The sequence below is a fragment of the Carassius carassius genome, unplaced genomic scaffold (genome assembly GCF_963082965.1).
Source record: "Carassius carassius unplaced genomic scaffold, fCarCar2.1 SCAFFOLD_56, whole genome shotgun sequence".
Taxonomy (NCBI): domain Eukaryota; kingdom Metazoa; phylum Chordata; class Actinopteri; order Cypriniformes; family Cyprinidae; genus Carassius; species Carassius carassius.
Window position 1 is genome coordinate 623531 of NW_026775126.1, and position 72089 is coordinate 695619.

At 39.3% G+C, this 72089-nt stretch overlaps 1 protein-coding gene across 1 annotated transcript; it reads right to left on the reverse strand.

Moving 5' to 3' along the window:
- Positions 1-30760: 30760 nt before the first annotated feature.
- On the reverse strand, positions 30761-42414 carry LOC132136881 (GTPase IMAP family member 9). The gene is made up of 2 exons (XM_059547422.1): positions 42366-42414; positions 30761-31887 (listed from the first exon to the last, which is right to left on the reverse strand). The coding sequence occupies exons 1-2, from the start codon at positions 42397-42399 to the stop codon at positions 30974-30976; spliced, it is 948 nt and encodes a 315-aa protein (XP_059403405.1). The 5' UTR covers positions 42400-42414; the 3' UTR covers positions 30761-30973.
- Positions 42415-72089: the final 29675 nt, after the last annotated feature.

A 72089-nucleotide genomic window follows, 5' to 3' on the forward strand; every position in this document is an offset into this window, starting at 1 on the left:
CTTACAAAGTACAGCTAAATAAATTGACTTACTGTGGCACGAAACTGTAGTGGAACATTTGCCAATACCCAATACACTTCAGTAATCTTGTGCTTTTTTCGGGATGTTCCCAGAGGACTGCACACTTCAAAATCATCAATGTAGAGAAGGAGAGAAAGTGTTAGGTCTTCAGTAGATGAAAGTGCATTTTCTTTAAAATGTGTTCCATCAGTAAATGACTTGTACTGACTCTCATGAGTAGCATATGAAGAGTTGAAAGCTTTCTCCTGTACGTCTTTAACGCTTAATATCTGTGACAATAACTGAAGAATGGGAACATATTGTAAGGTTTGACCTTCCTTCTTGTCCAGAATGAATTCGACAGGCTCAACCACATGAAAATTCTTCTTAAAAAACTGCTGTCTTCTGTAAGATGTGGCAAGAGGACCATCAGCTCTTAAAGCTGTGCTAACAGAGTTGGACTCACCCAACTGTTTGACTAAATCTGAGATGACCGTGTCAACAAGCACACAGTCATGTTTCCTTAAACATGCGTTTACAGTCTTTTTTATGCCAGGACCTGACAATGAAGAGGATATGAACTGGAGCTCTGCTACAACTTCATTAATGCACTTGCTTGGAACATTGTAAATGCTCTGTAATTTTAACAGAAGGTGGCCTAATTTTAGTTAAATTTCATCCTCTTTCAATTCTTCAGTTTCATACTCTACTGAAAAGTCATCCTCTCCCAAACACGTGTATGCATCAGAACAATGTGCTTCTTCAACACTATTATCTGTAATATTTGACTGATCTATATGCTTATGTACAGCTTGTGCCTGAAAGTCACTCGAAGAATGTGTTGCGTGTTGTCAGGATCCGTGTGAGGCAAAGGTTCCATACACATTTGTCTGAAAATCACAGTCTTTAAAGACACAGTGCACAGTTTCATTTTTCCTAAGATGAACTCCAAGATGTTGGAAGTAATCCTTCTCAGTGGAGAAAAAAGAAGTGCACAGTTCACAGTTAAAAAGTGTTGATTTTTCAGTTGAATGTGTCCTTCTCAAATGTGATTTTAGGGCACTATAGGTTTTGAAGGAGCAAGGGCAATCAGCATGTAAACAGGGAAGAAATTCATTGTGGTTGTGCCTTAATCTGTAGTGTCTCAAAAGTTCATTTGTTACAGGGGCAACAAAGGCACAAATCCTGCAAATCCATCCCATATAATCCAGATGCTAGATCTGAGTACATCCAGACCCTAAATGAGGAGCAAATTGGGTGGTCTCTCTGAGGGTGGTGGAAGTCAGTTTCGAGATTCGTCATATACTGGTAGCGGTGAGGAGCAAAGCTTCCATTTAGTTGTGTTTGCCTCTCTGTCTGCTTGTCTGTCCTCAAAAATGTAAAGAGAATATATATATTTATTTATCAGGTCAATCATTTGTAATCTTAAAGGGATGGTTGATTATGATTTCACTTTTTTAACTTTAGTTAGTGTGTAATGTTGCTGTTTGAGCATAAACAACATCTGCAAAGTTACGACATTCAAAGTTCAAAGCAAAGGGAGATATATTATTTTAGAGAAATCTATTTTTAAGTACTACAACAAACGGCTGGTAGAGACTACAATGGCTTCCACTCGGGTTGGTGACATCACTAACCCAAAAATTTACATAAATCCTGCCCCCAGGTACATGCAACCAGGAGCAGCAGGTCATTTGCATTTAAAGGGAAATACAAAAACTGAGCTTACTCTGAGGACATAAGAGATTTATTTTACATCTTGTAAAAAGGGGTATTATAACACCCCTTTAACCAAACAATACTACAAATTAAGGAAAGACGGCAGCTATTTTTTGCCTGTTTACATACTGATTGCCCTTGTCCATCCTGGAATTCCCTCGAATCACATTTGTTAAAGAAACATTCAACTAACAAGTCACCACAAGTCATTTGTTTTGATTGTGAACTTTACAGAGAAGGATTACTTTCAACACCTATGACATCTCTAAACAAAACTGTCTTCAGTGTGAGTGTCTTGACTTTTACATTAATTTATGGTGCCTGTGCATCACACAGATCCCAGCATATTCTTTGAGTCGTTTTGGGGCACTAACTGAACTTGAGTAGATTTATCAAATATGACAATATTGAGGCCCGTTGTTCTGAGCCATACAATTGTTCAGGGGAGTATGCAACTGACGAATTAAAAGAAGAGAATCTAAAATTACACCATCATTGATTAGGTGATCAGATGTTTTTCTTATATTTATATTTTATATAACATACTTATATTTTTTCCACAGCAAGCATACAGATTGGTTGCATTCTCTTTTCATTCTTACAGCTTCATCAGGTAAGCATCTTGTTATTTTCTCCACAGGTAATCAGGTAAGTTTGATTTTATCACAGCCTCATCAATGTTAAATAGAAAGATGTGACTTTAAAATGGTGGAAGTAAACTAATTAAGTATTTTTTTATTTTTTAGCTAATGTATGTAACCATGGGATCAACAAAAATAGATTATCATGGCAATGGGAACTAATGCAATGGCAGACTTTGAGCAACCAGCAACATATGGTGCATACACGTTAAATCGTCACTTTTTTTTTTTTTTACAATTTTTTTTACAGGACTATAAATTTACTCTGTGAAATGCAAAAAAAAACTGCCAACTGAGTTATAACTTTACCCCCAGTTTCCTCACTACAATAAATGTATTATATAATTTAAATATAATTTATTGGAAGTTACATACCTTTATCCAGTGTAGCCTATTGTCAGGAGAATCACCTGGTAAAGGACACAGTGTAAGTTAATGGTTAGTAACTGACCAATGCAAGAAACCCAATTCATAGCAAATCATGTAACTATAACTAAAAATAAAAATAGTTTCACATTTTCTTCTCTCCACAAACACTACAGGTAGTTGACCTGCCGATCAGACAGCCAATTGTCTTCAGTTTCATATGAAATGTTTGTGTTTGTGTTTTTTTTCCTCGGAGCTCAGATGAGAAAGTGTACAGGGAACCGCGTCACACAGAAGGCAGGATTATGGTCACGTAATATGATTGACAGCTGTAAACGCTCTAACCATAGACCGTAAAAACTACCGTCCTAACAAACGCAAACCCTGAAGAGAAACAGACAGAGCGCGCTAATGGGCACTCTTTCAGCTCTTCAGATCGCTTAATTCATGGAGTATGCATTCTGTATGACGAAATAGTTTGAAAACTAAATCGATATTTCTACAAATGCGCGCACGTTTGGACGAGTCCTAACGGACGCTGTCAATTGCGTCTATTTGAACACAAAAATAAAATTGATTATTTGCACTATTTGACATTAATTAAGAAATGAATGTCACTACAACCTAGTTTTATCATAAATAGTGTCCAAATATCCAAGCTTGAGTCCGATCAAGTAAATGTTTTAACATGCAGTGAATATTAAACAATAATTTTTCTACGTAAACTAAAGAGGTTAAATAAAACGTATTTACTCTATAACAAACGGGTCGACCTCAGTAAGAATCCTTTCCATAATGTTGTCAGACACTTAGAATAATAATCTGAGCATGTCAGTGGCAAATAAGCAGGTTTTGTGGATGTAAATTAAAGATATGCAATTGCCCATTAACGTAGGCCTACCGTTAATTGTTTCGCCTCTCCGCCTCTGCAGACTGCAGCGGTCTTGTATAGCCTAATGGCCGATTTAAAAGATTGTTGTTCCCATCAGTCACTTAATCACAAAAAACATATATATTTTTAAAGAATAAAATAAGACCCTGATTGAAAAAAAAAACGACGTTACCCTACATTATACATGGATCATGGATGTTCTAAAAATCCAAGTGCTTACACTACCTTACATGCCTTATTTTATTGCTGCTTTCTAATGTAAGCTTCACATTACACTACAACAAACTATTTTATCGCCACTTGCAAAGTTTCAATTAGGCCTACCACTACGTTAAAGCAACTAAGTTAGCCACCTAACGTTAACTTACCAGCGTAACCACATGGTAGGCCTAATGCTAATAAGAAAATCCACGTTCAACAATCTTCAAATTACATTTAAAGCATAGTTTTTGTACAGCAATTCGAAAACTGTAAAGAATGTACCAACCCAGTTTGCTACCTTTATTCTTACCTTAAGTTCAGTCCGCGTGTTCGTCTTCGTTAGGAATGCAAGTGGTTTCCAGACCAACGAAACAGGAAGGGGAGGTTTTTTTTTTTTGTACCGAGCGAGTAAATAAAACAAGGTATTGTTTGTTGTGCGTGTGTACCTAAAAAGCTTGGTTGGGATTACTTAGATTAATTTTGTAAAGGAATAAAGTACACATTGTCTTGTGTTTTGAACAAATGCAGATTAATTCAAAACTAGATATATTAATGTAAAGACACAAACTTAACATTTTATTGTTGATATCACGCATTTTAATTACTTAACATTTACATCCACTCAGATTATTTTTTTTCAGTGTAGTGCACCATCATCTACTTACAGTGACCTCCCTATTCCTGTGTCAATTTGTGTATAAATATCATTAATCATAATGTTAGAAAGTATTGGACTACATACACTACCTTGGGGAGTTCCATTTTCTATAGTATATATTTGTGAATATGTTGTCCCAATTCTAACTTGTATTGTCCTATTCAATAAGAAATCCTTGATCAAATCATACATCTTTCCAGTAATTCCCATTTTATCAAGTTTCATTAATAAACCCTCTTTCCATAACCAGAGATGTATAAAGTACTAGAGACCCAGACTTGAGTAAAAGTAGAAGTGCTCTATCAAAAAAATGACTTGAGTAGAAGTTGAAGTGCTCTTTAAACACCACACTTAAGTAGAAGTACTAAAGTATTCAATATTTTTTGTACTTAAGTATTGCAAGTAGTCTATTTGAAAATGTACTACTCAAGTACTGAAAGTAAAAGTACAAGTATTGTGTTATGTAGTTATTAAAGAAAGTAGTCAAAAGTTTGAACATATTGTTTTTACTATTTCAAATGATTAACCCAAAGGACAATCACAATTCCTTTGACTGTAACTTTTTGTAAACTAAAACAGATTAAAGGGTTAGTTCGCCCAATTTGCATAATTATGTCATTAATAACTTACCCTCATATTGTTTCAAACCCGTGAGATCTCCGTTCATCTTCTGAACACAGTTTAAGATATTTTAGATTTAGTCTGAGAGCTCTCAGTCCCTCCATTGAAGCTGTGTGTACGGTCTACTGTCCATGTCCAGAAAGGTAAGAAAAACATCATCAAAGTAGTCCATGTGACATCAGAGGGTCAGTTAGAATATTTTGAAGCATCGAAAATACATTTTGGTCCAAAAATAGCAAAAACTATGACTTTATTCAGCATTGTCTTCTCTTCCGTGTCTGTTGTGAGAGAGAGTTCAAAACAAAGCAGTTTGTGATATCCGAACGAATCATTCGATGTAACCAGATCTTTTTGAACCAGTTCACCAAATCGAACTGAATCATTTTAAACAGTTCGCGTCTCCAATACGCATTAATCCACAAATGACTTAAGCTGTTAACTTGTTTAATGTGGCTGACACTCCCTCTGAGTTCAAACAAACCAATATCCCGGAGTAATTCATTTACTCAAACAGTACACTGACTGAACTGCTGTGAAGAGAGAACTGAAGATGAACACAGAGCCGAGCCAGATAACGAACAACAGACTGACTCATTCACGAGTCAAGAACACTGATCTATATATATAACTTGCACTATAGATCAGTGGTCAAGAACCGTTTCTGTCAGACGTGTCCGATTCGAGAACCGAGGAGCTGATGATACTGCGCATGTGTGATTCAGCGTGAAGCAGACTGACACACAGAGCGTCTGAACCGAACTGATTCTTTTGGTGATTGATTCTGAACTGATTCTGTGCTAATGTTATGAGCGCGGGTAATAGTGATGGGATTTATGGCTCTTTGAGGGGATCCGGATCTTCGCGATCCGTTCCTTTCAAAGAGCCGTTCAAAAGCTTTTTTTTTTTTTTTGGCTCTTTTGAATATTTAGTCAGTTTTAAGAAGCCAGCTTGGGGGCATCTCAGTTTATCCTGGAAATAATCACTGGGAGGAATGATGAGGTGAGATTTGTAGTCAAATAATTAAAACTCAGATATCACACACCAATATCTGAGTTTGAATTATTCTGAAATATTGATTATTACCTCATTTGTCATGTGTGGACTATATTCCATAGGGTTGCACAAATCCCTCTGCTTAGACAGTGACAGCACTATTTTGGATTTACCTTTAATAATAATAATAATAATAATTCATTACATTTATATAGCGCTTTTCTAGGCACTCAAAGCGCTTACATAGACAGGGGGTATCTCCTCATCCACCACCAGTGTGCAGCATCCACTTGGATGATGCGACGGCAGCCATAGTGCGCCAGAACGCCCACCACACACCAGCTTACTGGTGGAGAGGAGACAGAGTGATGAAGCCGATCAGCAGATATGGGGATTGTTAGGAGCCCATGATGGTCAGAGGCCAATGGGCGAATTTAGCCAGGATGCCGAGGTCACACCTCTACTCTTTTCGAAAGACATCCTGGGATTTTTAATGACCAAAGAGAGTCAGGACCTCGGTTTAACGTCTCATCCGAAGGACGGTGCTTGTTGACAGTATAATGTCCCCATCACTACACTGGGGCACTAGGACCCACACACACCACAGGGTGAGCGCCCCCTGCTGGCCTCACTAGCACCTCTTCCAGCAGAAACCTAGTTTTCCCAGGAGTCTCCCATCCAGGTACTGACCAAGCTCAGCCCTGCTTAGCTTCAGTGGGAAACCGGTCTTGGGCTCCAGGGTGATATGGCTGCCGGCTTTAGTACAAAGTGTGTGTGTGTATGTGTGTGTAAAGCTACGTTGACTTATGTTATTCATAAAATACCTACTCAAATAAACATCAAAAACAAAGCCGGCTGCAATGAATTTCTGTGCAAAACAGCTTTTACTACAAACACTTTCACACAAGAACATTATCACACAAGAACATTTTGATAGAAAACAAAAAATATTTAAAGTAGATAAAATTAGAATAAATAAAATGGAAATTTCTACATACTACATACTATTACTACTGTAAACTTTGCAAATAGGACATCAGCCACTTCAAGTCAATGAACAATAACAAAGTGGGCTGCAATGAACATGCACAACTAATAACTAATATCATCACGCTATAAAGGGTTGGCCTGCGCTGGGTGCGCCCCTCCCCCTATAACTGTTCTGTCTCGCGGGGGAGCTCATTTGTGTGCATCTGTGTGAAAAACGCATAGGAAAAAAGAACGACAGAAAGAACTGCTCCCTCTCCAGCCGCGACTCGGCTCCCATCGTTCATGTTTATTAGCCGTTCAAAAGAATCGGTTCGTTTGCGAACGTCACAACTCTACCAGGTCAACCGAGGGCTTGCAGTCAACGCCAATGACGCCATTACATCGAGCGCAAAAGAACCGGTGAACTGTTTTCTTCAACTGGTTTATTGAATCGAACTGTCAGAAAGAACTACTGGTGATTCGAAAACCGATGCAACCGGTTCTTGACTCGTGAACTCGAGTTATTATCTGGCTCGGCTCGGTGTTCATCTCTCTCTTCACAGCAGTTCAGTCAGCACGCGCAGTCTTCTCAATCGCTTGATTCGCTCAATGATGTGCCAGCTTCATCAAACCTGCCATCTACAGTTCTGTTTGTAATGGAATGATTCGTAACATTTTTATAATTGTAACGAGTAACGATGCAGCACATAAAAAAAATATCGGAGTAAAAGTATTAAACTCATAGAAAATATGTACTGAAGTAAAAGTGGAAGTAGGAGAAAAAAATAATACTCTAGTAAAGTACAGATACCGCCTTTTAGTACTTAAGTACAGTAGTGAAGTAGTTCTACTTCGTTACTATACATCTCTGTCCATAACACATCGTATGCCTTCTCAATATCGAAGAACAGTCCGACTAATACCTCTTTATTTACTTGAGCCTTCCTTATTGCTGCCTCTAGACTAACTACCGAATCCATAGTACTACGCCCCTTCCTAAAACCACTCTGGTACTGTGAAAATAACCCCTATGACCCCATGTTTCCACTCAGAAGGAAGTTTCCCTGTTTCCCATACTTTATTAAACAATCCTAGAATGATCTTTAATGATTTTTCTGCTAATTTTTTTATCAACTCAACACAAATTTTATCCTTTCCTGGAGAAGTTTTTCCTACCCCTACTCTCTTTATTTCATACATTGTAAACTCTGCCTCTATTACACTACCCGAATACCCTCTTTTTTCTAAAATGTTTGGATTTTCTCTAATGCGTTGTCTTCTATATCTTCTCATTTCCTCAGGAATATTATCATTATGCACCTTCATAAATGTTGCTCAGCATTCTTCTTCTTCTTCTTCTTGATCATCATCTCACAGGTGCACTACCACCCCCTCCCTACTGGGGATAGAACACACAAACTAAACTCTCTCTATGTGCTAGTTGCATACAGGGGGGCAGAGTTTCATATTTTATTGAAGCACCCCTGTGCGCCGCCATTGGCTTGCGGACCCCCACCTGCTGTTAGCATCCCATTGACTCCCATTCATTTTGGTGTAACGTTGACAGCGAATAACTTTACATCTGAGGCGTTTAAAGACTCCATTTGTCCATTAATTATTTCTAAAGAAACACGGAAATACATTACCTTGTATCGTTGTGGTCCCGTAGAAGCAGTTTTTGTAAAAATAGACTAACGATTGCGTCATAACCTGCGACTCTCTGTCGCACAGTAGAGAAATTACTGTATGGACAGGAGGAGAAGCTCGCAGGCAATCTTTTACTGTCTATGAGGCTATCGGGGGGGGACGTGGAGGCATAAAGTCAAGGGAGAAGCCCATAGAGAGTCCATAGAAGCAACGGGACAAAATTATTCAACAACGTCGCTCGACCCCCAGGAAGTGCGTGCTTCTAATTGACTTCACTTGTCTCCGTTGAATCCAATGGGGTCGCTGTGTCTATGGTTGCATATCTCTGCCATCTTGGATTTCCGGTCTTGCGAGTGTGTGCAAAGATATTTCTGGTTGGTTAAACGTCCGGAGAAATCCAAATATTACCTTCTATATGTTTACAGGATTTATAATATCACAATATTACTATACTATAAATGTTAACTGAGCCAGTGGATTTGAAACTTGTGTATGTTTGGGTCTGGTGAATTAATTAAATTGAATGAATTAAATACACTAAATGTTCCCTACTGTCCACTAAATGAAAGTTGAACTTATTGTGTATACACAGCTACATAATGTATTTTTATCTTACCAATTATGTAAATGTACAATTTACTTATTTCTCGAAAATGTTTGTATTACATAGATTTTTTTTATTATTATTAAATATTTACCCCGTGAGACGTGGGCTGTGATTTATCTTCATAAGTATCAATTTCTCAATTGTACACATACATCAGTCTGTTTCATCATTATTTTCACAACATATTTTATTATTTTACATAATTAACTAATACAAGACTAATTTTAATATCTGTTTTATCTGATAATTAATGCAAAAGAATAACAATATACATGCGCTGCTCATAGACAGATAAAGATTTATGCTGCAGATCTTTCACAAAACAAATAAACAGATAAAATCACACATGAATGCAAACAGCGATCTTTTAATTAATGCAAACCTACCATAATTACATTACGTTTAATTGTACAGTTACAGTTATAAATTGTTATCAAATAAAGTTAATAAAACATGCTTTATCAGAAATCTCTGTGCGTCTTGTTTGACAGTCAGAAACCTTGATCTTGCATAACAGTCAGAACAAAACCAGCTCTTCGAAAATGAAAAGTATTGCATATTTGAGTGGTTTGTGTTTGAAAGAAGAAATGCCTGTGGACCTGACCTGACGCTGATCCGCATAATCAACAGAAGAATAAATCAATCTCCGCTTTGTACCTTGATGAATTTCCACACAGAGGTACGCAAAATCCAAGGTAGACTGAAACAGGAAACAAGGCACGAAGCAGTAGAGCTGGAGGACGAACTGAACATGAACCACGGAGGACCTCAAACAACGATCAAACAAGAGATGAAAGTAGGGCATTAAGTAGGCTGGTGGAATGAGCCGCAGCTTCCGCTGATCACATGAAACAATCAACATGACATAACATGAGACGAGCAGGAGACGGTGCATTCATGAACCGTGACAGTACCCCTCCTCCTAAGGACGCCTCCTGGCGTCCCCAGACTCTCTTACCTGTCGATTGTAATCATCGATAAGAGAGTGATCCAGGATGTCTCTAGCAGGCCCCCAACTTCTCTCCTCCGGACCATAACCCTCCCAGTCCACCAAGTACTGAAATCCGCGTCCCCTCCGTCTAGAGTCCAGAATACGATTGACCGAATAAGTGGGTTCCCCATCTACGATACGGGTTTTATTTTTGAAACATGAAAGGCGGGATGAATTCTCCTGTACGCAGGAGGAAGTTTGAGGCGGACTGCCACAGGACTAATGATCTTGGTGACAGTGAACAGGCCAATAAATTTGGGAGCCAACTTATTAGAGACGGAACGGAGAGGAATGTTCTTGGTAGAAAGCCACACTTTTTGACCCACGACGTATACGAGAGGCCTAGACTGGTGGCGATCGGCTTTAGCCTTGGTGCGCGCCCCCACTTGAATTTGAATTTATTTTTTATTTGATCAGGGACAATGCACAAAAAAAACATTAGTCTAAAAAAGAAGAGATGTCATGTGCCAGGTTATAGCAAAAAATGCTAATTTCCACCCGCAGTCCCTGGACAGGTAGATGTTATAGGCCCTACGTACAAAAGTTCATAAAATATATACAGAATAATACAGAAAATCATTACTTCACTTACATCATAAAAACACACTCCACTTCAGGAATCTATCACTCACTCACTCACTCATTTACTCAGAATTCACATCGTTCATATCAAAGTCAATTCAGTGCGTACAGGTTTGCTTTAATAATAACCACTGTTTGGTCAGGCGTGTAAATGTTCTATAGTTTGTGCATGAGATAATTTAGTTTGGAAGAATATTCCAAAGGTTCGCTGCTTTATAAAAGAATGATTGACCATATGTGGTTCTATGTTTTGGAACGCTGCACTCTCCTCTGACTGTCGACCGTGTGGCTCTAGAAATTCTCTCCGAATTTAATGTGACAAATTTTCTCAAAGGGGGTTGCAGCAATGTTATGGATAATTTTAAATAAAGCAGAAATTTGATTATATTTGATAAGGTTTTCAAAACTCAAAATGTTATATTTACTTTGTACTTTACAGTGATGGTACTGGCGAGGCTTTTTATCATGGATTTTTATGGCCCTTTTATATAATGATTCAAGTAATTTTAACTATGTTTTACACGCCTGAGACCAACTAGACATGCAATACAAAAGATGTGGAACAATCATAGTGTTGAGGTATATATTTGAGGCTTCCGTAGTTAATGAATTTATAATATGTTTATAGTTCATCAAATTAAATTAAATTAAAGATTTTTTATGTGACTTTTAAAACCAAGCTTTCGAATCAAGTATTAGACCTAAATATTTTGTTTCATTTACATTTTTAATTGTTTGTCCATTTACTTGAATTTCTTGAGTTACTTGTAATTTACGTTTATTTGAAAAAACATTGAGACCGTTTTATCCACGTTTAAGGTCAGACAAGATGTATGTAACCATTCTGCAACTTTTTGCATCTCTTTTGATAATTTGTCAGCAACCTCCAGCTCGTTTTTCCCAGAAGTGAAGATAACCGTATCATCAGTGTACATGATTATGTCAACGTCCGAACACACTGTAGGGAGGTCATTTATATAGATGCTAAAAAGCAAGGGTCCCAAAATAGACCCTTGCGGCACTCCCATCGAAGTGGCTCTGAACGCAGATTGGATGTTATTCAGAATCAGAATCAGAATGAGCTTTATTGCCAGGTATGTTCACACATACAAGCTATTTGTTTTCGTGACAGAAGCTCCGTAGTGCAATATAACAGCGACAGAACAAAAAACACAATAAGGAATAAAAAATAATATAAAATAGAAATAGGTGGGTAAGGAATGACAATATACAAATTGACAATGTATGGCAGGTATATCACAATGAGCATTTATGTATGTACATATATATGATGTGCAAAATATTTAAGTGTACGCTAAGTATGTGTGTTGGATAAATAAGTGTATGTGTATATAAATATAAATAGTGTAGTGTGTTCCACAGTTATTATCAGCTGTTCATAAGATGGATTGCCTGAGGGAAGAAACTATTCCTGTGTCTGGTCGTTCTGGTGCTCAGTGCTCTGTAGCGTCGACCAGATGGCAACAGTTCAAAGAGGGAGTGTGCTGGATGTGAGGGGTCCAGAGTGATTTTAACAGCCCTTTTGCACACTCTGGATAAGTACAGTTCTTGAATAGAAGGGAGGGTTGTACCGATGATTCGCTCAGCAGTCCGGACTACCCTCTGTAGTCTTCTGAGGTCAGATTTAGAAGCTGAGCTGAACCAGACAGTTACTGAAGTGCAGAGGATGGATTCGATGATGGTGGAGTAGAACTGTTTCAGCAGCTCCTGTGGCAGGTTAAACTTCCTCAGCTGGCGAAGGAAGTACAACCTCTGCTGGGCCTTTTTCACAATGGAGTCAATGTGAATGTCCCACTTCAGGTCCTGAGAGATAGTGGTGCCCAGGAACCTGAATGACTCCACTGCAGTCACAGTGCTGTTCATGATGGTGAGTGGGGGGAGTGCAGGGGGGTTTCTCCTGAAGTCCACGATCATCTCCACTGTTTTGAGCGTGTTAAGCTCCAGGTTGTTGAGAGTGCACCAGACAGCCAGCTCTTTAACCTCCTGTCTGTAAGCCGACTCGTCACCGTCCTGAATGAGGCCGATGAGTGTGGTGTCATCTGCAAACTTCAGGAGCTTGACAGAGGGGTCCTTAGATGTGCAGTCATTAGTGTACAGGGAGAAGAGCAGTGGGGAGAGAACACAGCCCTGGGGAGCTCCGGTGCTGATTGTATGGGTGCTGGATGTGTATTTTCCCAGCCTCACTAGCTGCTGCCTGTCTGTCAGGAAGATGTTGATCCACTGACAGACGGAGGTGGGCACGGAGAGCTGAGTTAGTTTGGGCAGGAGAAGGTTTGGGATGATCGTGTTAAAGGCCGAGCCGAAGTCCACAAACAGAATCCTCACATAAGTCCCCGGTCTGTGCAATGTTTACTGCATCGTCCACAGACCTGTTTGCTCTGTAGGCAAACTGAAGAGGATCCAGTAAGGGTCCAGTGATGTCCTTCAGGTGGGCCAGCACCAATTTTTCAAATGACTTCATGACTACAGACGTTAGAGCCACAGGCCTGTAGTCATTTAGTCCTGTAATTTTGGGTTTCTTTGGGATGGGTATGATGGTGGAGCGTTTGAAGCATGAAGGGACTTCGCACAGCTCCAGCGATCTGTTGAAGATCTGTGTGAAGATGGGCGCCAGCTGGTCAGCACAGGATTTCAGACAGGCTGGTGTAACACAATCTGGGCCTGGTGCTTTTTTCCTTTTCTGCTTCCGGAAGACCTGGCGCACCGCATCCTCGCTGATCTGTATTGCAGGTGTGGGGGAGAGGGGGGATGCAGGAGGTGTGAATGGTGAGAGCGCTTGATTGGAGAGGTGTTCAGGATGGGTTGCAGGAGTTGTGAGTGGTGTGAACAGTTGTTTGGAGAGGCATTCAGGGTTGGTTGCAGGAGTTGTGAATGGTGAGAGCGGTTGATTGGAGAGGTGATCAGGATGGGTTGCAGGAGCTGTTAATGGTGTGAACGATTGTTTGGAGAGGCATTCAGGGTTGGTTGCAGGAGCTGTGAATGGTGTGAATGGTTGTGTGGGGAGGCGTTCAGGGCAGGTCATGGGTGTTCTTTTAAACCTGCAGTAAAACTTGTTCAGATCGTCTGCCAGTCGTTGATTCTCCACAGTGCTGGGGGGTGGTGTCTTGTAATTGGTGATCTTCTTTAGACTTTTCCACACTGATGCGGAGTCGTTCGAAGTGAACTGAGTCCTTATTTTTTCAGAATAATTCCTCTTTGCCAATTGATCTCCTTTTCCAGTGTGTATTTAGCCTGTTTATACAGGACATTGTCCCCCTTCACGTAAGCATCTTCTTTGGTCTGACGGAGCTGTCTGAGTTTTGCAGTGAACCACGGTTTGTCATTGTTGTAATTTAGTTGAGTCCTGGTAGGAATACACATATCCTCACAGAAACTGATATATGATGTTACGGTCTCTGTGAGTTCATCCAGATCGGTGGCAGCAGCTTCAAAAACACTCCAATCAGTGAGGTCAAAACAAGATTGTAAATCCTGCTCTGCTTCATTAGTCCATCTTTTTACAGTCCTTAATACAGGTTTAGCTGATTTTAGTTTCTGCCTGTAGGTCGGTATAAGATGAACCAGAAGGTGATCAGAACGTCCCAAAGCTGCTCGTGGAACAGAGTGATATGCATCCTTTATTGTTGTGTAACAGTGATCCAATATATTACTGTCTCTTGTGGGACAGGTAACATGCTGTCTGTATTTTGGCAGTTCACGGGAGAGATTGGCTTTATTAAAGTCCCCAAGAATGATTAAAATGGAGTCCGGTGTTGTTGTTCTGTCTCTGTGATCTGCTCAGCGAGTTTCTGTAAAGCTGAGCTCACGTGCGCTTGCGGAGGAATGTAAACACTGACCAGAATGAACAAGTGAAACTCCCGCGGCGAATAGAACGGCTTGCAGTTAATGAAGAGTGTTTCGAGATTTGAGCAGCACATCTTCTTTAACACAGTTACATCTGTACACCACCGTTCATTGATGTAAAAGCATGTCCCGCCGCCGTGCGATTTCCCCGTTGATTCTGCTTTGCGATCCGCTCTAAACAGCTGAAAGCCCGGCAGATGGAGCGCGCTGTCCGGTATGGTGTCATTCAGCCAAGTTTCCGTGAAACACAGAGCAGCAGAGTGAGAGAAGTCCTTATTTGTCCGAGAGAGCAGAAGCAGTTCGTCCGTTTTGTTGGGTAGAGAGCGGAGATTTGCCCGATGGATGCTAGGCAACGGCGTTCGAAATCCGCGTTTTCTGAGTCTCACGAGCGCGCCAGCTCTTTTTCCCCGTCTGCGCGTCCTCTTGTAGCGTGTGATCAGCGCAGCCGCTCCGCCGAAAAGAATGTCCAGCAAAACATCAGAATAGTCGAAAACCGGTGATATATCGGGAGATGTGTGTTGCCGAATGTCCAGCAATTCGTCCCTGGTGAAACTTATTGCAGGAATATAACTAAAGACAGGACAAACTAACAAAAACACAAAAACAACTGCAGAGCACGTCACGGAGGCAGCCATCCTGTATCGGCGCCAGCATCTGAAAAAATTCACTTGTACACCCTGATGTCGGTCGCTCAAATAAGATCTTATCCAATTTTGGGTGTGCTCAGAGAGACTATATTGATTTAATTTACTGTAAAGTATCTGGTGATTGACAGTATCAAAAGCTTTACGCAGATCAAGGAAGACTGCTCCCACCACCCTTCCCCGATCCACATATGCCCTGATAGTTTCCAGGAAGTAACAACAGGCAGAGTCTGTTGAGTTTTTCCGTCTGAAACCAAATTGCATTGGATTTAAAAGAGCTTGTGATTCAAAGTGGGTGGTAAGTTGCTCTGCCACCATCTTCTCGAGCACTTTTGACGCAGCTGGGAGGATGCTTATTGGACGATAATTGTTCATGTCTTGTTTGTTCCCAGACTTAAATATCAGGGTGACAATCGCAGGTTTTAAGGCTGCTGGAAAAATACCCTCACTAATCGATTGATTGATCATTATTGTCAACGGATCAGAGAAGATGTCCTTATATTGTTTAAGAAAAGAAGTATCAAGTCCATAAATATCTTTTGCTTTGCTGTTCTTTAACAAAGTAATACTTTTTTCAACTTTAGTTTTAGTTATTGAGCTAAGATTAAAATCAGATTTGTCACTGATTGTGAGAGGGGGGTGAGCAATGTGAAAATTCTGAGCCATTTTTTGGACATTGTTTAAAAAATAATCATTAAAATTTGTTGCTATTGCAAAAGAGTCATCAATAATTTTTCCCTCTATATTGAGACAAATATTCTCACATTTTGACTTTTCTTTTCCAATCAGTTTATCAATAGTTTTCCATATTATTCTACTATTACCTTGTGCATTTCTAATGATTTCAAGAAAAAAAACTGGCTTTGGCCTTTCTAAGCTCAGCTGTAACTTTATTTCTTTGACTTGTAAAGGCGAATCGTTCCGTTGTTAGTCCTGATTTGAGAAATGTTTTTAGCGCCATATCTCGCTTTTTCATCATATCCCCAATAATCAGAGGTGGAAAGAGTACAAAAATATTCTACTCAAGTAAAAGTACCATTACATTAATGAAATTTTACTTAAGTACAAGTAAAAGTACCAGTCTAAAAAATCAACTCAAGTAAAAGTAAAAAGTAGCTCATTTAAACTTTACTCAGAGTAAAAATTACTTAGTTACATTTTAAACAGTGGGAGGGAGTCAAAAATGGGACAGACCAAGGGTGTCAAACTCAGTTCCTGGAGGGACACAGTCCTGCACAGTTTAGATTTAACCCTAATTAAACACACCTGATCCAGCTTATCTAATCATTTAGGTTTATTTGAAAACTACATGATATGTGTGCTGGAGCAGGGTTAGAACTAAACTCTGCAGGGCTATGGCCCTCCGGGAACTGAGTTTGACACCCCTGGGATAGGTCTATTAATCTCAAACTAGTAGTTTTTAATTAAAGGAATCAGTTATTTAGAATAATAAAACATTTGGGCTGTTACCAGGCAAATCAGTATCAACAAACTCATCTTTTCAATACAGAGGAAATGCAAAAGCTTCATCGGACGTGGCATTTAGATGTATTTACACACTGTTTAGTGCAGGACAAGAATGCATTTAACCTGCAGTTACAAATGCATGAATAATGTTTTGATATGCCAGACATAAAATGTTGAATACTCATTTGAAATTATAAAAACTTAATTATAAAAAAAAAAAAATCAAAAGATACTTTAAATGTGAAATTAAAATGGCCAGTATGTGTCAGCAAGTCACTGTTAATAAGTGAGTCATTGCGATTGAACCGAATCATTTAAACGGTTGATTCATTCAGAAACGAAACACTGTCATGTTGCTCAGAGACGCAAAATTTTGCTTTGGTGGCTGTGTTTGGAATAAATTTTTGTTGTAGAAATAGAACAAAAACCGGCAATATGGTGTCTAAAACGCAAGTCTCTTAGTTTACTGTCCTGTTGTAAAAAAAAAAAAAAAAAAATATATATATATATATATATATATATATATATATATATATATATATATCTATATCAGTGGCGGCTGCTGGTCTTTCAAAGAGGGGAAGCTCATTTTCGGCCTACATTATAACCCTCTGATGGTCTTCATTTGTAGTGACACTCGGGGTCTTTTTGACCCCAGACAATAACATTTCATTTTGTAATAGTAAAATATTTAAATTTTTTACAAATATAATTTTACTCTGTTCATTTATGTTTTTACTAAACTTTGTACAGTTTTTGGAGGATTTAAATCTTTTACATTTCTATAAATAAATAAATATTTATTTAAATAGGCTTTTTTTTTTACAAAAAAAGAAAAAAGCATTTCAGGTAAAATTCACTTCATAAAAGACCCAGATTTCTAACTTTCATACATGGGGATACCATGGATAATTTTATAAGGTTTAATGTAAGATTTTTGCCCATTTTTGGGGAAATTCAGTTAAAAAATTGTAATAAATCACTTTAACCACTAGATGGCTATAGTGTGTGTGTGTGTGTGTGTGTGTGTGTGTGTGTGTGTGTGTGTGTGTGTGTGTGTGTGAGTGCACATTTTCAATCTGTCTTAGTTACCAATTTAATTTTGTGGTGGTTCTGCATTTTACAAATATCAAGAAATATTGCCGCAGTTTGTCTTTCGAATACACTTGAGAAATCGGCGATCATGGGACTGAGCGTGAAACAGCTTCACCGACTTCTTATGGTGCAGACCGCTGTCAGTCAAAAGGAGATCGACAGATCCTCCAATCATCACGCGGAAACCCAGTCTTCATTCACCTCCAGAGACGCTGAGCGTCCGTGGGCGGGACATAATCGCAGCATTTATCCAATGACCGTCTAGCTTCGGAGCACTGAAAAAAACTGTTCAAAGCAGCCCCATTGAAGTCAATGGACGCTCGGCTTCAACAGGGAAATGCACTGTGACGCTACGGGAATGTATGAGAAGAAAATCGAGTCAGCCGACATGTAGCTGATTAACACAATACATAATACACAATAGTACATATTTGACCGGTTTGTTTTTTTTTACATTAGAGGGGAAGCTGAGCTTCCCTTGCAGTCTTAAAGAAATCCCCACTGATCTATATATATATATATATATATATATATATATATATGTGTGTGTGTGTGTGTGTGTGATTATGATTTTTAGAGGAAAAGACAGCATTCTTTGTGTGATTTTGATTCTAAATGATTTTGATTGATTTCATTCTAAATGCATTTCAACAGACTGAATCACACAGTGAAAGAACACTCTAAATGCGCGCGTACATCATTAAAACAACAATTATGATATTATCGCAGACGATATAAATCGCACACTCCGCACCAATCTTTTTGGCTAATTTGTGCAAAACCTCTTGCTAAAATGTCAAAGCATCATTTTAACCACCAATTCAATGACGCAATTATTTAGCTCACCTCTATATGCTTACGTGGGCTTGATGTCTTGTCGAGATTTTATAAACTGCTAGTTTGGTCTCCCTAGGCAAGCACAGCATACACAGCATAATAGAGTATACATATGGCCAGGGGTTCACTTCATTTCCTTCAAGTTCAACTTCAGAATATGACGGGGTTTAGTTTTCAGCGGTGTCTGCACCACTAACGCCTGTTTTGTCCGTCTGCATCTTTCTTGTGATTTTAGCGCCAGTTTGCCCTCCTGCCCATTATTTACTGACATAGCTTCCAGGGAGCGATTTTTTTTTTACTCAGTAATTAATGTGTTTTAAAATGTAGCGAAGTACAATACTTCAAACAAAATATACTTAAGTAAAAGTAAAATTACAGATAAAAAAAAATACTTAAAAAAGTAGAAGTACACAAAAAAGCTACTCAATTACAGTAACGCGAGTAAATGTAATTCGTTACTTTCCACCTCTGCCAATAATTTTGTTGAACCATGGCAAATTTCGTTTTGCATTTCACTTTCTTTGATTCTTTTTTGTATATTTGATTAATATGTCATTTACAGCCAACATAAGATCATGACAGCCCTGTTCACAGTATCCAATTTCTCCAGGATGTCTGCCCACTTTGTTTGTAAATCTTTCTTTGGAATGAATGTGATATACATTTTACTATTCGTTTGATTTTGATTCTTGCACCTTGTTTTTATAAATTTTCTAGCTACTACAGCTACTTCATCAGTGGACCACTCCCAGCAAGGGGAACAAATATGTTTTCACGGTTGCTTGGGCTGAACACATGGCTACAAAGATTTTGTAATATAAAAGGAGTTAATTTCATTGACAACTGCAATCTTTTCTGGGGCCATAGACATTGTTTAAACCGGATGGCCTCCACCCAAACAAACTTGGTGCTAGAGTGTTTAAGGACAATATCTACTTTTCCCTCCGTCATCCTTCAGCAGAGTGTGTCAATCCATTCAGCACACACACACCGGGTCCGAGTCATCATGTGGTTGACATATCCCACAAGGACACTGATAACACCACACAGCCAAAACAAGCACTGCTCATGGACACTATCCCGACTGAGCCCTGCCCACAGACCTCCTCACAGACTGACTGTGACGTATCAAAACAGCTACAAGATTCAGCACCCAGGGATTACTTTCTGGAAAACAGCCAGGGAAGCCAGGACAACATATCACAGCCACCGGAAACACCAGAGACACAGCCCATGTCACCAGACACATTATCACTTTCTCCAGCATCTCCACTTCTGTGCTTCTCACAGAAAATGGAGGAACTGGTGTATGCTGGGACTAAACTCTCTCACTCATTTGCTGCAAGCCCGCAGATATCACAAAAAAAACGGCAGGCCCCAAAACCACCAAAGCCTGTGGTCCCTGCTCCTGCGAGAGCTCTTCGACCACTGCCACAACGCCAGGGCCCAAACCCTCTATCTGCTGAAGGTGAACCAAAAACAACTGATAGCAGCTCTCAGTGATATGTGTCGGGTCCCCGCTAAAATAACAGCAACATTCACAAATGCCTACTGAACAAGCGGGAACCCAGTGTGCCTGTAGCTTTCTCTATTTCAGTTTTATCACGTGATAGAAAGTCTAAGGCCATCTCAAGCCGAAGGGCAAACTCATCTAATCTGTGGCCTATTATGCATCAAACTAAAATTGATATAAAGACACAAAGCACAGCCATCAAGTTAGCATCTTTAAACATTCGCTCACTAAAAAATAAATCATTTCTAATCAATGACTTTATAACCACAAACAATCTGGATTTTATGTTTCTAAACGAAACATGGCTAGAAGACCGCATAAAGCAGTCCCTCCTAACATCACTTTCATGAGTGTCTGCAGGACTGTTAGGAGAGGTGGGGGTGTAGCTGATATCCAGTTGTCTACTTTGGATGTGATCCCTTACAACTACTTGGAGTAGAGTCTCGCGGGCTCTAGTCCAAGTGCGGTGACACCTCTGGATGAAGGCGTGAACGGTGGGGACCGCGACTTCGGATTCCATACTGGGAAAAATAGGTGGCTGGTAACCTACACTACACTCAAATGGAGATAGGCCCGTAGCTGATATTGGTAAGGTATTGTGGGCGTACTCCACCATAGACAATTGTTGGCTCCAGGAGGAAGGATTCTTGGAAACCAAACAATGCAACACCCTTTCCAAATCTTGGTTGGCTCTCTCAGTTTGACCATTGCTCTGGGGATGAAACCCTGAGGACAGACTTACAGTCGCTTCCAGTAATCTACAGAATTCTCGCCAAAATTTGGACACAAATTGGGGTCCCCTGTCGGAAACCACGTCTATCGGGAGGCCATGTAAACGAAAGACGTGATCTACAACGGTCAACTCTGTCTCCTTGGCTGAGGGTAATTTGGGCAAGGGAATAAAGTGGGCAGCCTTCGAGAACCGGTCCACCACGTTTAAAACTACCGTGTTGAATCGGGAATTGGGTTTAATATTTTTGGAACCTGCGTGGTACGAGAGAGTAAAGTCAAAACATCCGAAAAAAAAGTGCCCACCGAGCCTGCCTGGAGCTCAACCTTTTGGCAGTACTAATATATTCTAAATTCTTGTGGTCTGTCCATACAATAAAAGGAACCCCCGATCCTTCTAACCAGTGGCGCCATTCCTCCAATGCCATCTTGACTGCCAACAATTCTCGGTTACCAATATCATAATTTCGTTCGGCAGGGGATAATCGATAAGAGAAAAACGCGCATGGGTGCACCTTGTTGTCTGAGGGAGAACGTTGAGATAACACCGCCCCTACCCCCACCTCCGACGCATCGACCTCCACCACAAACTGACGTGATGGGTCAGGGGTGATCAAGATAGGGGCTGAAACAAAGCAGCTCTTCAGTTTGGCAAACACAGCCTCGGCTGTGTATGACCACCTGAACGTAGTTTTGGGGGAGGTCAAGGCGGTCAGAGGTGCGGCTAGTTGGCTGAAGTTGCGAATAAAATGCCAGAAGAAGTTGGCGAACCCCAGAAACCTATGTAGGTCCTTACGGGAATCTGGACTTGGCCACTCTACCACAGCCTTAACTTTCTCGGGATCCATGCGTATTCCCTCAGTCGACACGATATACCCCAGAAACGGAACCGTATTTCTCCGCCTTGACAAAAAGCCCATTCTCTAGCAATCTCTGAAACACTCGTCGAATGTGCTGCACATGTTCCTGGAGAGAAGAGGAAAAAAATCAATATGTCGTCCAGGTAGACATATATGAATTGATCAATCATATCTCGCAGCACGTCGTTGACGAATGCCTGGAAGACCGCTGGGGAGTTGGAGAGCCCGAAGGGCATGACCAAGTATTCAAAGTGAACATCCCCCTCCCTGATACGAACCAAATGATAAGCATTACGTAAGTCAATTTCGTAGAAATCGACGCTCCCTGCAACCTCTCGAAGGCTGAAGACATTAACGGCAAAGGATAAGTATTCTTTACCGTGATGTTGTTCAGTCCCCGGTAATCAATGCAAGGTCGCAGCGATCCGTCTTTCTTCCCCACAAAAAAGAACCCCGTACCCGCTGGAGAAGAGGAAGGGCGGATGAACTTCGAAGCTAGAGAATCTGAAATATATTTCTCCATAGCCTCCCTTTCCGGAACAGAAAGTGAATATAATTTGCCTTTAGGCGGAGACTTACCTGACAATAATTCTATGGCACAGTCATAGGGACGATGCAGAGGAAGAGAAGCAGCACGAGACGAACTGAACATGAAGCACGGAGGACCTCAAACAACGATCTGACAAACAAGAGACGAAAGACAGGGCATTAAGTAGGCTGGTGGAGTGAGCTGCAGCTGCCCACATGAAACAATCAACATGACGTAACATGAGACGAGCAGGAGACAGTGCATTCATGAACCGTGACAATGCGAGAGTCGCAAGACCCGAAATAAGTATGCACACTCGCATCGCTAAAGCTCACCGGCGACATCTTGTGCACCGAGCCCATTAGCTCTGGAGTGAGAGTAACTGACACGAATCCACAGAGATTAAGATATACAGGTGCTGGTCATATAATCAGAATATCATCAAAAAGTTGATTTATTTCAACTTTGATTTATTTCAACACCTGAGCAGTGCCACAGACTGATCGACTCCATGTCATGCTGCATTGTTGCAGTAATTCAGGCAAAAGGAGCCCCAACTAAGTATTGAGTGCTGTACATGCTCATACTTTTCATTTTCATACTTTTCAGTTGGCCAAGATTTCTAAAAATCCTTTCTTTGTATTGGTCTTAAGTAGTATTCTAATCTTCTGAGATACTGAATTTGGGATTTTCCTTTATTAGTTGTCAGTAGAGTTGAGCCGGATACTGAAACGAGTATCCGGTACGGATAAAGCACTTTTGCTGAGTACAAGTATTATACGAGTAATACGAGTCAATGGGGCAACAATAAATCTTACCTGAACTAGTTGGAGTGTCCGTTTGGTTACTTTTTCATTTGAGTTGAATTCATTCAATATGGAAATCCATGCCTTCTTCTTCTTGTTTTCTGTACCTGAATCATGCTGTTTGTTTTCAATTACAGGATAGTTTGATACAATTTGTTTAAAAAGGGTCTTCTCAAATTCACTGAAGTTTTTTGAGCGTTTTCTTCGGCCTTTATCCATTTTTTGGTTAAGTGTAGTGACTCCTGTTCCACACACTCCTTAAGACTAATGAATTACAAGTATTCCATACCAGGTTTTTATAGCAACCTCTCCCTAGCCACATGTGCATGCCATTAATCTAATCGGGTTTCCAAAAGATGATCTCACTGGTCCTTGATTACCTTAATCTGAGACTCTGTAGTCTAGAACTAGTTAATCCAAATTTAAGCAACATCTCAGAAAGTCAGTTGTTTATTGTGGATTAATTTAAGTAGAATTAGCCTAGTCCTGGTTTATTTTAAGCCCTTAACGGGAAACTGGGCCTAAGTGCCCATGTGGTTAAGTGATTGCAAAGCCACGCTGCAATTTAGTCATTATTTCAACCTGTTTTATGTATTCGTTGTTATTATTTTTATGCAATCTATGCATATACATGTAACAACACAACTAAGACGTTTCCAGACCCAGAAACACAGCAGGGACATTGGTAAAATAGTCAATGTGACATCAGTGGTTTAACTGTCATTTTGCAATGCTACAACACGTTACATGGAATATTATTGTCCTTGCTGGGTTTCTGGGCCTGGGAACTTTTCAGTTGTGTTGCTGTCTATGCAGGGTCAGAAAGCTCTTGGATTTCAATCAGAAATATCTTAATTTGTTTTCCAATGATGAACAAAGGTCTTACAGATTTGGAATAACATGAGGGTGAGTAATTAATAACAGAATTTTAATTTTTGTGAGAAGAATCCCTTTAACATACAAAATTACAGGTAATAATAAATTGTAAATTACAGTTCAGGAATAAAGTCTTTAATTTTATGCAAGGGATATGATGCTTGTTTAAGTGAATGGCATTGCATCCATGTCTGTTTTTTTTTTTTTTTTTTTGAAAAAATAAAGTGACTTACAGCATAGCATAATGATTTTATAGATGAAATTAAACATGCAAACCCGTATTTTGGCAAAGAATTGCACCAATTTGGCGGTGCCAAGGACTGCGTTGTTCTTCAGACAATGGGAAAAAGCTAGTGTTCAGTAACTCAACCACTGGGTTGTCAGAGAATGGGGGAGGAGTGCACTGTCAGTAATTGTTTTAACTGTGTCCAGCTTTTTGTTAAAGTAATATTGATTTGAATATGGAGTATGTATGTGTGTTCTAAAGTTTTTTTGGTACATAATACATTTTATTAACTACTGTACCATTATTTATTAATTAATGTATTTAGAACTATTCCATTAAGGTCCACAAGACTTAAACAAGCGGAGTGTAAGTTTCATAATGGCTGTATTGCATTTTTGATCAAAATTAAACTTGTTGATTCAACATGACAGACTGACTATTTACAATATGAGTCACATTCTGTGTAGTAACAGCATCATTTCTCCAAGTGTTCATTTATATATATATATATATATATATATATGCAATACATTTACCTTTTTTTTTGTTTTTCCCAAAGGATGTTGATTTTGCAAGCAAAGAGGCGGATGTTGCTCTGACAGGAAGGGTCTAATCTTCCTAATACAACATTAGGAAGATTAGACCCTTCCTGTCAGAGCAAGCAACCCAACTTCTTGTCCAAGCTCTTGTTCTCTCCAGACTGGACTATTGTAATGCTCTCCTGGCGGGCCTTCCTGCATGTACTGTCAAGCCTCTGCAATTGATCCAGAATGCAGCAGCGAGGGTTGTCTTCAATGAGCCAAAGAAAGCTCACGTTACTCCGCTCCTCATCAGGTTACACTGGCTACCAGTAGCCGCTCGCATCAAATTCAAGGTACTGATGCTAGCCTACAAGACGACCACTGGCACGGCACCAACTTACCTAAACTCATTGGTTAAATCTTATGTGCCCTCCAGAAGTTTGCGCTCTGCAAGTGATCGACGCCTTGTGGTACCATCCCAAAGAAGTTCAAAATCACTCTCACGGACCTTTTCCTGGACTGTGCCCAGCTGGTGGAATGACCTCCCAATCTCAATTCTTACAGCTGAGTCTTTACTCATTTTCAAGAAACAGCTAAAGACTCATCTTTTTCACCAGCACTTAACCAACTAATACTAGCACTTTTCCTTTTCTTGTCTTTTAATTTTATAAAAAAAAAACAAAAAAAAAACCTGGCTATGTGTTCTGTACTAGACTAACTGAGACTTGTCATGGCACTTGTATACTGTTGTTGTTCTCTTGTTGACCTGACTGCTTCTATTGTTCTCATTTGTAAGTCGCTTTGGATAAAAGCGTCTGCTAAATGATTAAATGTAAATGTAAATGTCAAGAAGACTGTTTTGGGGATGTACAGTAGGTGGACAACCTAAATGGGTAATACCGCGTGTACGCCATCGCAGTGCCGCGGCATTAGCTGCAAGTCAGTCGCGTGTTAAAATCATTTGCAAAACTACCACCAGGTGGTGCAAAGGGACAGATTGTGAACTGAATGTAATTGTAAAATGAAAGGAAGACGTAAAACAACATTATAATATACATTATCACACCCTTAAAAACCATTAGAAAATAGGATGGTCTTAGGCTACAGTCTACTCATCAAAAATTTAAAGAAAGACCTTTACACAAAGGCTCTTATGCATGCTGTTGTTATTATGTCATTACATTTTGAATTATGCATTTACTGTGTGACTGATTGTGAATTTTGACATTGATCACGCTGGTGCCTCACGCGCACATATTCACTGGAAACAACAGTCATTCACCATCCATTCAGCGCGAGCATTGGTCCACTTTGGCATATTTTTGCTCATTATGATTTTTTTCCCATCGATACTGAAACATATGTGAAATCCAAAGCCTATTTTACCTCATGAATAATAGTTAAGCTTCAAAGGGGCAACATGTTTGGATTTCTCCCGAATGAGAGAGATGAGCCCAACCTTGCCTTATGTATCACTTTAAATTATTTTTAATTATTATAATTTTTTTGTTTATAAGCCTATATTATAATATACTGCAATTATATTTATCCATTAGAATTACGTATTTTTTAATTCTTGTTTTGTTCTGATAAATTTATTAAATTTAAAGGATTTGTTGTAAGTGAAGGGAACTAAATATATCCTGTTGGTACATTAGCCTACAGCATTATTAGGCCTGCTGTTATTATTTCTGAATGTAACAAAATACAACTCTCACAAACATCATTTATTTTTTTTGCATGTTAAAAAAAAACAAAAAAACATGCAGCATATGAAAATAGGCAATTAATCAGTTAAAATGTGTTAGGCTTATTGTGGGTTAACATATTTACAAGATATTACTCAGGAACAGAGTATGGACCTAATCTAGGCTATGTTATTAACTATTTACAAGTTTTGTGTATAATTTTAATCCAGTTTTCCCCCATTGCATCTGAAAATGACGTTGTGCATCACATTCACGTCATGCAATCAACCTGCCTCCCGCGATGCTCAGCTGTGGACAATTTCAAAATGTTTGATATAAAGGTTGCTGTCACGTTTTATACAGAAATAGTTCATTTAAAAAAAAATACAAAAATCAAACAGTTGAAGGTGAAGCTGTGTCAGTCAGCAGGAGTCACGCTCGCTGTGAAGTGGGAGCAGCTGACGGAGGATTCAGATTCAAACGCCTATGATCACAAATAACAATGATTTTCACAATAATAATGACAAATTATCAATTGATAATGTGTTATTATTATGGTCTTGTGAAAATAATGAATAAAAAGAGTATGGCTGCTGTGAGTGCAGGCATGTTTCAACCTGGTAACATGACACCATTCCTCACAGCCAACAGCCGAAAGCTGTATTTAATGTATGGACGGAGCAGAAATGTTTATGTCATTAACGAACTTGAAATAAGAGCGCAAGGTTTATCTGATAATCAGATGCATGAAAGTAGTGGTTGTTGCTTTAGAAACAGACATCGGGTGCGTTTTCTCATTTGCTGATGGAGAGGAAAAGTTAAATAGCTACTATAGCATTTTATTCTGTGAAAATTAGATAAAGAAGTTTTCACAATGAAAGAGAAGTGATCTCTCTCTCAAAGATGTGCCAGATGTTGGCTTATGCATAAAACTCAAAGCTTTTTTTTATTTTTTTATCTTGGCTTACATACATTTTTACGTATGCCATGTCATGTCATAGCATCATTAAACTAGCATCTAACAATGGACAAAAGTATTATTTTTTTTACCTATGGTTCTCTAACCAAAAAGGCTGCTGTAATTTGCCCCTGACTAATCATTTGAAGAATTTAGGGGAAGCATTTTAATAATCCTGTGAATGCACTTAAAGAGTGCAGAATCGAATCATCATAATCGAATCGAATTTAATTGTGAACCGAATCGAATTGAATCGTTCTAAATTTGTAAAAATCATACTTGAATCGAATCGAAAACCTTTGAATCATGAATCGAATTGAATCGCTGCCTACCCAGAGATTCACAGCCCTAGTACGTACACATGTAGTTACAATGTAAGTTCACAGGCATTAGGGACACTTGATATAAAGTGGGACCAACTTATTTGTGATTCTTGCTGCTAATGATATCTGTCAATTAAAAAAATACTCACATAATTCAAGAAATCGGTGCCTACAAGAACAAATATGACAAAACAACCGTATCAAGTTCTTTATTTAAAGTACAAATACTTATTTACAAAAAATATAGAGATATAACAAACCTCTGAAGAGATAAGAGAAACATACAAAATGTGGACTGGGATTGAGAACCACTGCCATTATGTACAATGATTCAGTAATATGTGAAGCATTCGTAGTTTACATTTTTAGTAGTGGTGGGCATAGATTATTTTTTTAATCTAGATTAATCTCACTGTGATCTTGAAATTAATCTAGATTAAAATGGCTCATTCGAATTCTGCCGAAGGCATTCAGAATATGTGTGTTACCCAAATAAAATTGACAAACAGTAAGTCTTTGAGAAGGGGTTAATCAATTTATTGATAAATTTGATTAAATTTGATTTTAAATTAGATTTGGATTTGTTCGTTCAGGTGCAGGAGGGAGTTCGAGGAGAACTTCGCAGAAGAGAGCTCGGTTCAGTGTCGCTGTCTGTGATACGCGGCTCTCGATCTCTCTCTCCGCACCGAACACAGCCCGAGTAACCAGCTACACTGTTCAGCTTTTCCGTGTCTTGTGTTTGGATGCTTTAATGTTTAAATCGACAAGCGGTAAGGCTTAAAAACACGTGAGAAAGATAAGCTTTCGTGACGATGCGCAGCAGTGGCCCGTCAACTGTCCTGAGCATGTTTTTAGGCTGGCCTCAGTCAGACGGTTATATAAAATATCACGGTGAAAGTCATCATAGCTTGCTTAGTATAGACCCAGCTCCCAACACGACTTTGAGAATAGATTAACGGCCATATTTTTTTTTTATCGCCCGATAAGAGTCTCGCGTTAACGCAGCACGTTAACGCCGATAACGGCCCACCACTTATTTTTAGTTAATGTATAGGTAAATATTGATATATAGTATATTTTGTAGTCAAAATCTGTCAGTAGGGTAGTTGTGTAGAGGTTTAGTATTATGTGAATCATTCTTGTAGTCTGTATTTATTAGTTTATGTATAGACAAAAATTTATATAAAGTATATTTATAGTCAAAATCTGTCAGTAGGTTAGTTGTGTATAGGTGTATACTGTTTTACTTCATTGTTGTAGGTCTGTATTTATGTAGCACCGTGGTCCTGTGAGACATGACATTTTCTTTTAGGCCGATACCAATATTAGGGAGTAAAAAAATATATACTGATATACCGGTCGATATTCTTTGAGTATATTATAGTACAGTACCAGTCAAAAGTTTGGAGACTTTCCCATTCGTGTGTGCAAACTTTTGACTGATACTTTTTTTATAACGATCAACATGGTTGTTCAAGAAATGAAACGCTACACACTGCTAATATACATCTGTGAATAAATACAATTTAAATTCACCCTCCATGCTTCAGTGGTCACCTGGGATCACTAAATCAGTCAGCACCAGACCATGAATGGAACCGCTCATAACTCTTAAACCCCAGGGGCTATCGACACGGGGGTGGTCTCATTCGAAAGAGTAACCTCTAGACCTACACTCGTTCGAGAGGGTTCCCCGAGCTGAAGGGATCCCCTGAATTTGGTACGGATTCATCGCGCTGTTACAGAGATAACATTCATCCAGTTTGCCAGTAGCAAACAACGGAGCATGCTCTGCTGGACAAACTAAGTAAGTACACCATTTCAAGTATATTATCTGCATTATTTATTCTGTAAAAAAATTCACCGATTGGCGACAGGCTCATAGTCGGGAAACGGCATATATTTTACACTAAAAAAAGGGCAAGTACCCTGTATTGTGATTGTGCTAGTCAACATTACAAAAGACAGCTGCCAATCATCAGATGCAGTGGTGTTGATGGTAAAGCGTGTGTCATTGTTTTGTTCTTTTTTTTGACGCGATCGACATGGGTTCAAATCTGCCAATTTGGCCTTTTTTTTTTTTCAAGAAAATCATCAAAAAGTTGAAAATAAAATCTAATCTTATACTGGTTTATAATGTTATATATAATAATAATAATGTTTTCAACTCTAAAGTAAATATGCATATAATAGCAATAGTATTAAATAGTAATTATAATAATAGTAATAATAGTAGTTATTTAAAGTATTTTTTTGTTATTTATCGTAAGTAAATTAATTAATAAAATCAGACTTACTAATAGGCTTATTAGCGTAAGAAGCTGGCACCTGACGATTCTGTATTCTGCTGGTTAATAGCCTATGCTTGCTTGTTGCATGCTGTTGCATGACATGAATGGCTTTTTATCTATTTTTTTTACAACATACAACAACTGCAGAGGAATCTGAAGCTAATAAAGACAGATGAAGCTAGATGCCCTCCAGACCCCCACAGCCTCATAAAGGTGATCCATTAGACGCTCCTTTAGCAGCTCAGTGTTTTATGACTGGAAAAGGACCATTTACATCCAAATGTAATTTAATGCACACAGAACACAACCTAGAAATATGTTTCAGAATATAAACTGCTTAATCGACCCTTTTCTTTAAGGTTTAATGTTATTAAATGTGTTTGTGTGCCTGTGCGTTTAACTTGAATAATGTCCAAAAGGTATCTGTTTTAAAGCAGTGGGTAATTCACTCGTTGATTTGCTTAATCTTTGTGATTCTGTTGGCAAACATGTTTATGGTGTATTTTTTACCTGTGTTTATTGCTAGTGCAGCAGAAATAGACAGCGCAGCCTTTACAAGTAATATGTGTGCGATGTATCTGGTTAGGGTTACTGCTGCTCTACTCATAGTAAACCCACTTTTAACAGTTAATGGATACATGTTCAGTACAGAAATTATCAAATGTACTTAAAAGTTTGCCTGACCAAATCGACTGGCTAAGTAAACCCCCCCCGCAAGCTCAAACGTCAAGCTACATATAAATAGAACTGAGCTATTAGTTTACAGTGTAAATAGCATATCACTAAAAAACTGCCCCACCTGCGCGAGCAGCACCCCCAACCTAAAACATCTTCCCCCTCCCCTTCATACAGAATGTGATTAGGATTTGATTTTGCGAATCTTCTGAAAGATCTTGTGTATTATATTTGGATGACTACTGGTCTTTTCTGCCTCCTGTCTGGCCTCTCTGAGCTTGGTTTGATAATATCGCTTGTACTCTCTCATTTTACACTTGTTCAGTTGTTCCAGCTCTTTGATCTTCTCTTCTTTCTCTTGCTCCGACACTGTCAGTGTCTCTATTCTCTCCTGTAGTTTCTTCATCTCTTCAGTAAATCTGGCCTCCAGGTCTCTCTGGATGTCTTGTAGTTTCTTCTCATACTCCTTCTTCAGTTCCTCTGGTTTAGTTTTCAGCATGAGCTCCACGTCCTGGTAAGAGTCACTGGTGTAATGTTCTCCTCCATTAGCGGTGACTATAGCATCTACTTTCTGCAGGAACTCCACCACCTGATTACGATCCTCCATGTCTTTATTGTTGAACACATGATGTCTTCCCCCACAGCGACTCAAGATTTCCTGCAGAGCCTCGTTGGCTTCCATGAACTCTTCAATAGAGCTGGTCAGTTCATCTCCGTGAGTGAAGAGGACGATGGTGTGTTTATCTGCTTCTTCTCCAAATATAGCTCTGATCTTCTCCACCGAGTGTTTCTCTTCCTCGGTGAACGTATCCACTTTAATGACCAGGATGATGGCGTGAGGTCCAGGTGCTGTCATGTTTATACACTTACTGATCTTCTGCATCAGGAGCTCCTCCTCTGAAATATCGGTGTCAAACATGCCCGGTGTATCTACTACAGTGATCTCTCGTCCAGCCACATCCTCTGTCTCTTTCGAGCACTCTTTAGTCACAGATGAAGGGCTTGTGAGGACTCTGAAGGCTTGTCTGCCCAGGATGGTGTTTCCAGAGGAGCTTTTACCTGCTCCAGTGATTCCCACCAGCACCAGTCTCATAGACACTGAAGGAAGAGTGAGAGAAAGAAGACGAGCTCATTGATGAGCTACAGCAGACTGACGGAGAATCAGGAGATTTCTCAATGTGTATACTCACAGTTTGGTGGCAGAAACATAGAGTTGGGCCTTCTTCCTACAAAGAGAAGAAAATAATTTAGTACATTTTCCTTATCTTGCCAATTAAAATATTCAAAAGTGTCTGTGAGGCAGGTTTTTGATTAAATACAAAGTTTAGTTTAAAGCCTGATGTGATTGAAACTACTCTAAAGATACGGTTCTTTGCACGTGGTGACGGTTCTATTTAGATATGCTAAATAATACGGTTCTATTATCCATATGCTGAGATGGTTCTCTGCATTAGACTTCATGGTCTTTTTTCTGGAGCTCAAGACAGACAGGCAACAGGGTACTTATCTTCTCAAAAGAAATGTGTTGTTAGATCTATTTATCTATTTATTTTTAAATGTTACTTTATGCATGAGCATACCCAGTCACAAATAACACTGACCTTATCTCATGATCTTATACTTTTTTCCTATTTCAGATACTTTTTTCAGATGAAGTCACATCCTACAACCTCATCATCTGGTGAGAGAAACATAGCGATAGACCTGAAGATATCATAGATTGGAAAATATAAATATTTTATGTTTATGAAGTAAAACTTCCAGCACCAGAATGGATGTTTTGCTTTATAAACTTTTATCTTACATAAATCCATCGATATACTTCAGAAGACCTTTAGTAATCCCCCGGAGCCGTGTGGAGCAGTTTTATGATCATGGATGGGCTTTTAGCCAGGATACCCAGTTATCCAGTAGTAATCGGCCCGAGCTCAGCATCGGCGAGTGTCATCTGGGCCGAGAGTGGCCCGCAGCTCGCTCTCACACATGTGTTTGTGATGAGGCTGTAAAGCACTGGCCTGATTCCTGAATCTGTAGAGTCTGGAAATGACAATTCTGGAATTCTGTTTGTTTTCTCCATTCTGTCACCGATGGAGTTTCGGTTCCTTGCCGCTGTCGCCTCTGGCTTGCTTAGTTGGGGACACATACGTCACATATCGCTGCATGCTGGGGCAGAGCCGCCATTATAGCTGGATCACCCTCTGCTAGTGTTAACACCGATACTTTTGACTGCGTAAAGCGTTGAAATCTTGATGGAGAAGGAAGTATGTGAAGAAGCAAAAAGAAAAGGAAAGTGGGCCCTACCAGGACAAACTAAATGTCAACACCAAGCAATGGTATTTCCAAAAATTAAAGACTATTAATGACGTACTGTAGATCCATAAGTGTTGTCAGCCCCAGAATGACTACAGAAGGCACAGCAATTTTTTCTTTGCAGTTTCCCTCCCTGAGATAATTGCACAAAACTTCACCAAAATAGTCTCTGGTACATCTTTTCCTCTAGGAGAAATCCGACTGAATAATGTGAGAAAGAGGTAAAAAACAGAAGGCAAAGAAACCAAAAACAGCACATGACTTTCTTTCTGCAAATAAAATGATGGACTTTACTAAAATATTTTCTCTTAAGAAGTGTACATTGGGGATGGAATGAGGGTGAAGTATATGATGAGAGAAATTTTAGAAATTTCCAGACGTAAGTTCCAGACATTGTACCTGAGTTCAAAGTTATTACTTTGATTATGGCTTCGGACCAAAGCTGTGATTTTTTATTTATTTAATTTGTACTTTATCATTTTTATTTTGGATTAATGAGGTGTTTGTTTTGCTTATTGTAAGGTAATTCTATAACAATTTTATATTTATGCCAAAAATGTTTTGCTCACTTTAAAAGTTGTTTTACACATTCTTACACAAGGAGTAATCTATATAGTACTACAATGCCCGGCCTGTGTCCAAAAATGTCATTTGTTATTTAATTTGTATTTTATATTTGATTTCATGTACGTAAATGGTTTGAATACGTTAAATATGTTTAGTTCATGTGTAGAAAGTTGTATAGTACAGTTCAGTCAAGCATTAAATATGTTTTTTTTCATCAAAAACATTGCACAAACTGTTCAATGTAAAGCACCCAAATTCACATGATCTAGAGATCTTATCGTTCGTGAATGAAATGACAGAGAGTATACCAGGTCAGTCGGCCATATAGCATTTAAATCTCGCAAAGCGCAGTACTGTGCACATACGCTTGTTTTGATATTTAGCATACAGAACATAACTCCACGTTTAATCCCCGATTTATTAAAGTGAATATATTATATATGAACTGTATGACCAAACAATTAAAATAAGTATGCAAGAAAACATTGTGCTTTATTCATCTGAACAACTTATTTAGGATTTATTTATTGAATGCGATTATGCACACATTGTAATAAAGCCAAATCAGTTTTTGTCACAAGTGAATACATCCATTGACTTAAGACATAACACATAATACACTCTTTTTCGTTACTTGCTGTGGCGTATAGAATATTTTGAGGTCATCTCTATTAAAATATCCCTAGTGCATTTTTTTCATCATATGTCCTACAATGATCCTAACCAAATCCATAAAATTCATATTGGCCATGCAGAACATCACAGAATAAGAGAAGCAGTTAAAGTGTGAGAGTATACATTGTGCTGGTATAATTGTAGGGCCCTGTGAGTTCTGTGACACGGAAAACGCAGACGGAAAACAGAATTCACAGTTTACATTTACATTTACATTTATTCATTTAGCTGACGCTTTTATCCAAAGCGACTTACAATTGCTATATATGTCAGAGGTCGCACGCCTCTGGAGCAACTAGGGGTTAAGTGTCTTGCTCAGGGACACACTGGTGTCTCACAGTGGATTCGAACCCGGGTCTCCCACACCACAGGCATGCGTCTTATCCACTGCGCTAACACCACCCCATAGTTTAACGTGTTTAACGTTTAAGTTTAACGTGGAATGTCACGGAACTGGTCAAATGTACAGCAGAAGCACTTATATCAAATCGCGATATGGACTGGTATCTGTTACTATTAAGCCGCGAAAAGTATATTTAAATATGAATCCTGCATGTTTGTGCATGACTGTAATGAATGGCACAGATGCGGGGTTTCATTTATTAGACATATTCTGAAGTGCACGTGACGCTCTGGTGATTTCAGCTTCTGTCGTCTCAGTAAATGAGGACATAAACACATGAAAACATCTCCAGAACAGCTCTGAGAGTCACTTCATGAGCATCTGACCGTTTGATTTGAGTAAAACTAGCCTCATATATCACATGCACAGAACTGTAAAGGTATTCATAGCAACCCTTCAAAATAAAAGTCTGCTCTATTTTTCAGTAGAGTGTACATAATCTACTACTAAAATGAAACAAACATTATTTTTAAGGAATAACCACACAATATTTCTTCCATGTTTTAATTTTAATATAGTAAATCCCATTTGTTTAAAAAAAAAAGATTAATTTTCAGTTATTAAAAGATAAATGAATGTTTCATGCCTTGATTTGATAACCAGAACAATTTAAATACACCACAGAAGTTTTGAGGGGGAAAATCATTAGGCTTCTTAAAGAAAAAAATATAATAAATTATTTAATGCATTCAAATAATTAGAAATGCTAAAACAAAGAATTTGGTAACAATAAGAAATACGGTGAGAAACAAAAATAAAACATTTCACAGGGGCCATAAACATATTTTTGCTACAGTTTTATTGAATTGATGTAAAAAATTATGTTTCATGGTTTTATATAATTAGGCTTGCTCTTTGATTAATAAACCTCAATTTAACTATTAAAAAATACAAATAAAAAAATAAACAATACAGGAAAATTAACACAGAAATAACGTAATCTGGAAAGAAATAAAACAGATGTCATAGGGCCCTATTAGAGTGTGGTAATTTCAACATTTACTATTACTATTATTATTATTATTACTAGCTACTACTGCTAGTATGGTTCAGTAATGTTTTTTTTAATAAAGCACTATTTTATTTTTTGTTGGGAATGCATTTGAAAAACTATCGGTTAATGAATCTGTATCAGTCAGTGTGGTCCATCCTATTCTTCATTATCTGCAGAATCCACTATCGGTCGACCTCTAGTTTAGATGTTATAGTGTTTCATTTCAAATCACCATCAAGGAGATCTGTGTGTCCTTCTGTTGGGATCTTGACCCTTGAGGCTTTGCTGTTAGTGTTACACTGCTTGTTTGAACAGTTCATAAAACACATTTATCTGAGCCAGGAAAACCAAAAGATAAGTCGTGAGAGCGGATAACCCACTGACATCATTTAGAGTCTGGTTTCCTGCTTTATAATTAATAGCTTCAGATCAAACAATACTGTAAATATCAGATCACATGAAGTGTTCTTGATCTCGAGGATGCACTGAGTGTAGACTTGAGAGAGACAAACATTGATTGTTTACCTCATTTTTTAGTTAAGTTATAAGACCTGGAGAAAGTCTGCAGTATTTCATATTAACCCTTGTGCATCCTTGAGGACATTTTTGGCTTTTTCAGTTTTGTTTTTTGATAACTTTGCCTGTGTTAATGCTAACTGCATAAAATTTGCCACTGGTGTGTATTTTTATTGGAATTTTAATATTTCACCTTCATTTCCTTTAAGAAATCTAATGTCTACTAGGTACACAAAATACTTCCTCTCAGGACCTTTTGGACAAAAATGTCCCCATTGAAACCCATTAAAACTGCCATTTTTAATCCCGGTGCCATTCAACTATAAAATGATGCAATCTTTGTTAACAGGCTTTCATTGTGTTGGCAAGGCTTCAAAATTAAATTTTTTACTATTTTTTACCAATTGGTGCAATTTTTTCAGGTTTGGCATATAAAGCAAATTATCGCTTTATTGTTGTTTTATAAAGCCAATTAGATATATTATGAAGCTATAATTGTGTGGGTGTGTTGGTATGGATGTCAGAGTGTGGTTTGTATGTGTGTACTGAAAATTTTATGTGTGTATGTGTGTGTGTGTGTGTGTGTGTGTGTGTTAACAGTTTGAGTGGAAAAAATATATATTGTACTGGCCCACCCCATGTAAATGAGTCATACAGAGTCACAGACCCTGTCATGTGAAAACTGAATAAGGTCAAAAAGTTACTGAGCTTTGAAGATTGTTTTTCATTCAAACACATTTCTTATTACTTCTTTGCACTTTTTACATTTGTTATTGTTTTTGTTCAAAGATAAAAGGTGAGCTTGATTTTGATGTAGTAGTTCAGAAGCCCCTCAAACCCTTGTTTTTGTTTTCACCTTGAGAAAATGGTGATTGTTTTGTCTGTTAGATTTTAGTTGAGACGGGTGCTTTCACAGCCAAACCTATAAATATCAGTGGCTTGAGGGCCTTGTCATTTCATAGTTTGCAAGATGAAGAGACGTTTCACAGCAAGGGAAGCTCTGGATCTAGTTGTGGCCACCAACAGTGAAAGTGAGGATGAAGAGTTGACTTCAGAGGATGAAGTCGAGCTTGCATTAGTCTGACTCTGATAGCTCGTGTTCCTCTGATGACAGCACTGAGAGTGAGGACACAGAAGAGACTGCAGATCTTCAGTGGAATTAAAAAAATGGGCAGATTCTCTGGTCTTCCACTCACACTGAGACGCTGCGCTACAATCCTGCCAAGGGTATGACCCCGGGTCCCACACACTATGCAATGCCCGCATCACAACTTTGCAGTCCTGCTTCGACCTCTTCATCACCGAAGAAATCATTCAGCTTCTTCTGGAGAACACTAATTTACACGGGAGGCGTTTTGTGACGGATTGGATGGATTTCGATTCTACTGACATTCAGGCATACATCGGGCTGCTGGTTCTGGCCGGCGTGTACAAGTCCCGAAATGAATCAACAAGAAGCCTGTGGGATGTGGAAAACGGACGTTTCATTTTCCGAGCCACCATGTCCCACAGGATATTCAAGCTCCTGAGCTCCACCCTGAGGTTGGATGACAGGATGACACGACCTGCACGTTACATGCATGACAAGCTGGCTGTATTTCGGACCATCTGGGAGAAGTGGACACATCGCCTTCCCCTGCTGTTCAACCCAGGCCAGGATGTCTGTGTGGATGAGCAGCTCGTCCCTTTCAAAGGCCGATGCAGATTTCGCCAGTACATGCCCAGCAAGCCTGCCAAGTATGGCATAAAAATTTGGGTCACCTGTGATGTCACCACATCCTATGCATGGAAGTTGCAAAGTTACACGGGGAAGTCTCCTGGAAGTCCTGCGGAGGTGAACCAAGGAAAAAGGGTCATTCTGGAAATGACGGAGGGGCTCCAGGGGAACACTGTGTCCTGCAACAATTGGTTCACCTCCTATGGACTGGCGGAGGAGCTTCTAAAGAGGAAGATGGCCCTAGTCGGCACAATTCGCAGGAACAAGCCAGAACTCCCCCCACAGCTGCTGCAAATAAAGCATAGAGCACTTCTGTCCTCCCTCTTTGCTTTTACTAAGACGCACACAGCGGTGTCTTACGTACCCAAACGAGGGAAGAATGTGCTGCTCCTTAGTACCAAGCACCGCGAGCCAGCTGTGAGCGACACTGAAGAAAAGAAGCCAGTGATCATCACAGACTACAACCGCTGCAAAGGAGGTGTCGACAACCTGGACAAGGTATGTGTCATTATGCTTCAGTTACACACACATTTATTCTTACTGCATAATGCTTTTATTATTCAGTGTTTTTTGTATCTATATATACACAGTGTTGTAGTTGTGTGAAAGAGGAGAAGAATATCTTGTTTATTTTTATTCTTACTGCATAGTTCCTTTATAATTTAGTATTTAGTATTTAACTGATATATTAGTATAGTGTCAGCAGCGGCAATCCACCTGTCACTCAAGTGGCCACGCCAGAGATGGGACCAAGTCACACATGTGCAAGTCTCAAGTAAGTCCCAAGTATTTTTTTCTTGGGCAAGTCAAGTCAAGTCCTGTAGTAAGTCAAGTCAAGTCCAAGTCAAGTCACCTTATTATTGTAATTTTACCTGCAGAATCTGATCTTAATAAAGTTAAAGACAAGATATAAGTAACAGTAAATTAAAATAATTTGGATTTGCATTGTAAATACTCATGTTCAGTAAAATACATCATGGAATCAAACAAAATTGTAACTTCATAAAATTATTTATTTTTCACTTCTGCCAACAGAAATGTTTTACATTTTCAACATTGAGTCCATAAAACAAATAACAGCTAAACATCCAACAGACTCCTCTCTGAACACCCCCAACCCCCCCTCTCTCTCTCAAACGACGTGACATGACATGACATTCGGCCAAGTATGGTGACCCATACTCAGAATTCGTGCTCTGCATTTAACCCATCCGAAGTGCACACACACAGAGCAGTGAACACACACACACACACTGTGAACACACACCCGGAGCAGTGGGCAGCCATTTATGCTGCGGCGCCCGGGGAGCAGTTGGGGGTTCGGTGCCTTGCTCAAGGGCACCTAAGTCGTGGTATTGAAGGTGGAGAGAGAACTGTACATGCACTCCCCCCACCCACAATTCCTGCCGGCCCGGGACTCGAACTCACAACCTTTCGATTGGGAGTCCGACTCTCTAACCATTAGGCCACGACTTCCCCTCAAACACAGTTTACTTACAACATTAAACTTTCTTACATTTCTCCTCTCTCTCTCTCTCTCTTCCTCTCTCTCTCAAGTTCAAGTTCAAGTTGCTTTATTGGCATGACATTTGAGTTACAGTATTGCCAAATTTAGCATTTAGATACAGAATAAAATATGACTACAATAAAATACAATAAAAATAGCAGCAGCAGATAATATTTCTAATATTAATAATAGTAATTATATAGAATTAAGAATATAAAATAAAACAGTTGAATATAATAAATTATCCCTTTCGTATGGTGTGTATGGTGTATAAATATTTAGCAGCTAGTGTGACTGCCGTCTCATTCTCTCCAGGTATATAGAGTAGTTTCTCTGAGTCATTTAGAGACAAGAATGAAGGATTCAAAGCTTCAAACTGTGGGAAGAATGTTTTCTCTTGTAGTGCTGTATTTGGGACAGACAAGAAGGAAGTGTTTCTCATCCTCTGTTTGATTCAGCTCACAGTGTTTGCACAGTCTCTCTTCTCTCGGTAGCCAGGATCTTTTATGTCTACCAATCTCTATTTCCAAATCATGATCACTGAGTCCATATTTTGAAAGGATTTGTCTTTCTTTTAATGGCTTTAGTGATAAGTAATTTGCCAGTTTTGTGGTTCTGTTTAGGGCCGAATAACACTGGAGTTTGGTTTGGAGCTCAAATTCATTTTTTTCATTTTTCATCATAATTATACTTCAGATTTTTGTCAATTAGTTTCTGAATGTTGGGGTTGTGATTGGAGTCAGACTCAGTTTGGGTTTCCTTCATCAGGTGAAGCATGAGTTTGTTTCTCTCTCTCTCACACACACACACACACACACACACACAAACACAATCTCTCTCTCAGAGTATATCCATAAGTCATTACCTCTATTACAAGGTATTGCACTTGCAAAATATAAGATTCGAGAGTCTTGTCTGCAAGCCGAGCACGATGTGGCCTATCCCACCATGTATGCGCCACCGGTATGCGCGCTCACAATGGAAGCAACGCGGTCGCGACGCGCACGCGGTGCGACACGCTCGACGCCTCAGGGGCGCAACTGCCCGAGCGCTTTGGAAACAAGGAGAAAGCGGCGCGACTAGCGATTTCCACGCATTTTTAGGCGCGAATTATTGACGACAAAAGCGATGACCCTCGGTACCCCTCAAGCTGAGCTGTTGATGTGATGTGATATCTGATCTAAGTGGGCGTGGTCTGCGTAACGGAGAGAGGGCATGACTGATGATGTCATGACATGACAACGCGATTCTCAGCCTGCGCTCCAGCTGAGTAATCAATTTTATTTTTTTAAAATAATTTATATATTTTATATTCAAACTGAAAACATAATGTGATTAACACTAGAGTCATTCAAGTCATCCTGTCTCAAGTCAAGTCAAGTCCCGAGTCTTTAACTTCCAAGTCCGAGTCAAGTCTCAAGTATTTTACTTTTTGTCAAGTCAAGTCACAAGTCATAAAAATAGCGACTCGAGTCCAAGTCACCAAGTCACAAGTCCCCATGTCTGGGCCACGCCCTTAATTATGCAGAACTTTAAGTCTTAAAATAATTTAAACGGATGAGTTATTAAAAAATTCACCCCCCTCACAGTTGTCATGAAGGGCAAAATTAGCTATTTAGACCAAAATCATTTTTTGCACCAGGCTGTAAACATGTTTTTTCCTGCTGTAAAGTTGGGCATTTTAACATGGGGATGCAGCCAGCCTCAAGCGGCCAGTCGATGAATTGCAGTTTTAGTCACTTCCTTATTGGCTTTACGAGAGAGAGAGAGAGAGAGAGAGAGAGAGGTCGGCGCTCGATTAATAGTTAAAAATATAACGCTGTAAAATAAAACGTTATACAATCATATGTAAGTATTATCTATAATAGTTTGAAATGTTTAATGAGTTGTGCCATTTGTTTGTAATGTTATCTTATATTTATGGTTCATTGGCCGCTGCTTCTGCTGATAATGCGGTCAGTTTCTCAATACTCATAAGAGTTTGTTCTCTGTTCTCGTGTCCTACACAGGAAGCTTGGCAAGAACTTTCTTTGCCTTCTTGGAAATGAGAAACAGCTTTGTCTTGTGATGTATCCCAGCATGCATTGCAGCATGACTCACTACTGATGAGATTCATATGCTGATTCTTCATGTCTGTGCTCTTTGAGATGGTGCAGAAGAAAACATTCTGAGCACAAAGTGAAGTGCAAATTATTTATTTTTATGGTACAGTTAGATCTGAAGCTATAAACAATGCTAAAGCAGCACAGCATCCATTTAATCAGGAACTGGACTTCAAGTGAGATCAGTGGAGCATCATCTGTTTTAGTGTTTTAGCTAAACATGCTCTTTATGAACACACACTTGTACGTAGTGCTACGCTAACACATAAGACTTAACATCTAAACCTCTGTAACTCTCAGTAAGATCTTCTCTAGACGTCTGACAGGAATAATGTCAGTGAAGCTGTTTGTGGAGTTGTTTGGACCTTAAAGAGCTCATTTGAGGGTTAAGATGTTTTCTCAATTACTTTCTTCTTTAGTTTAAAGTTTCTTAGAGTTCTGTTACCAGGAGTTTTTACTCGTTTAAATAATTTTTTTATACTATTTGCATTTTAAAGTGATGAAAACTGTACATGTTTTGAGAAAATCACAGCACATTTTGTTTCCATTTCAACAATACTTCATCTCAAATCTCTGCAGTTGATTTCCAGGGGTCCTCTAACATGCATTTAAATGAAACAACTGACAACTACACGCTGTATATCAATGAAGGAAAGCTGGATAAAAACACTGTTCAGACTCGGAGGTGAACATCATCATGTGATGAAATATAAAGCAAAACCGAACACAGACTCACACTGGTCTGTGATTAGTTAAGATATTAGAGAAGGCAGAGAGTTAGTTACCTGCTGTCAGTGTGGTGTCGCTTGACGAAGCCATGGTTTATCCGTGAATGTCTCTGGTAAGACACACACACACAGTCGAGCCCCGACTCTTTCACTGTGTGAAGCCTCGTTCACTCCGCTGACGCCCAGAGAGTCTTCGCCAGCTGTGTGTGTGTGTGTGTGTGTGTGTGTGTGTGTGTGTGACGCTGGACTCTGTACTGTGAAGACGCGCGTGGGCGTGTCTGATGATGATGATGATGATGATGAAGAGGCGGTGACGTGTGGCGCTACGGACAGATTCTTCATTCCGATTGGTTTATGCGAATGAATCCGCTGTTTTAATGCTCTAAGCATTTAGTTTACATTATTGAATTACAAAAATTAAAGCATAACAACATTTAAGAACAACAGCAATAGTATAAAATAAAAACCAAACTATCAGTAGTACAAGGCAGAAGGAAATAAAACTAACAAAAGACAAAGGGGAAAGAATGGAAGGAAATAAGAGGGCACTACACAAATTAATAAAAATCACACATTAAATACAGTTAAGAGTTTGTAGGCTGTGCAAACTACGTTTTGAGAGCTTTTTTGTTAGGTGAGAGTGAAATTGTAAGTAAATAATGTTTTATCTCCTGAAAGAATACTACAAAAATAAGTTTACAGTTCAAAAACTAACATTTATGAATATAAAATCTACATAGAAAAAGAATGAGGTTTATAATAAAGCAGGCATTTGAATGCGCTTCAGAGTAAGTGTACATCTTTCCAAAGCTGAAAAGTATAGTTGCACAACCAAAGCAAATGAAGAAGTGTTTCAGTATCATTCTGACAAAAGGAGCATTTAGTGTCACAATCTGATGCAAATTTTCTTAAAAAAATGTTTGGCATGGTAAATATTACAGAGTAATTTAAAAGTTATAACTTTTGTTTTGTTAGTGAGGAAAAGTTTTTGTTGCATGGACCATATATTTTTCCAAAGGTTTAAGGTCCATAACAGTTGCAAACTCTTTAGGTGTTATATTATATTCTAAAATAAATTCTGTACATCTAAAGAGCCAACCGTCCTTGTTAAAGAGCTGACTAACATGAAATATTCTGTTACTAAACAACTGACAATTGAATAAAGATTTATTCTTAAATAACTTATTCCTATTGTTCCATATGTAACACCAGTGAGGAGAAAAGTTATGTTTGTAAATAAGAGTCCATGCTAAAAGAACCTGTTGGTGAAAGTTAGATATGTTGACAGGGAGTTTTAGGGTAACATAGTTACACATTAAGACAAGTTTAAACCACCCTTAATGTGAGAATTTAATATGAATTTAATATTTCTTCAAATAATGGGGCTTGTTTGTTCACCACTGATTTTCTGATATTTCAAGATATTTCAAAACTTTACATTTTGTTAGTTCCCAATTTCTGCTAAAATGTTGTTCTTCTTTTGGTTTATTCCAAAGGTTAGTAATGATGTCATCAAGTTTGTTTCTTCCCCAGAAGAGAGGATTGAATTATTAAGCTTCCAATAAGAGGGAGTATTATACGAGATGCGTGAAAACCCTTGTGAAAAAGACGTGCACTTAAGTATACTTTTATAAAGTATATATAAATAATATACTTTAAAAGAACACACATTTAAGTGCAAATTAAATATGTTGTTTTCACCGCTTAAATAAACTGTATTTGTAATAAATGTAAAATGTATCACATTCCACCGCAGCTGGAAAAGACAGTATGGCTGAATGGGTTTCTGAGCAGAACAGGGTTGCAGCTGCAGACAATGTTGATCACGTGACTCGGACAACTGCTTGGAGGAAAAAGAAGAAAGAGGAAGCCATTGCACAGGGCCTGCTTCAGAAAAGGCCAAAGAAACGCAAACCGCTGACTTGCTCTCTGTGACAGCAGCCCAAAACTAAGGATTATGGTCACTCACGGCATGGTGGCAATACTCTTGCACACTCTAAAAAAATATTTGTTTATTAACAGTTGTATTACTGTATATTTTTACAGAAATTGTCCATATAAGTTTCTGTTTAAGTTTCCATATAACTGTTTATTTACGTTTTGCATTGCATTATGGGACTTTGTTCTCTGCTGCAACTGCCAGCTGCCTTGGACAGAGATGACGGTTTAAGCAGAACGTCAAAAAAGAATTGGCAGCTGTCTGCCTTTCAGCAGTCATTTCTTATTTTTTTGGAAAAGTGTACCTTACCAAAGTGCCTGTTTTATTTGCAGTAGTTTTAAATGTTATATTGTCTGGGTTCATCGTGTGTATTACCATTTCAAATTTCCATTGGCTATTGCTAACTTTAACGTTAGCTAACTTACCATTCGTGAGCTGCTTTTATTAACCAGCGCTTGGTTAGGGAGATTATAGAGCTGTTTTCTTCGAAGATTTAAAACTGAGCAGATTTGTATGAGTTATTTTTGTAATATTAGGTCAGGGCAAGTTATCATCCCTTATTTGGCCATGTCTGGCTTCTCCACTCTTTGTGGCATTGGGTCTGGTAATTTACAGAACTATGTCAGTATTTTTATTTGGAGCGGGAGATTTTGACTGATGGGAAAAAAAAAAACCCAGCATCTCCTCTGTGTTAACAAGCTGGCTGTGAACGTGCAAAAGCTTCATCTCCGGCTCCACTTTGTGTGTGAAATGTCATTTTGAAATGTCATAGAAGTTAACGTTAGTGTTTTCTTGGGTCCTGCAAGAAAAAGACAAGACCGGCAAATCCGTGGCCAGAACAGCAGAATATGAACGCTTGCGCAAAATCTCTCGCTAAGCGTAGAAAAAAAGACTTAACATGGCTTAATGTATTAAGATGATATTAAAATATCAAATTAAATATACAGTTCATTATTTTAAGGAATATGCATATCGTATTTTCCTCACATACCGCAAAATATTGCATAGTGGACTAAGATGATAAAGGCCAAACTCAGTTTGCTTCTCCTCATTATTAAAATACATAACTAATATGTGTAGGCAAGCAGGTGAGCCCAGAATAAACGCAACACGCAAAGTTTCGCGTTAAGCATTTTTCCATATAGAATAAACTGTCTACAACTCGTTTATATCAAAGTCAAAGTCACCTTTATTTATATAGCGCTTTAAACAAAATACATTGCATCAAAGCAACTGAACAACATTCATTAGGAAAACAGTGTCAATAATGCAAAATGATAGTTAAAGGCAGTTCATCATTGGATTCAGTAATGTCATCTCTGTTCAGTTAAATAGTGTCTGTGCATTTATTTGCAATCAAGTCAACGATATCGCTGTAGATGAAGTGTCCCCAACTAAGCAAGCCAGAGGCGACAGCGGCAAGGAACCGAAACTCCATCGGTGACAGAATGGAGAAAAAAACCTTGGGAGAAACCAGGCTCAGTTGGGGGGCCAGTTCTCCTCTGACCAGACGAAACCAGTAGTTCAATTCCAGACTGCAGCAAAGTCAGATTGTGCAGAAGAATCATCTGTTTCCTGTGGTCTTGTCCTGGTGCTCCTCTGAGACAAGGTCTTTACAGGGGATCTGTATCTGGGGCTCTAGTTGTCCTGGTCTCCGCTGTCTTTCAGGGATGTAGAGGTCCTTTCTAGGTGCTGATCCAGCATCTGGTCTGGATACGTACTGGATCCGGGTGACTGCAGTGACCCTCTGATCTGGACACAGACTGGATCTGGTGGCCACGGTGACCTCGGAACAAGAGAGAAACAGACAAATATTAGCGTAGATGCCATTCTTCTAATGATGTAGCAAGTACATCGGGTGTTATGGGAAGTGTTTCCGGTTCCGGTTTACCTAATTAATGCAGCCTAAAAATCCTTTAACGGATTTGGATAATAAAAGCATATTAGTATGTTATGTGTATGCCAGGTTAAAGAGATGGGTCTTTAATCTAGATTTAAACTGCAAGAGTGTGTCTGCCTCCCGAACAATGTTAGGTAGGTTATTCCAGAGTTTGGGCGCCAAATAGGAAAAGGATCTGCCGCCTGCAGTTGATTTTGATATTCTAGGTATTATCAAATTGCCTGAGTTTTGAGAACGTAGCGGACGTAGAGGATTATAATGTAAAAGGAGCTCATTCAAATACTGAGGTGCTAAACCATTCAGGGCTTTATAAGTAATAAGCAATATTTTAAAATCTATGCGATGCTTGATAGGGAGCCAGTGCAGTGTTGACAGGACCGGGCTAATATGGTCATACTTCCTGGTTCTAGTAAGAACTCTTGCTGCTGCATTTTGGACTAGCTGTAGTTTGTTTACTAAGCGTGCAGAACAACCACCCAATAAAGCATTACAATAATCTAACCTTGAGGTCATAAATGCATGGATTAACATTTCTGCATTTGACATTGAGAGCATAGGCCGTAATTTAGATATATTTTTGAGATGGAAAAATGCAGTTTTACAAATGCTAGAAACGTGGCTTTCTAAGGAAAGATTGTGATCAAATAGCACACCTAGGTTCCTAACTGATGACGAAAAATTGACAGAGCAACCATCAAGTCTTAGACAGTGTTCTAGGTTATTACAAGCAGAGTTTTTAGGTCCTATAATTAACACCTCTGTTTTTTCAGAATTTAGCAGTAAGAAACTACTCATCATCCAGTTTTTTATATCGACTATGCAATCCATTAGTTTTTCAAATTGGTGTGTTTCACCGGGCCGCGAAGAAATATAGAGCTGAGTATCATCAGCATAACAGTGAAAGCTAACACCATGTTTCCTGATGATATCTCCCAAGGGTAACATATAAAGCGTGAAGAGTAGCGGCCCTAGTACTGAGCCTTGAGTTACTCCATACTGCACTTGTGATCGATAGGATACATCTTCATTCACTGCTACGAACTGATGGCGGTCATATAAGTACGATTTAAACCATGCTAATGCACTTCCATTAATGCCAACAAAGTGTTCAAGTCTATGCAAAAGAATGTTGTGGTCAATTTTGTCAAACGCAGCACTAAGATCCAATAAAACTAATAGAGAGATACACCCACGATCAGATGATAAGAGCAGATCATTTGTAACTCTAAGGAGAGCAGTCTCAGTACTATGATACGGTCTAAATCCTGACTGGAAATCCTCACATATACCATTTTTCTCTAAGAAGGAATATAATTGTGAGGATACCACCTTTTCTAGTTTATATCACTGTCCTTGTCCATTAAGCTACATTGTGCGTTTTATTTATAATGATTTTCTATAGGAGGAAAACGTTTAATGTTCAATTTAATGCACTGCGTTCTCTTAGAGTTCTCTCGTACTGCGTCTTAGCTAAGACGCTACGGGAAAAGTCTCTTTTCACGAAATACTGAAGCAAAAAATGATCCTTAATTTTGAATTTTTGTAAAGCGCATTTGCAGCAGTACACAGCCATAGGCGAGACGGCTCGCTCGCTCATTGGCTGCTTCTGCGGCAAGTGCACAGCCTATCGAGCGCAGGCTGATGCCATATCAGACCAATAAGGTCGCGTCGCGCCCTTCACGCCACTTCCCGCCGAAACGGGTGTGGCCCAACCCTATAAAAGGAGCTCGAAAAGGCTGACTCACCTGATTTTTCATCTCTTCAGCGAAGCTCACGCATCGCTGGATCACGGAGGAAGCAAGTGAGGGCTGGGCGAGCTCCGAGGATCTCGCGCCTTCTGCTCAGAAGCCCAGCAGAAGAGCTGACATCGAGAAGGAGCCGGGGCGAGTGGTCACGTTGGCCGCGACGAGTCTCGGCCTTGAGTGGTCTGCACCAGCGCCCCCCTCTCGTTCCCGGCTGGATGGTACGTTCCTTTCGGATGAGGGTACTTCTCAAAGCCCGCCTCATTTCTTCCTGAGCTTCACGAAGAGGTGGCAAAGGCAAGGAATGCTCTATATTCAGCGCGAACTCGTTCGCCTGTCTCACTAGCATTCTCCACACTGGATGATGCTACAAACAGGAACTACCAGTCACTTCCGCCGGTGGAACAGGCGATAGCGACGCACCTTTGTCCAGCGTTTTCTGCAACGCGCAAGCCTGCACAGTTGCCCGCTTGCCTGCACACAAAAGCCGTTATTGCAACAGCTTCAGCAACGCAGCTCGAGACCCCCGTTCTCGCTCTACCGGCCGTCGCCCCGCGCCGATCTGCCCGCTGTGATCAGCGCGCCCCCCGCCTCAAATGCCACAGGCGTAACGCCCAGAGCATGGGTGTCTGGCCGACTGCATCTCAAGGTCAATCAGGGCTGTGTCACAGCCCTGAAACCCTGGACCGCAAACGGCTGGTACCAATCAGGTGTAAGCCTGGGGACTTCCTCGAATGTGAAGATAGTGTCGACGGACGCCTCCACTTCGGCTCCACAAACAGTCCGGCTGTTGTGGGAGAGATTTGGCAGGGCGGAAGTGAAAACGCTCACTGCCCCGCGTTCTTTTCCAAGGAAGAAAGCGCGCTGTCACGGAGATGGCCGTGCTGCCCGCTTTATGCTTTCCCTCCCGTCTCCCTCCTTCCGCAGGTGATGGAACGGGTGAGAGAAACGAGATGTTCAATACTGCTTGTAGCACCTTTTTGGAAGAACCAATGTAAAGGAAACAGGTCAATTTAGCTCAAAGGGAATCATTTAAGATTTTAAAGGGAATTTGAACAGAATCACTGTTTCACGATTCACTGAACGAGCCGTTTAACATCAAATCTGCGCTGGATATTAATATCCAAACTATAGTGAAAACACTAGCAATTAGCACAGTAACAAGATCGGCAGTTTAAGACATTAACTTGTAAGCACAAAACACAAGATACTTCTCTTTTCAATATGAATAAGGCTTTATTAGATAAATCTAAGACATATAAACTAATCTAACACATAAACGCACACACTCACACATTCGCACAAGTTGCAGGAAGATTGAAAGTTAGGGAAGGATGAGATTAAGAGAATGGAAATATGGAATCCCAAGTTTACAGCAATACGTTAAATTGCATAAACATGAACAACCATCAATCACTTAATTAACCCTCGCATTGAGTTCCTCAATGAGGTTAAAATTATATTAGATACACCAGCACAAATGTCTGAAGGTACATTGCCTGTGTAAAGTTGTCGCTGATTGGCTGGAAGTTCAGTAGTCGTTGAAGTGACGTCTTGAGAAGGCCGTGGTTGGACGTTGGCTGAAGATGGAGTTGTGTGGCTGGTTGAAGTTGAACGGGCACCCGAGGTCAGGCGTCGGAGACTCGACGTTACAAAACTTAACTCAGAACACGAAACTCTCAAACGGAAAAGAAAAGAAATAAAGTTTGACGAGACTATAGCTGGTGTTTCTTCTCATCGTGGCTAAGTAGCAACCGGCGTGCAGGCTGAAGCACGCTGGGACCGCGCTCAAAGAACAGTGATGACAAACAGCATGGCTAAAAGCTAAAGCTAAAAAGCAAAGCTAAAAGCTGGCATGACTGATAGCCAAAGCAAAGCTAGAACTAAAAGGCCTGAACTGGCCTGTTGGCCACACCTCAAATGTTGTCTTGACAAATCAGGTATTGTCTTGGCTCGGGGGCATCATAAATCACATGTTTATCTTACCAAGCATGTGGTCCGAATTTTCCCGCTCTTGTAGGGTATAATTTTGGACATGATTCTTATAACACGAATATGATACATTTGATAAATATTTGATTGTCTGGACTAATTCAAGCAAGCAGATTCAATTACGTAGATACTAGACATGACTATGTATTCTTAAGCTATCCCATAGTTATTAAAAGACATACACAATAAGTGATTAAAACATGATAGTCAAAGGTTTGGGTTACATATAAATGAATATGGAGTTAAGCGATGGACTGATTCATTTCTAAGTCTTTTTGAGTTCATTCTGGTCCATATATATGTACAAAAGACAGTTTATTGCCATTCTCTTAACACAAAGACTTCTGTGGAGACCAGAGGTTCAAAGCACCTTCCCCCTTAGGAATTTCAGTCTGGTTCTGTTAGGTGGGGGGGGGGGAGTCAATGCAAGTGTTTAACTCTCATGGGTTTACATGTGATATCCAGCGTTGCATTTCAATTACGAACAACAAATTTGACAAATCTCTTCTCCGAATTGAAATTGTCAATAATTGTTCTAGTGGTGTTAATGTTGAAATCTGTTCTGTGAAAGCTTTGGTTGGTTGGTTATCTTGCTTGGGACTTGTGGCACAGAATGTTTTATGACTTCCTGAGGAATTCAGCTCGTGTTTCAAACACAGCCCTGATCGACTCTTTAATTTGTCTGGTTCGAGTCATTTCGGCTACACCAACCATGGTTCCCAGATTTGATGCAGTTAGCAGACATCGCCCCATGGCCAGTGCCGTTGAGGAGGGACCTCCTCTCGCAGGCCAGGGGCTTGATTTGGCACCCTCAACCGGAGTTGTGGTCCCTCCATGTGTGGGCGCTCAACGGTTACCCGCTGATCTCTCAGTGGGAGTGCTAAATACCATCACTCAGGCTAGAGTTCCGTCGACACGATGGCTGTATGCCTCGAAGTGGTCGGTGTTCTCCAGCTGGTGCACAGCTCGGGGATGTTCACCCCTTAGTTGTGAGGTGACGGAGGTTCTCTCCTTCCTACAGGAGCTGTTGGATAAGGGCAGAACCCCATCCATGCTCAAAGTTTATGTGGCGGTCATCGCAGCGTTTTCTGAACAGCGCTCGGTCAGTCAATAGGAAGGAACGATTTGGTCATCCGCTTCCTTAGAGGAGCTAGGAGGCTGAATCCTCCCAGACCTCTGTCAGTCCCTATATGGGACCTCGCGGCGGTTTTGGAGGCCATGAAGGGTCCCCCTTCATATAACATTATCCAAAGAAACAAATGTTAATGATAAATCCCCTGTTATGTTTGTACTGGCTACTGTATACAGGCCACCAGGGCACCATACAGACTTTATTAAAGAGTTTGGTGATTTTACATCCGAGTTAGTTCTGGCTGCAGATAAAGTTTTAATAGTTGGTGATTTTAATATCCATGTTGATAATGAAAACGATGCATTGGGATCAGCATTTATAGACATTCTGAACTCTATTGGTGTTAGACAACACGTTTCAGGACCTACTCATTGTCGAAATCATTATTTAGTTCTTTGCAAAATTCATATAGCCAAAATTGTAAATTCTACTTCTTGTTACAAGTATGGAAGAACCATCACTTCTAACACAAAAGACTGCTTTTTAAGTTATCTTCCTGATGTATCCAAATTCCTTAGCATATCCAAAACCTCAGAACAACTTGATGATGTAACAGAAACTATGGACGCTTAAGGAAGGTTAAGGAAAACAGTTTGACACCATGGTATAATGAGCATACTCGCACCCTAAAGAGAGCAGCCCGAAAAATGGAGCGCAGCTGGAGGAAAACAAAACTAGAGGTATTTCGTATTGCTTGGCGGGAAAGTAACATATCCTACAGAAAAGCATTAAAAACTGCTAGATCCGATTACTTTTCTTCTCTTTTAGAAGAAAACAAACATAACCCCAGGTATTTATTCAATACAGTGGCTAAATTAACGAAAAATAAAGCCTCAACAAGTGTTGACATTTCCCAACATCACAGCAGTAATGACTTTATGAACTACTTTACTTCTAAAATCGATACTATTAGAGATAAAATTGCAACCATTCAGCCGTCAGCTACAGTATCACATCAGACAGTGCACTATAGACCCCCTGAGGAACAGTTCCACTCATTCTCTACCATAGGAGAGGAAGAATTGTATAAACTTGTGAAATCATCTAAACCAACAACATGTATGTTAGACCCTATACCATCTAAGCTCCTTAAAGAGGTGCTTCCAGAAGTCATAGATCTTCTTCTGACTATTATTAATTCCTCATTGTCATTAGGATATGTCCCCAAAACCTTCAAACTGGCTTATTACTGGCTGTTATTAAGCCTCTCATCAAAAAACCACAACTTGACCCCAAAGAACTAGTTAATTATAGACCAATCTCGAATCTCCCTTTTCTGTCCAAGATACTAGAAAAGGTGGTATCCTCACAATTATATTCCTTCTTAGAGAAAAATGGTATATGTGAGGATTTCCAGTCAGGATTTAGACCGTATCATAGTACTGAGACTGCTCTCCTTAGAGTTACAAATGATCTGCTCTTATCATCTGATCGTGGGTGTATCTCTCTATTAGTTTTATTGGATCTTAGTGCTGCATTTGACACAATTGACCACAACATTCTTTTGCATAGACTTGAACACTTTGTTGCCATCAGTGGAAGTGCATTAGCATGGTTTAAATCGTACTTATATGACCGCCATCAGTTCGTAGCAGTGAATGAAGATGTATCCTATCGATCACAAGTGCAGTATGGAGTACCTCAAGGCTCAGTACTAGGGCCGCTACTCTTCACACTTTATATGTTACCCTTGGGAGATATCATCAGGAAACATGGTGTTAGCTTTCACTGTTATGCTGATGATACTCAGCTCTATATTTCTTCGCAGCCTGGTGAAACACACCAATTTGAAAAACTAATGGATTGCATAGTCGATATAAAAAACTGGATGACGAGTAATTTCTTACTGCTAAATTCTGAAAAAACAGAGGTGTTAATTATTGGACCTAAAAACTCTGCTTGTAATAACCTAGAACACTGTCTAAGACTTGATGGTTGCTCTGTCAATTCTTCGTCATCAGTTAGGAACCTAGGTGTGCTATTTGATCGCAATCTTTCCTTAGAAAGCCACGTTTCTAGCATTTGTAAAACTGCATTTTTCCATCTCAAAAATATATCTAAATTACGGCCTATGCTCTCAATGTCAAATGCAGAAATGTTAATCCATGCATTTATGACCTCAAGGTTAGATTATTGTAATGCTTTATTGGGTGGTTGTTCTGCACGCTTAGTAAACAAACTACAGCTAGTCCAAAATGCAGCAGCAAGAGTTCTTACTAGAACCAGGAAGTATGACCATATTAGCCCGGTCCTGTCAACACTGCACTGGCTCCCTGTCAAGCATCGCATAGATTATAAAATATTGCTTATTACTTATAAAGCCCTGAATGGTTTAGCACCTCAGTATTTGAATGAGCTCCTTTTACATTATAATCCTCTACGTCCGCTGTGTTCTCAAATCTCAGGCAATTTGATAATACCTAGAATATCAAAATCAACTGCAGGTGGCAGATCCTTTTCCTATTTGGCGCCTAAACTCTGGAATAACCTACCTAACATTGTTCGGGAGGCAGACACACTCTTGCAGTTTAAATCTAGATTAAAGACCCATCTCTTTAACCTGGCATACACATAACATACTAATATGCTTTTATTATCCAAATCCGAAAGGATTTTTAGGCTGCATTAATTAGGTAAACCGGAACCGGAAACACTTCCCATAACACCCTATGTACTTGCTACATCATTAGAAGAATGGCATCTACGCTAATATTTGTCTGTTTCTCTCTTGTTCCGAGGTCACCGTGGCCACCAGATCCAGTCTGTGTCCAGATCAGAGGGTCACTGCAGTCACCCGGATCCAGTACGTATCCAGACCAGATGCTGGATCAGCACCTAGAAAGGACCTCTACATCCCTGAAAGACAGCGGAGACCAGGACAACTAGAGCCCCAGATACAGATCCCCTGTAAAGACCTTGTCTCAGAGGAGCACCAGGACAAGACCACAGGAAACAGATGATTCTTCTGCACAATCTGACTTTGCTGCAGCCTGGAATTGAACTACTGGTTTCGTCTGGTCAGAGGAGAACTGGCCCCCAACTGAGCCTGGTTTCTCCCAAGGTTTTTTTCTCCATTCTGTCACCGATGGAGTTTCGGTTCCTTGCCGCTGTCGCCTCTGGCTTGCTTAGTTGGGGACACTTCATCTACAGCGATATCGTTGACTTGATTGCAAATAAATGCACAGACACTATTTAACCCTATCAAGTCGATTAACGCGGATACGCGTTTTGAGTCATTTTCTCCTGATAACCCAGAAAAGAACTTAAATTACACTTTCAGTTTTAATCGTACAGATAAGAGCAATACATCAATCGAATCTGTAAAGGGTCTACTTTTTTTTGGATACAGACATAATAACAACAAAACTTTGTGCACTTATAAAATAAAGATAACAAACAAGGTGTGCTGTCTGCAGCCTTTGTCTGCGCTGATCTTCTTTTACAAACACGTCATTTAAATGAACTGTAACTCCGTGAATACTCAACGAAAATACATGAGAGAGATATCTATAGAAAGCTTGACATGTCTATTTTTAAACTAAACAAGTGCCGCCGAAAACAGATATTCTGTGATAAAGTAATCCATATGAAAACAACGCGATGTCTGTTTTTCATGTCTCCCTTCATTATATCTAATGTGACCAGGCCCCCGCGCTGAACGCGCTATTCAGATTCAAACTGAAGCGCGCGGCTTGAATACGCCTATACCAGAACAAAAAGCAGCGAGACTGTTCAAGTTTTTTTTATTTTACTGTTTGCTTCGCGATGAGAGGAATAAGACATAATTCACCCCAAAAAGATGTGATGTGGTTGAGGATTTGAGAAATGGATTTCCTCAGAAAAAAGAATGAAGCACTTTATTCAGCAGAGATCATAAACATGAGTAGGTCTCTTTTTATTTATTTATATACTTGTACTAGTTTTCACATAACGTGTAAACATTTTCCTAGTTAGACTTTTTCCAAACTATAATTCCTGACTAAATGTATAATCAAGTGAAACATTATGAAGTTTATACCCTGAACACTATACCCTTCAAAAGCTTGATGTAAATAATATAAATGTAACAAATACATAACTGTAGGCTAACAAATGTGAAAACAATGCTTTTCTTTCCATTTATTCCCCCTAAAAACCCAGAAAAATATTCTCAGCTCTTTTCAACATTAATAATAATGATGATAATAATATATTTTTGTAGAAAATAAGATTGTTAAAAGGATTTCTGAAGGATTGTGTGACTGGAGTAAGGATGCCAAACAATTTGTTTGAAAGTCAGCTTTGATTGTTTCTAATAAACTGTTTATCTGCTCCCCCAAGTGGATATTAAATTATGTTGTGGGATAATTAAATATATTCTTAATAAACTACAAAGATAAAATTATATAGATTTATTTTGTCCTCACATTCTTTCTTGTAACTCCTTCCTCTCAGTGACACACAGATGACTGAACGGCTCATTATGCAGCTCATTATGCAGGCCTTTGTCTTCTCAGGTGTAAATCACAATGATATTCATGGTAGTTGACGCCTACTCGCATATGACTTTTACCAACAAAAAGTGTCTTAGAAAATGTAAATCAATATAATGTTTTCTGTGAGTGAGTAAACAAGATGATTTTCACATCATTTAGAAAGAAAAATTCTAGGCTACAAGCTCCCGTTCTCAAAAATCCCGGGAACCATTGTTCTTTATGTGTTTTTTTGCCTTATTCAAGTGTTTTAACATTTTTAGTTTTTCACTAACCACGCATAACATTTTTTTTCTCAAAAACACAATCATGTACATACATGCATTTCACATATTATTACAGCCCAGTTTGTGCTGATTACAGTGAGATTAGACTTTACCCATTTAGATATTTATAAGAAACTGAAAAAAGCACAAATGTCAGGGCATGACAAAACTTCTCCAGGCCCCAAAAATACCCTTAGACTCCAGAGGGTTAACTGAACAGAGATGACATCACTGAATTCAATGATGAACTGCCTTTAACTATCATTTTTGCATTATTGACACTGTTTTCCTAATGAATGTTGTTCAGTTGCTTTGACGCAATGTATTTTGTTTAAAGCGCTATATAAATAAAGGTGACATTGACATTGACAATTATAATGTGCTAAATTTAATAACATTGCTTGTAATCTTCTGACACAATTTTATTGAGTAAATATAGAGAATCACTTTTTAAAATGCACTCAGAGTGTTAAAAATATAACACTGAAGCAGTGTTAAAGTTAATGAGATAATTAAATTAGTAATTGAGTGATGATTGAGAATTATTGAAGAACAGAAACAAGAAAGAGAAACAAGAACAGAAAAAAGACGAGCAGAAATACAAGAACTACACCTTACTTCATCAACAGCCTTAGATTAAATCAACACAAGATAGAAAAAGAGATTAAATCTCTCAAATCCTCAGCTGAGAATGATTAAACCATTCCACAAAGAGCATTACCAGCTTTACACAATACTAACAAGATGGACTTTAGAAGTTGATGTTCTAGTTTTATCAACTAAGTTACCATTATCAAGGTCAGTGTTTGCTTAAATTGAGCTCTTGACACTTGACTTTAAAACACTAGAATTCCTTAGGTTGTAGTAGTTGTGTGCTGCTCATGTGTTGTTTAGGTTCAATAAGGATGTTTTCGAGTTTTACCAGTCTGGTGAAGCTATGGTTTAAAAAAAATTCTAAATGTAACATTCTCCAGTTAGAAATGGCCGAAGACCGCACAAGGGTTAATTAGCTCATTAACTTTAACTCTTTGAGGACAAGAGGTGGGTAGTCCAGGAGCCAAAGAGTAAAAGTCCTGCCATGTACTAAGTCCCCAAAGAGTTAAAAGTTAATGACATATTTAAGTGACTAATTAAATGATGATTGTGCATTAGAAATGAACGCCTGCTGCCTGCAGAGGATTAGATGTTGACGTTTTTAATTAGGTAAACCGGAACCGGAAACACTTCCCATAACACCCTATGTACTTGCTACATCATTAGAAGAATGGCATCTACGCTAATATTTGTCTGTTTCTCTCTTGTTCCGAGGTCACCGTGGCCACCAGATCCAGTCTGTGTCCAGATTAGAGGGTCACTGCAGTCACCCGGATCCAGTACGTATCCAGACCAGATGCTGGATCAGCACCTAGAAAGGACCTCTACATCCCTGAAAGACAGCGGAGACCAGGACAACTAGAGCCCCAGATACAGATCCCCTGTAAAGACCTTGTCTCAGAGGAGCACCAGGACAAGACCACAGGAAACAGATGATTCTTCTGCACAATCTGACTTTGCTGCAGCCTGGAATTGAACTACTGGTTTCGTCTGGTCAGAGGAGAACTGGCCCCCCAACTGAGCCTGGTTTCTCCCAAGGTTTTTTTCTCCATTCTGTCACCGATGGCGTTGTATTGCGCATGCGCGAATTTAACTGCTACATTGTGACGTTCTACTGTAACGGTCTACTACGGGAGAACAGCTGATTTGCCGGAGTCGCTACAACGTGAGAAATTAGGTAAATACATGTTATGTTTTATGGCATATGACACTGTAATTTGCATCAGTTTATGATTGTACCACTAGTGTTTTATATAATATGTGTTAAAAAAATTTAAACTGAAGCTAATTTTAATGATTTTTTCCGTTTGTATAAAGATATGTCTGTTGTTAGCAACAACACCTCAGACAGCATTGAGATTAGAGATGATGTGAAGCGGACAATGTAAGTATTGCATTTATCCTTCTCAAAATGCATGCTATTAGTAAAACTATGCTATTAAAATATTTTTAATTGGGTAAAGTAGATTAACAGATTAGAAATAGATTAATGGATTGGTTATTTTTATTAGTTATCTATCTTAATTATACTTACTTTTCAAAAATTAGCTATATTTACTTCATGTTTCTTGTTGATTAGAGTGGAAAGAGCAACATGATGTGCTTCTCTGTAGAGAAATCCTGCTCACAGAACCATACAGGTACAAAAAGGGCAGTGTTGACAAGGGCAAGGCCTGGTCAAGTATAGCAGACACACTGAATTGCTCTCAAGAACCCAAATTCAGAGTTATACAGAGGTCAGTGAGGGAGAGATTCAACTTGATTCAGACGAAATACAAGGCCAGAAACAATAAAGACGAGAAGAGCAGTGGAACATCTGCAGAAATAACAGAACTTGATGAACTAATTGAAGAAATAACAGAGAAAGAAAGAGCAGCTGAGGAAAACAAAGGGAGTGATGAGAGTATGAGGAAGTTAGAGACGGACAGGGCCAAAGCAGAAGAGGCAAGGAAGAAGGCCATGGAGAGGGTTAGCCAGACCAACAGGAGGCTTAGTGAAGAGGGAGAGGACTGGACAAACAACAAACGTAGGAGAAGGAGTGGGAATGACACCATTGAGTTTTTGAGGGAGAGAAGCCAGACTGAGAGGGTTCTAAGAGAAAAGGAATTGGAATTGAAAAAAATACAGGTTGAAGAGCAAGCAAAAGCAGCACAACAAACACAAAAGCAGATGAGGGACATGATGCAACTAATGCAACAACAGCAACAGCAAATGCAGGCAATGCAGACTATGCTACTTCAGCAACAGCAACAGCAAGGGCAAGCATTACTTAGCCTCATTGAAAATATGTCAAAGAAATGATTATTCTTTTGCCATTTAAAAACATTTATTTGTGATTTCATTCATAAAACATTTCAATGTATAAATCCTTCTATTAATAATAAAATATAAAATATGTTAACATAAAATAGCATATTTTTAATAACATGTTGTTAGTAGCCTATACTTTATTACTTTACTTTATGTATATTGTGTATTTGTGTAAACTATGTATACTATATATTTGTTAATAATAAAATAAAAAATGTGTTATTATAAAATGTCTTATTCTTTTTAAATACAATTCTGGTTTTATATTGTGTGTTTGTATACTATGTTATATGTATTTATCTTTATTTTTAAATGTATTTATATATACATAGGCCTACATAGCAGTGTAGTTTTGCATGTATGTGTTACCTCATGAAAAATAGTCACGAATGTGTGGAGGATCCAAGTTAAAAAACTGTGATGTCTGATTACCCTACAGACAAGTTAGTGCATTTCTTAACAAAGCAGATACAACATACAATTTTCCAACACTACTCAAACCAATTTTTTAATTCTTTTTGAAGTCCATGAACTTGAAGTAGTTTGCTATGTCCCCAAACAACCACTCCACAGACACTCTGACTTCACTCATTCGTTTGTTGTATTCCATCATTTGAGGGGTGAGATGAACATGTCGAAATGGGGCTGCAGATGCACACTCAGTGGGTATGCTGGGTCCCCATACACACACATTGGATGGCCATCTACAGAGATGGCATGAAGTTGCAGCAATGCCAACAGCCCAGATTCTGCCAGCATTCCAGAGTCATGCTTCTTTCCCTCTGTTAAAATATATTTTTAAATTAAAAAATGTTTTTATTTTTATTTTATACATTTTAAAGGGAATGACAATGTTTCCATAGATGGTAAATTATTCAGACAAACCTACAGGGCCGTACAGATGGGCAATCAAACCATTAGGGATGGCTACAGCCTGGTATTTTAGACTGTGGATGCGTTTGTGTCCATTATATAGGATCCTCTGTGTTACACCTGGTCTGGCAATGGGTCGTACAGTGCCATCAATAAACCCAAAGCAATTATCCAGAGGGGCTCCCATTTGGAGGATGCAGTCAGCATAGTTTCTCAATGCTACAGGGTTCAGTATGTTTACATTCCACTGCGTTATCCTGTGATGATGTGCAGAATATATATAGTCCAGCACGGAGTTTGTGGCCATGCACAGGACTGGGACTTGTCGGTGACCAAACCTTTGCATCATGTCACTGTACCGGCAAGGGTATGCCAGCCTCTTAAGGAGCATACACAGCGCCTCGACTCCTCCCACAACACTTCTCTGATCACAAACGATCTCATTGGGAATCCCGAGAACATCTACCAGAATTGGTAGGTCACATTTTCTGACACGAAATTCATTTAAGCATTCGTCTTCCTCCATGTAATCAAGGTTAAAAGGCAAGTATTGCTTACATGGTAATTCTAGGTTTTTAGACTTATTTACATCATACAATATTAAAAACTCCTCTTCTGACAAAAGATTGTCATTTAATGCCAAAAGCAATCCTTCTCTTGCTTTTTTAAATTACATTTTTTGTATCTCAATAAATGAATTAATGTTGCGTTGCGCTGTCCTGTTTACCGCTGCTTAGTGATTTTACGTTCTTGGCTACGGCGGTGTGACAGCAAACTTCCGGTTGCTGTAGCCGTTCCATTCGCAGCTGTAATTACCAATATGGCGGCGCGGCGGCTTCACTTTAATGACGTCATGAGCAATCCAGTTCTATATTATAGATCAGTGGTTTAATCGTTTAATCACCACCACAGCATCTTGTCTCCATTGGCAACACTTGTGTTGATTGCAAGTGACGTCACAGGTAGCGGAGAGTGCAAGTGACATTGTAATTTAGTTTATTTTTTCTTGTCTTTTTTCTTGCTACTGTTATAAAATGTTGGGAAATTCAAACAAAAAGTAAAAAAAAAAATTCAATAAAATAAAGAAAATAAAGACTGCAAGTGATGTCACTAGTGGAAGTGCAAGTGTCTGAGAGTCCAAGTCTGCAGCCAGACTCTTTTCAAGTGTTAGTGTATATAATTATTTGTATTTATAGGGGTTATTATAGCACAATTCTATAATAAGGGGGTTATTATAGAAACCCCCTGGACCTCACTAATTTTCTAAGTTTGGCTACGAACATGATTGCTTCCATACATTATTTTTTCCGAGTTATGTAGTTAAAATTAAAATGTAAGATGTGTAACCAAAACATTAAATCCACATCTAATACCATTTGAAAACCCCAAGGAGATGTCCCCAGCTTGGTAACCCAGAGATTCACTGGCATTCATGTGTTTATGGGGGAGCTACAAACACGAAACCTTAAGTGTCCCACATTAGGCCAATTCACCGTACATAATGTGAGCAAACTAAGCAACTGTCCCAGAAATGACTGTTTGATTTTAGTTTTTATTGTTATCATCATTATTATTATTTCGTTCTGTCTGAAGAACAGAAACACTAAAATAAAGCTATATTTTTTGTATTTTCTCTTTGTGGATAAAAATGAGTAAAAATGAGCGCTCCTGAAACGCCACTCTTCAACTCAGCCTGTCTTTACTGTCTGTCCCATCAAGCAGAATAAGAGCTCATCTGATGTACCGCTCTGTTGTTTGTTTGGATGTTCAGCTACATTTCTTTTAAATATACATCTCATATAAAGAGCAACACTGCACTTCTGGTGTGAGCGGTGTCTGATCTCCAAACTCAGCACAGCCTATATTCCTTATTAATCCTGAAATTCTGACTCGTTCCTTAATCACGTGACAGCCCCATACGCTAAACCAATGCAGTCCGAGCCAGAAAGAGAATTGATTAGTTCATAGTTCAAGTCTTCGGGTCGAGTCGTTCCTTAATCACGTGACAGCCACATACGCTAAACTAACGCAGTCTTGAGCCGGAAAGAGAATTGATTAGTTCATCTCATGAGTCTTTCGGGTCTCGGGTCGAGTTTGACTCGTTCCTTAATCATGTGACAGCCACATACGCAAAACTAACGCAGTCTTGAGCCGGAAAGAGAATTGATTAGTTCATCTCATGAGTCTTTCGGGTCTCGGATCGAGTTTGACTCGTTCCTTTATGACGTGACAGACCCATACGCTATTTCGGACATTTTCTGTCACTGTGTTTTTGTTACTGTTTGTTGAGGATCTGTGGTTTGTTATTATTTTATAAATAAATAAAACCCTGTTATAAATAAAATATTGATGAATTTGTCTTTTTGACTGTCTATCAGTAAATAAACACTAGGCTATATAATAATATAATAATCCAAGTTTACAATACAAAGTATTTAGATTAGATTAGATTAGATTAGATTAGATTCAACTTTATGGTCACTGCACATGTTAGGTACAAGGCAACGAAATGCAGCTATAGCCTAGTTTGTTCATTTTTACTCCAATTTTGAGTTTGCTGGTATAATAATTGCTTTTCCTGGGTGTAATATATGTATAAGAAGATTGCTCAAAAAATGACATAATGACATAAAAGCAAATAAGATTTTGAATTTGAATTATTAATGTTAGTTTAAAACATTAAGGTTATGATAACTTAGGCTTTAACAGTTTTAACCCAAACTGAAATGAAAACTGGAGAGTTAAAGTGATTTACTTAGAAATATAGTGTGCTTGGGTCACACAAAGGTTTAACCAATGGTTCAACTGAAGGACAACTGTCACTCAAGACTGTCACTAAGGGAACGGTGACCATTCCACACCCATCCCCCTTTGTTTTGCACTCGGTGAGGGGCAGAGAAGAGCCTCAGACAGATTTGAACACCTCAGGACAATGAGCACTAGAAAAAGGAGTGATGGTTGGTCTCATTTCGTGGCAACTTCAGCCACTGAAGCAAAATGCAACATATGCAAAAAAAGGTTTTTCAACTAAAGGAGGAAGCACTTCTAATTTGAGAAGGCACCTTAAATCTGCAAAGACAAAGCAAACTTGATCAGGCTCTGGTGAGAATGATTGCTTGTGACTTTCAGCCATTTGCTATAGTGGAGGACAAGGGCTTTAAGGAGTATTTACATCTTCTGGACCCGTCATACAGTCTACCTAGCAGAAAAACATTATCAAAAACTGTAATGCCTAGGCTGTATGACAAATTAAGAAGTGATATAATGGACAAAACCAAGACTGCCTCTGCTGTTTGTCTCACAACAGACTGCTGGACCTCTTTGACTACAACTAGTTACATGACTGTGACATGTCATTTCATAGAGGACTTTCAGATGACCTCCTATCTCCTAGACTGCTTTCTTTTGACTGACAGACACACTACTGCTTACCTGGCAAGTGAGATGACAAGGGTTACAAATGATTGGGGTGTGGGTAGGGCTGGGATAAACGATTATCTTTAAAACGATTAATCTAGCGATTATTTTTTCGGTGCATCGATTAGTCTAACGATTAATTTTTCAGACCGATTCGATTTCGATTATCTCCCCATTAATTGACTACTAACAATATATACATGTTGATTTACATATCTGAATGAAAAAAACATCAATTCCTTAACATTGCACATACTTTGCACTTGTATAGAGATAGCATTCAATAAAACCTTGAAGCTTTGAAAACACATAGCTTACTGAAACAAGCTTACTGAACACATAGGGCCTAGCTTACTGAAAAAAGAAGTTCTTTCAGATGAAAATAACAACAACTTGATGTCTAGCAATCAATAAAAAAGGTCACCCAAAATACTTGTTTAGAGCAATTGAAAGAATACAGTAACCAATGTAAACTTGAGGGCTTTAACCTAATACAGAGAGTGCTTTTACAAAAATAAAAAATAAAAAAAAATTAACAGTGGGAGCCAGCAGCCTGTCATGGAGAAAAAAAATCTCTGAATGCTCCACGTGAAACTTTGGCGTTCCGCCCTTTTTCTATCGTGTCTAATGATTTTGGTTAATATGCACGAGGGAGGGAGAGAGAGAGAGAGAGAGAGAGAGAGAGAGCAAGACAGCGCTCGTGTAGTTTGAAGACTGTGAGTGAAACTGCGCGTGAAACTTGGGTGTTTCGCCCTTTTTCTATCGTGTCTAATGATTTTGGTTAATATGCACAAGGGAGGGAGAGAGCAAGAAGCGCTCGTGTAGTTTGAAGACTGTGAGTGAAACTGCGCGTGAAACTTTGGTGTTTCGCCCTTTTTCTATCGTGTTTAATGATTTTGATTAATATACACAAGGGAGAGAGAGAGCAAGAAGCGCTTGTGTTGTTTGAAGACTGTGAGTGCGCGAGCGCGCGTGAAACTTTGGTGTTTCGCCCTTTTTCTATTGTGTTCAATGATTTTGGTTAATATGCACAAGGGAGGGAGAGAGCAAGAAGCGCTCGTGTAGTTTGAAGACTGTGAGTGAAACTGCGCGTGAAACTTTGGTGTTTCGCCCTTTTTCTATCGTGTTTAATGATTTTGATTAATATACACAAGGGAGAGAGAGAGCAAGAAGCGCTTGTGTTGTTTGAAGACTGTGAGTGCGCGAGCGCGCGTGAAACTTTGGTGTTTCGCCCTTTTTCTATCGTGTTTAATGATTTTGGTTAATATGCACGAGGGAGAGAGAGAGCAAGAAGCGCCTGTGTTGTTTGGAGACTGTGAGTGCGCGAGCGCGCGTGAAACTTTGGTGTTTCGCCCTTTTTCTATTGTGTTCAATGATTTTGGTTAATATGCACAAGGGAGGGAGAGAGCAAGAAGCGCTCGTGTAGTTTGAAGACTGTGAGTGCGCGAGCGCGCGTGAAACTTTGGTGTTTCGCCCTTTTTCTATTGTGTTCAATGATTTTGGTTAATATGCACAAGGGAGGGAGAGAGCAAGAAGCGCTCGTGTAGTTTGAAGACTGTGAGTGAAACTGCGCGTGAAACTTTGGTGTTTCGCCCTTTTTCTATCGTGTTTAATGATTTTGATTAATATACACAAGGGAGAGAGAGAGCAAGAAGCGCTTGTGTTGTTTGAAGACTGTGAGTGCGCGAGCGCGCGTGAAACTTTGGTGTTTCGCCCTTTTTCTATTGTGTTCAATGATTTTGGTTAATATGCACAAGGGAGAGAGAGAGCAAGAAGCGCTCGTGTAGTTTGAAGACTGTGAGTGAAACTGCGCGTGAAACTTTGGTGTTTCGCCCTTTTTCTATCGTGTTTAATGATTTTGATTAATATACACAAGGGAGAGAGAGAGCAAGAAGCGCTCGTGTAGTTTGAAGACTGTGAGTGCGCGAGCGCGCGTGAAACTTTGGTGTTTCGCCCTTTTTCTATCGTGTTTAATGATTTTGGTTAATATGCACGAGGGAGAGAGAGAGCAAGAAGCGCTTGTGTTGTTTGGAGACTGTGAGTGCGCGAGCGCGCGTGAAACTTTGGTGTTTCGCCCTTTTTCTATTGTGTTCAATGATTTTGGTTAATATGCACAAGGGAGGGAGAGAGCAAGAAGCGCTCGTGTAGTTTGAAGACTGTGAGTGAAACTGCGCGTGAAACTTTGGTGTTTCGCCCTTTTTCTATCGTGTTTAATGATTTTGATTAATATACACAAGGGAGAGAGAGAGCAAGAAGCGCTCGTGTAGTTTGAAGACTGTGAGTGCGCGAGCGCGCGTGAAACTTTGGTGTTTCGCCCTTTTTCTATCGTGTTTAATGATTTTGGTTAATATGCACGAGGGAGAGAGAGAGCAAGAAGCGCTTGTGTTGTTTGGAGACTGTGAGTGCGCGAGCGCGCGTGAAACTTTGGTGTTTCGCCCTTTTTCTATTGTGTTCAATGATTTTGGTTAATATGCACAAGGGAGGGAGAGAGCAAGAAGCGCTCATGTAGTTTGAAGACTGTGAGTGCGCGAGCGCGCGTGAAACTTTGGTGTTTCGCCCTTTTTCTATTGTGTTCAATGATTTTGGTTAATATGCACGAGGGAGGGAGAGAGCAAGAAGCGCTCGTGTTGTTTGACGACTGTGAGTGCGCGCGCAGCCGGGGCTCTCTCTCGTACGCGCCCTGTCACCGTCACTCACCGATCAAATAAGGCTTGCCTGACAGCCGCCAAAAAAAAGATCAATGCATAAAAACCCCTGGATTGGTTATATAACGTTGGACAGAATGTTGATCCAGCCATCGCGTATATTCAGCGCACATAAGGTAAACGTTTTGCAAATGTTTTTTAGAGAAATAAAAACAGGTCGACGAATCGATGCGCATATTTTGCGTCGACGTATTTTTTGCGTCGACGTCATCGATGACCTCGCCGCGTTGTCCCAGCCCTAGGTGTGGGTGACAAAATTGTAGCTTGTGTCACAGACAATGCCAGCAACATTGTTTCAGCCCTGAAAGACCATCTCCACTGGGACCACATACCTTGTTTCGCCCATATGCTGAACCTCATTGTCAGAGCTGCATTGAAGGAGGTCCAAGCAATATTGCAAAAGGTCAAAACAATAGTTGAATACTTCCACAGAAGTACAGTTGCTTCAGACAAGCTCAAGGCCACACAAAAACAGATGGGTCAAGAGCTGTTGAGGTTAAAACAGGATATGGCCACAAGGTGGAATTCAACATATTACATGTTGAAAAGATTTACTGAAATCAAAGATCCGATCATCTCCACCTTCGCACTAACTAATGCATCTCTGCCAACCTTGTCACCAGAGGAATGGAACATTTACAGAGAAATCTTGGACATCAGGAAACATGGTGTTAGCTTTCACTGTTATGCTGATGATACTCAGCTCTATATTTCTTCGCAGCCCGGTGAAACACACCAATTTGAAAGACTAATGGATTGCATAGTCGATATAAAAAACTGGATGACGAGTAATTTCTTACTGCTAAATTCTGAAAAAACAGAGGTGTTAATTATAGGACCTAAAAACTCTGCTTGTAATAATCTAGAACACTGTCTAAGACTTGATGGTTGCTCTGTCAATTCTTCATCATCAGTTAGAAACCTAGGTGTGCTATTTGATCACAATCTTTCCTTAGAAAGCCACGTTTCTAGCATTTGTAAAACTGCATTTTTCCATCTCAAAAATATCTAAATTACGGCCTATGCTCTCAATGTCAAATGCAGAAATGTTAATCCATGCATTTATGACCTCAAGGTTAGATTATTGTAATGCTTTATTGGGTGGTTGTTCTGCACGCTTAGTAAACAAACTACAGCTAGTCCAAAATGCAGCAGCAAGAGTTCTTACTAGAACCAGGAAGTATGACCATATTAGCCCGGTCCTGTCAACACTGCACTGGCTCCCTATCAAGCATCGCATAGATTTTAAAATATTGCTTATTACTTATAAAGCCCTGAATGGTTTAGCACCTCAGCATTTGAATGAGCTCCTTTTACATTATAATCCTCCACGTCCACTACGTTCTCAAAACTCAGGCAATTTGATAATACCTAGAATATCAAAATCAACTGCTGGCAGCAGATCCTTTTCCTATTTGGCGCCCAAACTCCCTAACATTGTTCAGGAGGCAGACACACTCTTGCAGTTTAAATCTAGATTAAAGACCCATCTCTTTAACCTGGCATACACATAACATACTAATATGCTTTTATTATCCAAATCCGTTAAAGGATTTTTAGGCTGCATTAATTAGGTAAACCGGAACCGGAAACACTTCCCATAACACCCGATGTACTTGATACATCAATTCAAGTTTATTTGTATAGCGCTTTTTACAATACAAATCGTTACAAAGCAACTTTACAGAAAATTATGTTTCTACAATATTTAGTAGTAGCTAGTAGTTTGTGCACGTTTGACAGGATTTTAGAAAAAATAAAAAATAATAATAATAATAAGACGTAGTCAGCTAGATGATGAACTATCAATATTATTAATTAATAGGTATCATATGATGCAGTCACACATGTAGCAATAATTGTTAGTTCTGCTTGATTCAGGGTCAGCATCATCTGGGGTCCTCTGAGGGTCAGCATCATCTCTTCTCAGGTGTTCTGGATCCAGACTGGAGCTTGTGTAAATCCTAGTTACCACGGGATGAAGATCCAGCAGAAACAGAGAAACAAATAGAGACATCATTAGCATAGCTGCTGATCCAACAAAGTAAAATTAGTTTAACCCAAGCTAAAGAATAAGAATGCACATTTGATCAGATACAACTACACTCACAATTTAAGAGATACATTATTCGTATGCTTGGCGAAAGAGATGCGTTTTTAATCTAGATTTAAACAGAGAGAGTGTGTCTGAACCCCGAACATTATCAGGAAGGCTATTCCAGAGTTTGGGAGCCAAATGTGAAAAAGCTCTACCTCCTTTAGTGGACTTTGCTATCCTAGGAACTACCAAAAGTCCAGCGTTTTGTGACCTTAGGGAGCGTGATGGGTTGTAGCGTGGTAGAAGGCTAGTTAGGTACGCAGGAGCTAAACCATTTAGGGCCTTATAGGTAAGTAATGATAATTTGTAACTGATACGGAACTTAATAGGTAGCCAGTGCATAGACTGTAAAATTGGGGTAATATGATCATATTTTCTTGACCTGGTAAGGACTCTAGTCTCTGTATTTTGGACTACCTGTAGCTTGTTTATTAACGAGGCAGGACAACCACCTAGAAGTGCATTACAATAGTCCAGTCTAGAGGTCATGAATGCATGAACTAGCTTTTCTGCATCAGACACAGATAACATGTTTCGTAGCTTGGCAATGTTTCTAAGATGGAAGAATGCGGTTTTTGTAACATTGGAAATATGATTTTCAAAAGACAAATTGCTGTCCAATATAACACCCAGATTTCTGACTGTAGAGGAAGTAACAGTACATCCGTCTAGTTGCAGATTGTAATCTACAAGATTCTGTGTGGTGTTTTTTGGTATAATAATTAATATCTCTGTCTTATCCGAATTTAATTGGAGAAAATTATTTGTCCTCCAATCTTTTACATTTTTAACACACTCTGTTAGCTTAGATAATTGGTAAGTTTCATCCGGTCTCGTTGAGATATAGAGCTGAGTATCATCAGCATAACAGTGTAAGCTAATTCCGTATTTTCTAATAATATTACCAAGGGGCAACATGTATATTGAAAATAGAAGGGGACCTAGGACGGATCCTTGTGGCACTCCATACTTTACTGATGACAAATGAGATGACACCCCATTTAAGTAAACAAAATGGTAGCGATCGGACAGGTAGGATCTAAACCATCTTAGAGCCTGCCCTTGAATACCTGTATAGTTTTGTAATCGATCTATGAGTATGTCATGATCTATGGTGTCGAACGCAGCACTAAGATCAAGTAAGACTAGAAATGAGATGCAGCCTTGATCTGACGCAAGAAGCAGGTCATTTGTAATTTTAACAAGTGCAGTTTCTGTGCTATGGTGGGGCCTAAAACCTGACTGAAATTCTTCATACAGATCATTTTTATGCAGGAAGGTGCTCAATTGAGCAGACACAACTTTTTCTAAAATTTTAGACATAAATGGAAGATTTGAAATAGGCCTATAATTTGCCAGTACACTAGGATCTAGTTTTGGTTTCTTAATAAGAGGCTTGATAACCGCCAGCTTGAATGGTTTTGGGACGTGACCTAAAGATAACGACGAGTTAATAATATTGAGAAGCGGTTCTTCGGCTACAGGTAACAGCTCTTTCAGTAATTTAGTGGGTACAGGATCTAATAAACATGTTGTTGGTTTAGATACAGTGATAAGTTTATTTAGCTCTTCCTGTCCTATATTTGTAAAGCACTGCAGTTTATCTTTGGGTGCGATGGATGAAACTGAAGTGTTAGACGCTGTCGAATCTACATTCGCTATTGTATTTCTAATGTTATCTATTTTATCAGTGAAGAAATTCATAAAGTCATTACTATTTAACGTTGGTGGAATATTCGAATCAGGTGGCGTCTGGTAATTTGTTAATTTAGCCACTGTGCTAAATAAAAACCTTGGATTGTTTTGGTTATTTTCAATGAGTTTGTGGATATGCTCTGCCCTAGCAGTTTTTAGAGCCTGTCTATACCTGCACATACTGTTTTTCCATGCAATTTTAAAAACTTCCAAGTTAGTTTTTCTCCATTTGCGTTCAAGACTACGAGTTACTTTCTTGAGAGAGTGAGTATTACTGTTACACCATGGCACAGTACGTTTTTCTCTAACCTTTTTCAATTTGATGGGGGCAACAGCTTCTAATGTATTAGCGAAAATAGTGCCCATGTTGTCAGTAATTTCGTCTAATTCATGTGTATTTTTGGGTACAAATAGCAGTTGAGATAGATCTGGCAGGTTATTTGCGAATCTGTCTTTGGTGGCTGGAACAATAGTTCTGCCCAGACGGTAACGCTGAGACATATAGTTAATATCAGTTATACGCAGCATGCACGATACAAGGAAATGGTCTGTAATATCATCACTTTGGGGTACAATATCTATATCAGTAAGATTGATTCCATGCGATATAATTAGATCTAGTGTATGATTAAAACGATGAGTGGGCCCGGTGACATTTTGCTTGCCTCCAAAGGAGTTTATTAGGTCAGTAAACGCAAGTCCTAATGTATCATTTGCATTATCAACGTGAATATTAAAATCTCCCATGATTAGTGCCTTATCAACTGTAACTAGAAGGTCTGAGAGGAAATCTGCAAATTCTTTTAGGAATTCTGTATACGGCCCTGGTGGTCTATACACAGTAGCCAGAGCAAGAGATACATTAGATTTCTTTTGCATGTCTGACAGTGTAACATTTAGCAGAAGTATTTCAAAAGAGTTAAACCTGTATCCTGTTTTCTGGGTAACATTGAGAATATCACTATATATTGTTGCAACACCTCCTCCACGACCAGTCTGACGGGGCTCATGCTTATAACAGTAGTTTGGTGGAGTAGACTCATTTAGACCAAAATAATCATTTGGTTTTAGCCAGGTTTCAGTCAAGCAGAGTACATCAAAACTATTTTCTGTGATCATTTCATTTACAATAACTGCTTTGGGTGTGAGTGATCTAATATTTATGAGCCCAAACTTTAAAAATTGTTTTTGTTCATTTACTTTACATTTTTCTGGTTTAATTACGATGAGATTTTTTCTAGATCCTACATTATATTTTGACCTCACTATTCGGGGAACAGACACAGTCTTAATAGTTTTTACAGCACAAGTACTTTTATCATTTAAGCGGGTGGAACAAAACTCATCATAATAGTTATTAGAGAATTGTCTTACTAGTCACATGGAGCGAAGTGTCCTGGAGATGTTGTCAGAGAGCAGCTCCGCTCCGATTCTGCTGGGGTGTAATCCATCAGCGCGAAACAGCCTAGGACGCTCCCAGAAAAGATTCCAGTTATTAACAAATAGCAGTTTCTGTTCTTTACACCATGACAACAACCATTCATTTAAAGCAAAAAGTCTACTGAACCTTTCGTGTCCTCGTCGATACGTGGGCAGTGGTCCTGACACGACGATCGTCGCCGCGGGCGTCGTGCTGCGAACCGTCTCGATCAGGCTCCTGAAGTCCCTCTTCAGCGTCTCCGTCTGTCACAGCGTGGTGTAGTTAACCCCGGCGTGAAGCACGACCGCTCTGGGGCTCTCCTCGACCTTCAGGATCTGCACCTAGCTGGATCAGCACCTAGAAAGGACCTCTACATCCCTGAAAGACAGCGGAGACCAGGACAACTAGAGCCCCAGATACAGATCCCCTGTAAAGACATTGTCTCAGAGGAGCACCAGGACAAGACCACAGGAAACAGATGATTCTTCTGCACAATCTGACTTTGCTGCAGCCTGGAATTGAACTACTGGTTTCGTCTGGTCAGAGGAGAACTGGCCCCCCAACTGAGCCTGGTTTCTCCCAAGGTTTTTTTCTCCATTCTGTCACCGATGGAGTTTCGGTTCCTTGCCGCTGTCGCCTCTGGCTTGCTTAGTTGGGGACACTTCATCTACAGCGATATCGTTGACTTGATTGCAAATAAATGCACAGACACTATTTAACTGAACAGAGATGACATCACTGAATCCAATGATGAACTGCCTTTAACTATCATTTTTGCATTATTGACACTGTTTTCCTAATGAATGTTGTTCAGTTGTACGCAACGCAGACGCAATGTATTTTGTTTAAAGCGCTATATAAATAAAGGTGACTTGACTTGACTTTTCCGTCTTGTAAACATATTGAAGTGACAGAAACAACAAAATCGGAGCAGTTTTCTTGGTTGTTTTAGTTTTTTACTATTTACATGCAAATGTGCACCTCCCCATCTTAACAAACTTTCAAGACTATCATCAAGTTTATAAATGATCAGCTTCTAAAAACACATTTCTAGTTGTCTTTGTAAAAAAAAAAAAAAAAAAATGCTGACTTATATGTAGCTTTGGAGTCGCTGCTGTGACGCTGTACAAACGCTTCCAGTGTGAATACCCTTGCGCGTCTGCAGCTGCATTGACAATGTAGTTCTGCTGACGTGAAGCTGACTAAAAATAAATAATAAAAAATGC

Excerpts from the sequence above, each read along its gene's own strand:
- LOC132136881 (XM_059547422.1), bottom strand. The coding sequence starts at position 42,399 with ATGGCTTCGTCAAGCGACACCACACTGACAGCAG. Across the intron at positions 31,888-42,365 it reads CGACACCACACTGACAGCAG|TGTCTATGAGACTGGTGCTG; the intron begins GTAACTAACTCT and ends CTCTTCCTTCAG.